Genomic DNA, 72,089 nt, shown 5'->3' on the forward strand with positions numbered 1-72,089 from the left:
CTTGTATGAGTTTGTTTTTCCATATAGAGCAACATTTTAAGGAACGGAATCTAAGTATCAAGCTGAAATCAGTAGGTTCCCAATAGGATTCGCATGTAATAAGCTTGTTATTCAAGATTGAACAACGTTTTAAGGAACTGAAACACTGTTGCTTTGTGAATTGTGTTAGTTACCAGTAGCAGACTCCTGTAATATGTGTACTTTTAAAGATTTATCAAAATTTCCAGAGCCGTATCTGAGTAAATCGGTATATTCCTTTAGTTCCCAATAGGCCGCAGTAGTAATAAGTGGACTGTTCGTGATATAGGAAAATTTTCACGAATGGAATCAGAATTTCTAGGCGAATTCAGTGAGTTCCCAATGGGACATGCTTGTATGAGTTTGCTTTTCAATATAGAGAAACACTGTAAGGAACGGAATCAAAGTATCATGGTGAATTCCGTAGGTTCCCAATAGGATTCGCATGTAATAAGCATGCTATTCAAGATAGAGCAACGTTTAAACGAACTGAAATACTGTGTCTTTGTGAATTCAGTTAGTTCCCAGTAGCCTGCTCTTGTAATATGTGTACTTTTAAAGATTTATCAAAATTTAGTGAGCCGAATCTGAGTAACATGGTGAATTCAGTTAGTTCCCAATAGGCCGCAGTAGTAATAAGTGGACTGTTCGGGATATAGAAAAATTTTCACGAATGGAATCAAAATTTCTAGGCGAATTCAGTGAGTTCCCAATGGGACATGCTTATATGAGTTTGCTTTTCAATATAGAGCAACATTTTAAGGAACGGAATCTAAGTACCATGGTGAATTCAGTAGGTTCCCAATGGGATTCGCATGTAATAAGCTTGTTATTCAAGATAGTGCAACGTTTTAATGAACTGAAACACTGTTTCTTTGTGAATTCAGTTAGTTCCCAGTAGCCTGCTCTTGTAATATGTGTACTTTTAAAGATTTATCAAAATTTGGTGAGCCGAATGTGAGTAACATGGTGAATTCGGTTAGTTCCCAATAGGCCGCAGTAGTAATAAGTGGACTCTTCGGGATATAGAAATATTTTCACGAATGGAATAAAATTTCTAGTCGAACTCAGTGAGTTACCAATGGGACATGCTTGTATGAATTTGCTTTACAATATAGAGCAACATATAAAGGAACGGAATCTAAGTATCATGGTGAATTCAGTAGATCCCCAATAGGATTCGCATGTAATAGGCTTGTTATTCAAGAAAGAGCAACGTTTTAACGAACTGAAACACTGTTTCTTTGTGAATTCAGTTAATTCCCAGTACCTGCTCATGTAATATGTGTACTTTTAAAGATTTATCAAAATTTGGTGAACCGGACCTGAGGAAAATGGTGAATTCGGTTAGTTCCCAGTAGGCCGCAGTAGTAATAAGTGGACTGTTCGGGAATTAAAAAAATTTGCATGAATGGAATCAAAATTTCTAGGTGAATTCAGTGAGTTCCCAATGGGACATGCTTGTATGAGTGTGCTTTTCAATATATAGCAACATTTTAGGAACGGAATCTAAGTATCATGGTGAATACAGTAGGTTCCCAATAGGATTCTCATGAAATAAGCTTGCTAATCAAGATAGAGCAACATTTTAACGAACTGAAACACTGTTTCTTTGTGAATTCAGTTAGTTACCAGTAGCAGACTCTTGTAATATGTGTACTTTTAAAGGTTTATCAAAATTTCCTGAGCCGTATCTGAGTAAATCGGTAAATTCGTTTAGTTCCCTTAGGGCGCAGTAGAAATAAGTGTACTTTTCGGGATATAGGAAAATTTTCACGAATGGAATCAAAATTTCTAGGCGAATTCAGTGAGTTACCAATGGGACATGCTTGTATGAGTTTCCTTTTCAATAGAGAACAACATTTTAAGGAGCGGAATCTAAGTATCATGGTGAATTCACTAGTTTCCCAATAGGATTCGCAAGTAATAAGGTTGTTATTCAAGATAGAGCAACGTTTTAACGAAATGAAAAACTGTTTCTTTGCGAATTCAGTTAGTTCCCAGTAGCAGGCTCTTGTAATATGTGTACTTTTAAAGATTTATCAAATTTGGTGAGCCGAATCTGAGTAACATGGTGAATTCGGTTAGTTCCCAATAGGCCGCAGTAGTAATAAGTGAACTGTTCGGGATATAGAAAAATTTTCACGAATGGAATAAAATTTCTAGGCGAATTCAGTGAGTTACCAATGGGACATGCTTGTATGAGTTTGCTTTTCAATATAGAGCAACATTAAAGGAACCGAATCTAAGTATCATGGTGAATTCAGTAGGTCCCCAATAGGATTCCCATGTAATAGGCTTGTTATTCAAGATAGAGCAACGTTTTAACGAACTGAAACACTGTTTCTTTGTGAATTCAGTAAGTTCCCAGTAGCTGGCTCTTGTAATATGTGTACTTTTCAAGATTTATCAAAATTTGTTGAGCCGAATCTCAGTAACTTGGTGAATTCGGTTAGTTCCCAATAGGCCGCAGTGTAATAAGTGGACTGTTCGGGACATAGAAAAATTTTCACGAATAGAATCAAAATTTCTAGGCGAATTCAGTGAGTTCCCAATGGGACATGCTTGTATGAGTGTGCTTTTCAATATATAGCAACATTTAAGGAATGGAATCTAAATATTATGGTGTATTCAGTAGGTTCCCAATAGGATTCGCATGTAATAAGCTTGTTATTCAAGATAGAGCAACGTTATAACGAACTGAAACACTGTTTCTTTGTGAATTCAGTTAGTTCCCAGTAGCTGGCTCTTGTAATATGTGTACTTTTAAAGATTTATCAACATTTCCAGAGCCGAATCTGAGTAAATTGGTGAATTCGATTAGATCCCAATAGGCCGCATTAGTAATAAGTGGACTCTTCGGGATTTAGAAAATTTGTCACGAATGGAATCTAAATTTCTAGGCGAATTCAGTGAGTTCCCAATGGGATAAGCTTGTATGAGTGTGCTTTTCAATATATAACATTTGTATATATAAAATATATATAGATATATAATATATATCTGTATCCGTATTAAATAGCCAATGACTGACAGACGCATAAGAAGTGGGATAGAGGGAAGACCGTGATTTTAGCTAATGGTGGTGCAACAACTGGACATCCATGTACAGAAAGAGAAACCGAGATACAAATCTTGATATAGCCATCACAGAAGTTAACTCAGACCAACTATAAGGCTCTAAAATCTAAAAGAAAAGCCATGACCTTCGATAGCTGATGACGTTTCAGCTGTATAACACTAAGACAAGATTTGTACAAGAATTAATAAGGTGGAGTTTACTGAAATGAGAGCAGTGCTCTGCAGAGGATGTCACTAAAGGAATGAGTAGACAAACCACGGAATTTGTATATATATATAAAATATATGTACAAATATATAAAATTTGTATATATAAAATATAAAAATTTTAAGGAACGGAATCTAAGTATCACGTGAATTCAGTAGTTTCCCAATAGGATTCGCACGTATTAAGCTTGTTATTCAAGATAGAGCAATGTATTAACGAACTGAAACACTGTTTCTTTGTGAATTCAGTTAGTTTCCAGTAGCTGGCTCTTGTAATATGTGTACTTTTAAAGATTTATGAAAATTTGATGAGTCGAATCTCAGTAACTTGGTGAATTCGGTTAGTTCCCAATAGGCCGCAGTAGTAATAAGTGGACAGTTTGGGATATAGAAAAATTTTCAATAATGGAATCAAAATTTCTAGGCGAATCAGTGAGTTCCCATGGGACATGCTTGTATGAGTGTGCTTTTCAATACATAGCAACATTTTAAGGAACTTAATCTTAGTATCATGGTGAATTCAGTAGGTCCCCAGTAGGATTCGCATGTAATAAGCTTGTTATTCAAGATAGAGCATCGTTTTAACGTACTGAAACACTGTTTCTTTGTGAATTCAGTTAGTTCCCAATAGCAGGCTCTTGTAATATGTGTACTTTTAAAGATTTATGAAAATTTGATGAGCCGAATCTCAGTAACTTGGTGAATTCGGTTAGTTCCCAATAGGCCGCAGTAGTAATAAGTGGACAGTTTGGGATATAGAAAAATTTTCAAGAATGGAATCAAAATTTCTAGGCGAATCAGTGAGTTCCCATGGGACATGCTTGTATGAGTGTGCTTTTCAATACATAGCAACATTTTAAGGAACAGAATCTTAGTATCATGGTGAATTCAGTAGGTCCCCAATAGGATTCGCATGTAATAAGCTTGTTATTCAAGATAGAGCAACGTTTTAACGAAGTGTAACACTGTTTCTTTGTGAATTCAGTTAGTTCCCAATAGCAGGCTCTTGTAATATGTGTACTTTTAAAGATTTTTCAAAGTTTGTTGAGCCAAATAAGGAAATTGGTGAATTCGGTTAGTTCCCAATAGGCCGCAGTAGTAATAAGTGGACTGTTCGGGATATAGAAAAATTTTCACGAATGGAATCAAAATTTCTCGGCGAATTCAGTGAGTTCCCAATGGGACTTGCTTGTATGAGTGTGCTTTTCAATATATAGCAACATTTTAAGGAACGTAATCTAAGTATCATGGTGAATTCAGTAGGGTCCCAATAGGATTTGCATGTAATAAGCTTGTTATTCAACATAGAGCAAGGTTTTTACGAACTGAAACACTGTTTCTTTGTGAATTCCGTTAGTTCCCAGTAGCAGGTTCTTGTAATATGTGTACTTTTAAAGATTTATCAAAATTTCCTGAGCCGAATCTGAGTGAAGGGGTGAATTCGATTAGTTCCCAATAGGCCGCAGTTGTAATAAGTGGACTGTTGGGGATATAGAAAAAATTTCACGAATGGAATTAAAATTTCTAGGCGAATTCAGTGATATCCCAATGGGACATGCTTGTATGAGTTTGATTTTCAATATAGAGCAACATTTTAAGGAACGGAATATAAATATCATGGTGAATTCAGTGGGATCCCAATAGGATTTGCATGTAATAAGCTTGTTATTCAAGATAGAGCAACGTTTTAATGAACTGAAACACTGTTTCTTTGTGAATTCAGTTAGCTCCCTGTAACCTGCTGTGTTAATATGTGTACTTTTAAAGATTTATCAAAATTTGGTGAACCGAATCTCAGGAACTTTGTGAATTCGGTTAGTTCCCAATAGGCCGCAGTAGTAATAAATGGACTCTTCGGGATATAGAAAAATTTTCACGAATAGAATCAAAATTTCTAGCCTAATTCAGTGAGTTCCCAATGGGACACGCTTGTGTGAGTTTGCTTTTCAATATAGAGCAACATTTTACGAAACGGAATCTAAGTATCATGGTGAATTCAGTAGGTTCCCAATAGGATTCGCATATAATAAGCTTGTTATTCAAGATAGAGCAACGTTTTAACGAAGTGAAACACTGTTTCTTTGTGAATTCAGTTAGTTCCCAGTAGCAGGCTCTTACAATATGTGTACTTTTACAGATTTATCAAAACTTGGTGAGCCGAATCTGAATAACATGGTGAATTAGGTTAGTTCCCAATGGGCCGCAGTAGTAATAAGTGGACTGTTCGGGATACAGAAAAAATTTCACGAATGGAATCAAAATTTCTAGGCGAATTCAGTGATATCCCAATGGGACATGCTTGTATGAGTTTGATTTTCAATATAGAGCAACATTTTAAGGAACGGAATATAAATATCATGGTGAATTCAGTGGGATCCCAATAGGATTTGCATGTAATAAGCTTGTTATTCAAGATAGAGCAACGTTTTAATGAACTGAAACACTGTTTCTTTGTGAATTCAGTTAGCTCCCTGTAACCTGCTGTGTTAATATGTGTACTTTTAAAGATTTATCAAAATTTGGTGAACCGAATCTCAGGAACTTTGTGAATTCCGTTAGTTCCCAATAGGCCGCAGTAGTAATAAGTGGACTGTTCGGGATATTGAAAAAATTTCACGAATGGAATCAAAATATCTAGGCGAATTCAGTGAGTTCCCAATGGGACATGCTTGTATGAGTTTGCTTTTCAATATAGAGCAAAATTTTAAGGAATGGAATCTAAGTATCATGGTGAATTCAGTAGGTTCCCAATAGGATTTGCATGTAATAAGCTTGTTATTCAACATAGAGCAAGGTTTTAACGAACTGAAACACTGTTTCTTTGTGAATTCCCTTAGTTCCGAGTAGCAAGCTCTTGTAATATGTGTACTTGTAAAGATTTATCAAAATTTCCGGAGTTGAATCTGAGTAACTTGTTGAATTCGGTTAGTTCCCAATAGGCCGCAGTAGTAATAAGTGGACTCCTCGGGATATAGATAATTTGTCACGAATGGAATCAAAATTTCTAGGTGAATTCAGTGGGTTCCCAATGGGACAAGCTTGTATGAGTGTGCTTTTCAATATATAACATTTGTATATATAAAATATATATAGATATATAATATGTATATCGGTATCCATATTAATTAGCCAATGGCTGACAGAGGCATAAGCAGTGGGATAGTGTGAAGACCATGATTTTAGCTAATGGTGCTGCAACAACTGGACATCCATATACAAATAGAGAAAGAAAGCTACAGATTTTGTTATAACCATCACAGAAGTTAACTCAGACCAATGATAAGGCTCTAAGAAGCTAAAAGAGAAAGCCATGACCTTCGATAGCTGATGACCTTTCAGCTGTATAACACTAAGGCAAGATTTGTACAAGAATTATTACGCTGGAGTTTATTGAAATGAGAGCTTTGCTCTGCAGAGGATGTCACTAAAGGAATGAGTAGACAAACCACGGAATTTGTATATAATATAAAATATGTATACTAATATATAACATTTGTATATATAAAATATAAACATTTTTAGGAACGGAATCTAAGTATCATGGTGAATTCAGCTGGTTGCCAATAGGATTCGCACGTATTAAGCTTGTTATTCAAGATAGAGCAACGTTTTAACGAACTGAAACACTGTTTCTTTGTGAATTCAGTTAGTTCCCAGTAGCAGGCTCTTGTAATATGTGTACTTTTAAATATTTATCAAAATTTGGTGAGCCGAATCTGAGTAACATGGTGATTTCGGTTAGTTCCCAATAGGCCGCAGTAGTAATAAGTGGACTGTTCGGGATATAGAAAAATTTTCAGGAATGGAATCAAAATTTCTAGGCGAATTCAGTGAGTTCCCAATGGGACATGCTTGAATGAGTGTGCTTTTCAATATATAGCAACATTTTAAGGAACAGAATGAGAGTATCATCGTGAATTCAGTAGGTTGCAAGTAGGATTCGCATGTAATAAGCTGGTTATTCAACATAGAGCAAGGTTTTAACGAACTGAAATATTGTTTCTTTGTGAATTCAGTTAGTTCCCAGTAGCAGGCTCTTGCAATATGTGTACTTTTAAATACTTATCAAAATTTGGTGATCCGAGTCTCAGTAACTTGGTGAATTCTGTTAGTTCCCAATAGGCCACAGTAGTAATAAGTGGACTGTTCGGGATATAGAAAAATTTTCATAAATGGAATCAAAATTTCTAGGCAAATTAAGTGAGTTCCCAATGAGACATACTTGTATGAGTGTGCTTTTCAATATATAGCAACATTTTAAGGAACGGAATCTGAGTATCATGTTGAATTCAGTAGGTTCCCAGTAGGATTCGCATGTAATAAGCTGGTCATTCAATATAGAGCAAGGTTTTAACAAACTGAAACACTGTTTCTTTTTGAATTCTTTTAGTTCCCAGTAGCAGGCTATTGTAATATGTGTACTCTTAAAGATTTATCAAAATTTCCTGAGCCTAATCTGAGTACTTGGTGAATTCTGTTAGTTACCAATAGGCCGCAGTAGTAATAAGTGGACTGTTCGGGATATAGAAAAATTTTCACGAATGGAATTAAAATTTCTAGGCGAATTCAGTGAGTTCCCATGGGACATGCTTGTATCAGTGTGCTTTTCAATATATAGCAACATTTAAGGAACGGAATCTAAGTATCATGGTGAATACAGTAGGTTCCCAATAGGATTCGCATGTATTAAGCTTGTTATTCAAGATAGAGCAAAGTTTTAATGAACTGAAACACTGTTTCTTTGTGAATTCAGTTAGTTGCCAGTAGCAGGCTCTTGTAATATGTGTCCTTTTCAAGATTTTCAAAATTTAGTGAGCCGAATCTCAGGAACATGGTGAACTTGGTTAGTTCCCAATAGGCAGCAGTAGTAATAAGTGGACTGTTCGGGATATAGAAAAATTTTCACGAATGGAATTAAAATTTCTAGGCGAATTCAGTGAGTTCCCAATGGGACATGCTTGTATGAGTGTGCTTTTCAATATATAGCAACATTTTAAGGAACGGAATCTAAGTATCATGGTGAATTCAGTAGGTTCCCAATAGGATTCGCATGTAATAAGCTTACTATTCAAGATAGAGCAACGTTTTAATGAACTGAAACACTGTTTCTTTGTGAATTGAGTTAGTTAGCAGTAGCACACTCTTGTAACATGTGTACTTTTAAAGGTTTATCAAAATTTCCTGAGACGTATCTGAGTAAAGGGGTAAATTCGTTTAGTTCCAAGAGGCCGCAGTAGTAATAAGTGGACTGTTCGGGATATAGGAAAATTTTCACGAATGGAATCAAAATTTCTAGGCGAATATCAGTGAGTTCCCAATGGGACATGCTTGTATGAGTGTACTTTTCAATATATAACATTTGTATATATAAAATACATATAGATATATAATATATATCGGTATCCGTATTAATTAGCCAATAACTGACAGAGGCATAAGCAGTGGGATAGAGTGAAGACCATGATTTTAGCTAATGGTGCTGCAACAACTGGACTTCCATGTACGAATAGAGAAATCGAGATACAGATTTTGTTATAACCATCAGAGAAATTAACTCAGACCAACTATAAGGCTCTAAGAAGCAAAAAGAGAAAGCCATGACCTTCAATAGCTGATGACCTTTCAGCTGTATAACACTAAGGCAAGATTTGTACAAGAATTATTAAGCTGGACTTTATTGAAAAGAGAGCTGTGCTCTGCAGAGTATGTCACTAAAGGAATGAGTAGACAAACCACGGAATTTGCATATAATATAAAATATATATAGAAATATATAACATATGTATATATAAAATATAAACATTTTAAGGAACGGAATCTAAGTATCATGGTGAATTCATCAGGTTTCCAATAGGATTCACACGTATTAAGCTTATTATTCAAGATAGAGCAACGTGTTAACGAACTGAAACACTGTTTCTTTGTGAATTCAGTTAGTTCCCAGTAGCCAGCTCTTGTAATATGTGTACTTTTAAAGATTTATCAAAATTTGGTGAACCGAAGCTGAGGAACTTGGTGAATTCGGTTAGTTCCCAATAGGCCGCAATAGTAATAAGTGGACTGTTCGGGATATAGAAAAATTTCCACGAATGGAATCAAAATTTCTAGGCGAATTCAGTGAGTTCCCAATGGGACATGCTTGTATGAGATCGCTTTTCAATATAGAGCAACATTTTAAGGAACAGAATCTAAGTAGCATGGTGAATTCAGTAGTTTCCCAGTAGGATTCGCATGTAATAAGCTTGTTATTCAAGATAGAGCAACGTTTTAACGAAGTGAAACAGTGTTTCTTTGTGAATTCAGGTAGTTCCCAGTAGCCTGCTCTTGTAATATGTGTACTTTTAAAGATTTATCAAAATTTGGTGAACCGAAGCTGAGGACCATGGTGAATTCGTTTAGTTGTCAATAGGCCGCAGTAGTAATAAGTGGACTGTTCGGGATATAGAAAATTTTTCACGAATGGAATCAAAATTTCTAGGCGAATTCAGTGAGTGCCCAATGGGACACGCTTGTATGAGTTTGTTTTTCAATATAGAGCAACATTTTAAGGAACGGAATCTAAGTATCATGGTGAATTCAGTAGGTGCCCAATAGGATTCGCATGTAATAAGCTTGTTATTCAGATAGAGGAACGTTTTAACGAACTGAAACACTGTTTCTTTGTGAAATCAGTTAGTTCCCAGTAGCAGACTCTTGAAATATATGTACTTTTAAAGATTTATAAAAACTTCCTGAGCCGTATCTGAGTAAATCGGTATATTCGTTTAGTTCCCGATAGGCCGCAGTAGTAATACGTGGACTGTTCGGGATATAGAATAATTTTCACGAATGGAATGAAAATTTCTAGACGAATTCAGTGAGTTCCCAATGGGACATACTTGTATGAGTGTGCTTTTCAATATAGAGCAACATTTAACGGAACGGAATCTAAGTATCATGGTGAATTCAGTAGGTGCCCAATAGGGTAAGCATGTAATAAGCTTGTTATTCAAGATAGAGCAACGTTTTAGGGAACTGAAGCACTGTTTCTTTGTGAATTCATTTAGTTCCCAGTAGCCTGCTCTTGTAATGTGTGTACTTTTAAAGATTTATCAAAATTTTGTGAGCCGAAGCTGAGTAACATGGTGAATTCGGTTAGTTCCCAATAGGCCGCAGTAGTAATAAGTGGGCTGTTCGGGATATAGAAAAATTTTCACGAATGGTATCAAACTTTCTAGGCGAACTCAGTGAGTTCCCAATGGGACATGCTTGTATGAGTTTGCTTTACAATATTGTGCAACATTTTATGGAACGGAATCTAAGTATCATGGTGAATTCAGTAGGTTCCCAATAGGGTTCGCATGTAATAAGCTTGTTATTCAAGATAGAGCAACGGTATAACGAACTGAAACACTGTTTCTTTGTGAATTCAGTTAGTTCCCAGTAGCCTGCTCTTGTAATATGTGTACTTTTAAAGATTTATCAAAATTTGGTGAACAGAAGCTGAGTAACCTGGCGAATTCGGTTAGTTCAAATAGGCCGAAGTAGTAATAAGTGGACTGTTCGTGATATAGAAAATTTTCACGAATGGAATCAAAATTTCTAGGCGAACTCAGTGATTTCCCAATGGGACACGCTTGTATGAGTTTGCTTTTCAATATATAGCAACATTAAAGGAACGGAATCTAAGTAACATGGTGATTTCAGTAGATTCCCAATATGATTCGCTTGTAATAAGCTTGTTATTCAAGATAGAGCAAAGTTTTATCGAACTGAAACACTGTTTCTTTGTGAATTCAGTTAGTTCCCAGCAGAATGCTCTTGTAATATGTGTACTCTTAAAGATTTATCAAAATTTCCTGAGACGTATATGAGTAAATCGGTAATTTGTTTTAGTTCCTAATAGGCCGCAGTAGTATAAGTGGACTGTTCGGGATATAGAAAATTTTTCACGAATGGAATCAAAATTTCTAGGCGAATTCAGTGAGTGCCCAATGGGACACGCTTGTATGAGTTTGCTTTTCAATATAGAGCAACATTTTAAGGGAATCTAATTATCATGGTGAATTCAGTAGGTGCCCAATAGGATTCGCATGTAATAAGCTTGTAATTCAGATAGAGCAACGTTTTAACGAACTGAAACACTGTTTCTTTGTGAAATCAGTTAGTTCCCAGTAGCAGATTCTTGTAATATATGTACTTTTAAAGATTTATCAAAACTTCCTGAGCCGTATCTCAGCAAATCGGTAAATTCGTTTAGTTCCCGATAGGCCGCAGTAGTAATAAGTGGACTGTTCGGGATATAGAATTATTTTCACGAATGGAATCAAAATTTCTAGACGAATTCAGTGAGTTCACAATGGGACATGCTTGTATGAGTTTGCTTTTCAATATAGAGCAACATTTAAAGGAACGGAATCTAAGTATCATGGTGAATGAAGTAGGTGCCCAATAGGGTTCGCATGTAATAAGCTTGTTATTCAAGATAGAGCAACGTTTTAAGGAACTGAAGCACTGTTTCTTTGTGAATTCATTTAGTTCCCAGTAGCCTGCTCTTGTAATGTGTGTACTTTTAAAGATTTATCAAAATTTTGTGAGCCGAAGCTGAGTAACATGGTGAATTCGGTTTGTTCCCAATAGGCTGCAGTAGTAATGAGTGGACTGTTCGGGATATAGAAAAATTTTCACGAATGGTATCAAAATTTCTAGGCGAATTCAGTGAGTTCCCATGGGACATGCTTGTATGAGTTTGCTTTACAATATAGAGCAACATTTTAAGGAACGGAATCTAATATCATGGTGAATTCAGTAGATTCCCAGTAGGATTCGCTTGTAATAAGCTTGTTATTCAAGATAGAGCAAAGTTTTAACGAACTGAAACACTGTTTCTTTGTGAATTCAGTTAGTTCCCAGTAGCAGGCTCTTGTAATATGTGTACTCTTAAAGATTTATCAAAATTTCCTGAGACGTATCTGATTAAATCGGTAAATTCATTTAGTTCCCTATAGGCCGCAGTAGTAATAAGTGGACTCTTCGGGATATAGAAAATTTTCACGAATGGAATCAAAATTTCAAGGGAATTCAGTTAGTGACCAATGGGACATGCTTGTATGAGTTTCCTTTTCAATATAGAGCAACATTTTAAGGAACGGAATCTAAGTATCATGGTGAATTCAGTTGGTTCCCAATAGGAGTCACATGTAATAAGCATGTTATTGAAGATAGAGCAACATTTTAACGAACTGAAACACTGTTTCCTTGTGAATTCAGTTAGATCCCAGTAACAGGCTCTTATAATATGTGTACTTTTACAGATTTATCAAAACTTGGTGAGCCGAATCAGAGTAACATGGTGAATTCGGTTAGTTCCCAATAGGCCGCAGTAGTAATAAGTGGACTGTTCGGGATACAGAAAAATTTTCACGAATGGAATTAAAATTTCTAGGCGAATTCAGTGATTTCCCAATGGGACATGCTTGTATGAGTTTGCTTTACAATATAGAGCAACATTTTAAGGAACGGAATCTAGGTATCATTGTGAATTCAGTAGGTTCCCAATAGGGTTCGCATGTAATAAGCTTGTTATTCAAGATAGAGCAACGTTTTAACGAACTGAAACACTGTTTCTTTGTGAATTCATTTAGTTCCCAGTAGCCAGCTCTAGTAATATGTGTACTTTTAAAGATTTATCAAAATTTGGTGAACCGAAGCTGAGTAACATGGTGAATTCGGTTAGTTAACAATAGGCCGCAGTAGTAATAAGTGGACTATTCGGGATATAGAAAATTTTTCAGGAATGGAATCAAAATTACTAGGCGAACTCAGTGATTTCCCAAAGGCACACGCTTGTATTAGTTTGCTTTTCAATATAGAGCAACATTTTAAGGAACGGAATCTAAGTATCATGGTGATTTCAGTAGGTTCCCAATAGGATTCGCATGTAATAAACTTGTTACTCAAGATAGAGCAACGTTTTAATGAACTGAAACACTGTTTCTTTGTGAAATCAGTTAGTTCCCAGTAGCGGACTCTTGTAATATATGTACTTATAAGATTTATCAAAACATCCCGTGCCGTATATGAGTAAATCGGTAAATTCGTTTAGTTCCCGATAGGCCGCAGTAGTAATAAGTGGACTGTTCGGGATATAGAATAATTTTCACGAATGGAATCAAAATTTCTAGGCGTATTCAGTATATTCCCAATGGAACATGCTTGTATGAGTTTGCTTTTCAATATAGAGCAACATTTAAAGGAACGGAATCTAAGTATCATGGTGAATTTAGTATGTTCCCAATAGGGTTCACATATAATAAGCTTGTTATTCAAGATAGAGCAACGTTTTAACGAACTGAAACACTGTTTCTTTGTGAATTCAGTTAGTTCCCAGTAGCAGGCTCTTGTAATATGTGTACTCTTAAATATTTATCAAAATTTCCTGAGACGTATCTGAGTAAATCGTTAAATTCGTTTAGTTCCCAATAGGCCGCAGTAGTAATAAGTGGACTTTTCGGTATATAGAAAAATTTTAACGAGTGGAATCAAAATTTCAAGGCGAGTTCAGTGAGTTCCCAATGTGACATGCTTGTATGAGTTTGCATTTCAATATAGAGCAACATTTAAAGGAACGGAATCTAAGTATCATGGTGATCTGTAGGTTCCCAATAGGATTCGCAGGTAATAAGCTTGTTACTCAAGATAGAGCAACGTATTAACAAAGTGAAACACTGTTTCTTTGTGAAATCAGTTAGTTCCCAGTAGCAGACTCTTGTAATATATGTACTTTTAAAGATTTATCAAAACTTCCTAAGCCGTATCTGAGTAAATCTGTAAATTCGTTTCGTTCCCGATAGGCCGCTGTAGTAATAAGTGGACTCTTCGGGATATAGAATAATTTTCACGAATGGAATCAAAATTTCTAGGCGAATTCAGTGATTTCCCAATCGGACATGCTTGTATGAGTTTGCTTTACAATATAGAGCAACATTTAAAGGAACGGAATCTAAGTATCATGGTGATTTCAGTAGGTTCCCAATAGGATTCGCATGTAATAAGCTTGTTACTCAAGATAGAGCAACGTTTTAACGAACTGAAACACTGTTTCTTTGTGAATTCTGTTAGTTCCCAGTAGCCTGCTCTTGTAATATGTGTACTTTTAAAGATTTATCAAAATTTGGTGAACCGAAGCTGAGTAACATGGTGAATTCGGTTAGTTCCCAATAGGCCGCAGTAGTAATAAGTGGACTGTTCGGGATATAGAAAATTTTCACGAATGGAATCAAAATTTCTAGGCGAACTCAGTGATTTCCCAATGGGACACGCTTGTATGAGTTTGCTTTTCAATATAGAGCAACATTTAAAGGAACGGAATCTAAGTATTATGGTGAATTCAGTAGGTTCCCAATAGGATTCGCAAGTAATAAGCTTGTTATTCAAGATAGAGCAACGTTTTAAGGAACTGAAGCACTGTTTCTTTGTGAATTCAGTTAGTTCCCAGTAGCCTGCTCTTGTAATATGTGTACTTTTAAAGATTTATCAAAATTTGGTGAACCGAAGCTGAGTAACATGGTGAATTCGGTTAGTTCCCAATAGGCCGCAGTAGTAATAAGTGGACTGTTCGGGATATAGAAAATTTTCACGAATGGAATCAAAATTTCTAGGCGAACTCAGTGATTTCCCAATGGGACACGCTTGTATGAGTTTGCTTTTCAATATAGAGCAACATTTAAAGGAACGGAATCTAAGTATTATGGTGAATTCAGTAGGTTCCCAATAGGATTCGCAAGTAATAAGCTTGTTATTCAAGATAGAGCAACGTTTTAAGGAACTGGAGCACTGTTTCTTTGTGAATTTATTTTGTTCCCAGTAGCCTGCTCTTGTAATGTGTGTACTTTTAAAGATTTATCAAAATTTTGTGAGCCGAAGCTGAGTAACATGGTGAATTCGGTTTGTTCCCAATAGGCCGCAGTAATAATGAGTGGACTGTTCGGGATATAGAAAAATTTTCACGAATGGTATCAAAATTTCTAGGCGAATTCAGTGAGTTCCCAATTGGACATGCTTGTATGAGTTTGCTTTACAATATAGAGCAACATTTTAAGGAACGGAATCTAATATCATGGTGAATTCAGTAGATTCCCAGTAGGATTCGCTTGTAATAAGCTTGTTATTCAAGATAGAGCAAAGTTTTAACGAACTGAAACACTGTTTCTTTGTGAATTCAGTTAGTTCCCAGTAGCAGGCTCTTGTAATATGTGTACTCTTAAAGATTTATCAAAATTTCCTGAGACGTATCTGATTAAATCGGTAAATTCATTTAGTTCCCTATAGGCCGCAGTAGTAATAAGTGTACTCTTCGGGATATAGAAAATTTTCACGAATGGAATCAAAATTTCTAGGCGAATTCAGTTAGTGACCAATGGGACATGCTTGTATGAGTTTCCTTTTCAATATAGAGCAACATTTTAAGGAACGGAATCTAAGTATCATGGTGAATTCAGTTGGTTCCCAGTAGGAGTCACATGTAATAAGCATGTTACTGAAGATAGAGCAACATTTTAACGAACTGAAACACTGTTTCCTTGTGAATTCAGTTAGTTCCCAGTAGCAGGCTCTTATAATATGTGTACTTTTACAGATTTATCAAAACTTGGTGAGCCGAATCTGAGTAACATGGTGAATTCGGTTAGTTCCCAATAGGCCGCAGTAGTAATAAGTGGACTGTTCGGGATACAGAAAAATTTTCACGAATGGAATTAAAATTTCTAGGCGAATTCAGTGATTTCCCAATGGGACATGCTTGTATGAGTTTGCTTTACAATATAGAGCAACATTTTAAGGAACGGAATCTAGGTATCATTGTGAATTCAGTAGGTTCCCAAATGGGTTCGCATGTAATAAGCTTGTTATTCAAGATAGAGCAACGTTTTAACGAACTGAAACACTGTTTCTTTGTGAATTCATTTAGTTCCCAGTAGCCAGCTCTAGTAATATGTGTACTTTTAAAGATTTATCAAAATTTGGTGAACCGAAGCTAAGTAACATGGTGAATTCGGTTAGTTAACAATAGGCCGCAGTAGTAATAAGTGGACTATTCGGGATATAGAAAATTTTTCAGGAATGGAATCAAAATTTGTAGGCGAACTCAGTGATTTCCCAATGGCACACGCTTGTATTAGTTTGCTTTTCAATATAGAACAACATTGTAAGGAACGGAATCTAAGTATCATGGTGATTTCAGTAGGTTCCCAATAGGATTCGCATGTAATAAACTTGTTACTCAAGATAGAGCAACGTTTTAACGAACTGAAACACTGTTTCTTTGTGAAATCAGTTAGTTCCCAGTAGCGGACTCTTGTAATATATGTACTGATAAGATTTATCAAAACATCCTGTGCCGTATCTGAGTAAATCAATAAATTCGTTTAGTTCCCGATAGGCCGCAGTAGTAATAAGTGGACTGTTCGGGATATAGAATAATTTTCACGAATGGAATCAAAATTTCTTGGCGAATTCAGTGAATTCCCAATGGATCATGCTTGTATGAGTTTGCTTTTCAATATAGAGCAACATTTAAAGGAACGGAATCTAAGTATCATGGTGAATTTAGTATGTTCCCAATAGGGTTCACATGTAATAAGCTTGTTATTCAAGATAGAGCAACGTTTAACGAACTGAAACACTGTTTCTTTGTGAATTCAGTTAGTTCCCAGTAGCAGGCTCTTGTAATATGTGTACTCTTAAAGATTTATCAAAATTTCCTGCGACGTATCTGAGTAAATCGTTAAATTCGTTTAGTTCCCAATAGGCCGCAGTAGTAATAAGTGGACTTTTCGGTATATAGAAAAATTTTAACGAGTGGAATCAAAATTTCAAGGCGAATTCAGTGAGTTCCCAATGGGACATGCTTGTATGAGTTTGCATTTCAATATAGAGCAATATTTAAAGGAACGGAATCTAAGTATCATGGTGATCTGTAGGTTCCCAATAGGATTCGCAGGTAATAAGCTTGTTACTCAAGATAGAGCAACGTATTAACAAAGTGAAACACTGTTTCTTTGTGAAATCAGTTAGTTCCCAGTAGCAGACTCTTGTAATATATGTACTTTTAAAGATTTATCAAAACTTCCTAAGCCGTATCTGAGTAAATCGGTAAATTCGTTTCGTTCCCGATAGGCCGCTGTAGTAATAAGTGGACTCTTCGGGATATAGAATAATTTTCACGAATGGAATCAAAATTTCTAGGCGAATTCAGTGATTTCCCAATCGGACATGCTTGTATGAGTTTGCTTTACTATATAGAGCAACATTTAAAGGAACGGAATCTAAGTATCATGGTGATTTCAGTAGGTTCCCAATAGGATTCGCATGTAATAAGCTTGTTACTCAAGATAGAGCAACGTTTTAACGAACTGAAACACTGTTTCTTTGTGAATTCTGTTAGTTCCCAGTAGCCTGCTCTTGTAATATGTGTACTTTTAAAGATTTATCAAAATTTGGTGAACCGAAGCTGAGTAACATGGTGAATTCGGTTAGTTCCCAATAGGCCGCAGTAGTAATAAGTGGACTGTTCGGGATATAGAAAATTTTCACGAATGGAATCAAAATTTCTAGGCGAACTCAGTGATTTCCCAATGGGACACGCTTGTATGAGTTTGCTTTTCAATATAGAGCAACATTTAAAGGAACGGAATCTAAGTATTATGGTGAATTCAGTAGGTTCCCAATAGGATTCGCAAGTAATAAGCTTGTTATTCAAGATAGAGCAACGTTTTAAGGAACTGAAGCACTGTTTCTTTGTGAATTCAGTTAGTTCCCAGTAGCCTGCTCTTGTAATATGTGTACTTTTAAAGATTTATCAAAATTTGGTGAACCGAAGCTGAGTAACATGGTGAATTCGGTTAGTTCCCAATAGGCCGCAGTAGTAATAAGTGGACTGTTCGGGATATAGAAAATTTTCACGAATGGAATCAAAATTTCTAGGCGAACTCAGTGATTTCCCAATGGGACACGCTTGTATGAGTTTGCTTTTCAATATAGAGCAACATTTAAAGGAACGGAATCTAAGTATTATGGTGAATTCAGTAGGTTCCCAATAGGATTCGCAAGTAATAAGCTTGTTATTCAAGATAGAGCAACGTTTTAAGGAACTGGAGCACTGTTTCTTTGTGAATTTATTTTGTTCCCAGTAGCCTGCTCTTGTAATGTGTGTACTTTTAAAGATTTATCAAAATTTTGTGAGCCGAAGCTGAGTAACATGGTGAATTCGGTTTGTTCCCAATAGGCCGCAGTAGTAATGAGTGGACTGTTCGGGATATAGAAAAATTTTCACGAATGGTATCAAAATTTCTAGGCGAATTCAGTGAGTTCCCAATTGGACATGCTTGTATGAGTTTGCTTTACAATATAGAGCAACATTTTAAGGAACGGAATCTAATATCATGGTGAATTCAGTAGATTCCCAGTAGGATTCGCTTGTAATAAGCTTGTTATTCAAGATAGAGCAAAGTTTTAACGAACTGAAACACTGTTTCTTTGTGAATTCAGTTAGTTCCCAGTAGCAGGCTCTTGTAATATGTGTACTCTTAAAGATTTATCAAAATTTCCTGAGACGTATCTGATTAAATCGGTAAATTCATTTAGTTCCCTATAGGCCGCAGTAGTAATAAGTGTACTCTTCGGGATATAGAAAATTTTCACGAATGGAATCAAAATTTCTAGGCGAATTCAGTTAGTGACCAATGGGACATGCTTGTATGAGTTTCCTTTTCAATATAGAGCAACATTTTAAGGAACGGAATCTAAGTATCATGGTGAATTCAGTTGGTTCCCAGTAGGAGTCACATGTAATAAGCATGTTACTGAAGATAGAGCAACATTTTAACGAACTGAAACACTGTTTCCTTGTGAATTCAGTTAGTTCCCAGTAGCAGGCTCTTATAATATGTGTACTTTTACAGATTTATCAAAACTTGGTGAGCCGAATCTGAGTAACATGGTGAATTCGGTTAGTTCCCAATAGGCCGCAGTAGTAATAAGTGGACTGTTCGGGATACAGAAAAATTTTCACGAATGGAATTAAAATTTCTAGGCGAATTCAGTGATTTCCCAATGGGACATGCTTGTATGAGTTTGCTTTACAATATAGAGCAACATTTTAAGGAACGGAATCTAGGTATCATTGTGAATTCAGTAGGTTCCCAAATGGGTTCGCATGTAATAAGCTTGTTATTCAAGATAGAGCAACGTTTTAACGAACTGAAACACTGTTTCTTTGTGAATTCATTTAGTTCCCAGTAGCCAGCTCTAGTAATATGTGTACTTTTAAAGATTTATCAAAATTTGGTGAACCGAAGCTAAGTAACATGGTGAATTCGGTTAGTTAACAATAGGCCGCAGTAGTAATAAGTGGACTATTCGGGATATAGAAAATTTTTCAGGAATGGAATCAAAATTTGTAGGCGAACTCAGTGATTTCCCAATGGCACACGCTTGTATTAGTTTGCTTTTCAATATAGAGCAACATTGTAAGGAACGGAATCTAAGTATCATGGTGATTTCAGTAGGTTCCCAATAGGATTCGCATGTAATAAACTTGTTACTCAAGATAGAGCAACGTTTTAACGAACTGAAACACTGTTTCTTTGTGAAATCAGTTAGTTCCCAGTAGCGGACTCTTGTAATATATGTACTGATAAGATTTATCAAAACATCCTGTGCCGTATCTGAGTAAATCAATAAATTCGTTTAGTTCCCGATAGGCCGCAGTAGTAATAAGTGGACTGTTCGGGATATAGAATAATTTTCACGAATGGAATCAAAATTTCTTGGCGAATTCAGTGAATTCCCAATGGATCATGCTTGTATGAGTTTGCTTTTCAATATAGAGCAACATTTAAAGGAACGGAATCTAAGTATCATGGTGAATTTAGTATGTTCCCAATAGGGTTCACATGTAATAAGCTTGTTATTCAAGATAGAGCAACGTTTAACGAACTGAAACACTGTTTCTTTGTGAATTCAGTTAGTTCCCAGTAGCAGGCTCTTGTAATATGTGTACTCTTAAAGATTTATCAAAATTTCCTGCGACGTATCTGAGTAAATCGTTAAATTCGTTTAGTTCCCAATAGGCCGCAGTAGTAATAAGTGGACTTTTCGGTATATAGAAAAATTTTAACGAGTGGAATCAAAATTTCAAGGCGAATTCAGTGAGTTCCCAATGGGACATGCTTGTATGAGTTTGCATTTCAATATAGAGCAATATTTAAAGGAACGGAATCTAAGTATCATGGTGATCTGTAGGTTCCCAATAGGATTCGCAGGTAATAAGCTTGTTACTCAAGATAGAGCAACGTATTAACAAAGTGAAACACTGTTTCTTTGTGAAATCAGTTAGTTCCCAGTAGCAGACTCTTGTAATATATGTACTTTTAAAGATTTATCAAAACTTCCTAAGCCGTATCTGAGTAAATCGGTAAATTCGTTTCGTTCCCGATAGGCCGCTGTAGTAATAAGTGGACTCTTCGGGATATAGAATAATTTTCACGAATGGAATCAAAATTTCTAGGCGAATTCAGTGATTTCCCAATCGGACATGCTTGTATGAGTTTGCTTTACTATATAGAGCAACATTTAAAGGAACGGAATCTAAGTATCATGGTGATTTCAGTAGGTTCCCAATATGATTCGCATGTAATAAGCTTTGTTACTCAAGATAGAGCAACGTTTTAACGAACTGAAACACTGTCTCTTTGTGAATTCAGTTAGTTCCCAGTAGCCTGCTCTTGTAATATGTGTACTTTTAAAGATTTATCAAAATTTGGTGAACCGAAGCTGAGTAACATGGTGAATTCGGTTAGTTCCCAATAGGCCGCAGTAGTAATAAGTGGACTGTTCGGGATATAGAAAATTTTCACGAATGGAATCAAAATTTCTAGGCGAACTCAGTGATTTCCCAATGGGACACGCTTGTATGAGTTTGCTTTTCAATATAGAGCAACATTTAAAGGAACGGAATCTAAGTATTATGGTGAATTCAGTAGGTTCCCAATAGGATTCGCAAGTAATAAGCTTGTTATTCAAGATAGAGCAACGTTTTAAGGAACTGAAGCACCGTTTCTTTGTGAATTCAGTTAGTTCCCAGTAGCCTGCTCTTGTAATATGTGTACTTTTAAAGATTTATCAAAATTTGGTGAACCGAAGCTGAGTAACATGGTGAATTCGGTTAGTTCCCAATAGGCCGCAGTAGTAATAAGTGGACTGTTCGGGATATAGAAAATTTTCACGAATGGAATCAAAATTTCTAGGCGAACTCAGTGATTTCCCAATGGGACACGCTTGTATGAGTTTGCTTTTCAATATAGAGCATCATTTAAAGGAACGGAATCTAAGTATTATGGTGAATTCAGAAGGTTCCCAATAGGATTCGCAAGTAATAAGCTTGTTATTCAAGATAGAGCAACGTTTTAAGGAACTGAAGCACTGTTTCTTTGTGAATTCATTTTGTTCCCAGTAGCCTGCTCTTGTAATGTGTGTACTTTTAAAGATTTATCAAAATTTTGTGAGCCGAAGCTGAGTAACATGGTGAATTCGGTTAGATCCCAATAGGCCGCAGTTGTAATGAGTGGACTGATCGGGATATAGAAAAGTTTCACGAATGGTATCAAAATTTCTAGGCGAATTCAGTGATTTCCCAATGGGACATGCTTGTATGAGTTTGCTTTACAATATAGTGCAACATTTTAAGGAACGGAATCTAAGTATCATGGTGAATTCAGTAGGTTCCCAATAGGGTTCGCATGTAATAAGCTTGTTATTCAAGATAGAGCAACGGTTTAACGAACTGAAACACTGTTTCTTTGTGAATTCAGTTAGTTCCCAGTAGCCTGCTCTTGTAATATGTGTACTTTTAAAGATTTCTCAAAATTGGTTGAACCGAAGCTGAGTAACATGGTGAATTCGGTTAGTTCCCAATAGGCCGCAGTAGTAATAAGTGGACTGTTCGGGATATAGAAAATTTTCACGAATGGAATCAAAATTTCTAGGCCAACTCAGTGATTTCCCAATGGCACACGCTTGTGTGAGTTTGCTTTTCAATATAGAGCAACATTAAAAGGAACGTAATCTAAGTATCATGGGGAATTCAGTAGATTCCCAATAGGATTCGCTTGTAATAAGCTTGTTATTGAAGATAGAGCAAAGATTTATCGAACTGAAACACTGTTTCTTTGTGAATTCAGTTAGTTCCCAGCAGAATGCTCTTGTAATATGTGTACTCTTAAAGATTTATCAAAATTTCCTGAGATGTATCTGAGTAAATCAGTAATTTGGTTTAGTTCCTAATAGGCCGCAGTAGTAATAAGTGGACTGTTCGGGATATAGAAAATTTTTCACGAATGGAATCAAAATTTCTAGGCGAATTCAGTGAGTTCCCAATGGGACATGCTTGTATGAGTTTGCTTTTCAATATAGAGCAACATTTAAAGAACGGAATCTAAGTATCATGGTGAATGAAGTAGGTGCCCAATAGGGTTCGCATGTAATAAGCTTGTTATTCAAGACAGAGCAACGTTTTAAGGAACTGAAACACTGTTTCTTTGTGAATTCATTTAGTTCCCAGTAGACTGCTCTTGTAATGTGTGTACTTTTAAAGATTTATCAAAATTTTGTGAGCCGAAGCTGAGTAACATGGTGAATTCGGTTAGTTCCCAATAGGCCGCAGTAGTAATGAGTGGACTGTTCGGGATATAGAAAAATTTTCACGAATGGTATCAAAATTTCTAGGCGAATTCAGTGAGTTCCCAATGGGACATGCTTGTATGAGTTTGCTTTACAATATAGAGCAACATTTTAAGGAACGGAATCTAATATCATGGTGAATTCAGTAGGTTCCCAGTAGGGATCGCATGTAATAAGTTTGTTATTCAAGATAGAGCAACGTTTTAACGAACTGAAACACTGTTTCTTTGTGAATTCAGTTAGTTCCCAGTAGCCTGCTCTTCTAATATGTGTACTTTTAAAGATTTATCAAAATTTGGTGAACCGAAGCTGAGTAACATGGTGAAATCGTTTAGTTCCCAATAGGCCGCAGTAGTAATAAGTGGACTGGTCGGGATATAGAAAATTTTTCACGAATGGAATCAAAATTTCTAGGCGAATTCAGTCAGTTCCCAATGGGACATGCTTGTATGATTTTGCTTTTCAATATAGAGCAACTTTTTAAGTAACGGAATCTAAGTATCATGGTGAATTCATTAGTTTCCCAATAGGATTCGGATGTAATAAGCATGTTATTCAACATAGAGCACCATTTTAACGAACTGAAACACTGTTTCCTTGTGAATTCAGTTAGTTCCCAGTAGCAGGCTCTTATAATATGTGTACTTTTACAGATTTATCAAAACTTGGTGAGCCGAATCTGAGTAACATGGTGAATTCGGTTAGTTCCCAATAGGCCGCAGTAGTAATAAGTGGACTCTTCGGGATACAGAAAAATTTTCACGAATGGAATTAAAATTTCTAGGAGAATTCAGTGATTTCCCAATGGGACATGCTTGTATGAGTTTGCTTTTCAATGTAGAGCAACTTTTTAAGGAACGGAATCTAAGTATCATGGTGAATTCAGTAGGTTCCCAATAGGATTTGCATGTAATAAGCTTGTTATTCAACATAGAGCAAGGTTTTAACGTACTGAAACACTATATCTTTGTGAATTCCCTTAGTTCCCAGTAGCACGCTCCTGTAATATATGTACTTGTAAAGATTTATCAAAATTTCCTGAGCCGAATCTGAGTAACTTGTTGAATTCGGTTAGTTCCCAATAGGCCGCAGTAGTAATAAGTGGACTCCTCGGGATATAGATAATTTGTCACGAATGGAATCAAAATGTCTAGGTGAATTCAGTGGGTTCCCAATGGGACAAGCTTGTATGAGTGTGCTTTTCAATATATAACATTTGTATATATAAAATACATATAGATATATAATATATATATCGGTATCCGTATTAATTAGCCAATGACTGACAGAGGCATAAGCAGTGGGATAGAGTGAAGACCATGATTTTAGCTAATGGTGCTGCAACAACTGGACATCCATGTACGAATAGAGAAACCGAGATACAGATTTGGTTATAACCATCACAGAAGTTAACTCAGACCAACTATAAGGCTCTAAGAAGCAAAAAGAGAAAGCCATGACCTTCCATAGCTGATGACTTTTCAGCTGTATAACACTAAGGCAAGATTTGTAAAAGAATTATTAAGCTGGAGTTTATTGAAATAAGAGCTGTGCTCTGCAGAGTATATCACTAAAGGAATGAGTAGACAAACCACAGAATTTGTATATAATATAAAATATATATAGAAATATATAACATTTGTATATATAAAATATAAACATTTTAAGGAACGGAATCTAAGTATCATGGAAAATTCAACAGGTTTCCAATAGGATTCGCACGTATTAAGCTTGTTATTCAAGATAGAGCAACGTTTTAACGAACTGAAACACTGTTTCTTTGTGAATTGAGTTGTTTACCAGTAGCAGACTCTTGTAATATGTGTACTTTTAAAGATTTATCAAAATTTCCTGAGCCGTATCTGAGTATATCGGTAAATTCGTTTAGTTCCCTTAGGCCGCAGTAGAAATAAGTGGACTGTTCGGGATATAGGAAAATTTTCACGAATGGAATCAAATTTTCTAGGCGAATTCAGTGAGTTCCCAATGGGACATGCTGTATGAGTTTGCTTTTCAATATAGAGCAACATTTTAAGGAACGGAATCTAAGTAACATGGTGAATTCAGTAGTTTCCCATAGGATTCGCATGTAATAAGCTTGTTATTCAAGATAGAGCAAAGTTTTCACGAACTGAAACACTGTTTCTTTGTGAATGCAGAGGGTTCCCAGTAGCCTGCTCTTGTAATATATGTACTTTTAAAAATTTATCAAAATTTGGTGAGCCGAATCTGAGTAACATGGTGAATTCGCTTACTTCCCAATAGGCCGAAGTAGTAATAAGTGGACTGTTCGGGATATAGAAAAATTTTCACGAATGGAATCAAAATTTCTAGGCGAATTCAGTGATATCCCAATGGGACATGCTTGTATGAGTTTGCTTTTCAATATAGAGCAACATTTTAAGGAACGGAATCTAAGTATCATGGTGAATTCAGTTGGTTCCCAATAGGATTCGCATGTAATAAGCTTGTTATTCAAGATAGAGCAACGTATTTACGAACTGAAACACTGTTTCTTTGTTAATTCAGTTAGTTCCCAGTAGACTGCTCTTGTACTATGTGTACTTTTAAAGATTTATCAAAATTTGGTAGCCGAATCTGAGTAACGTGGTGAATTCTGTTAGTTCCCAATAGGCCAGAGTAGTAATAAGTGGACTATTCGTGATATAGAAAAATTTTCACGAATGGAATCAAAATTTCTAGGCGAATTCAGTGAGTTCCCATGGGACATGCTTGTATGAGTGTGCTTTTCATTATATAGCAACATTTAAGGAATGGAATCTAAGTATCATGGTGAATTCAGTAGGTTCCCAATAGGATTCGCATGTAATAAGCTTGTTATTCAAGATAGAGCAATGTTTTAACGAACTGAAACACTGTTTCTTTGTGAATTAAGTTAGCTCCCAGTAGCAGGCTCTTGTAATATGTGTACTTTTAAAGATTTATCAAAATTTGATGAGCCGAATCTCAGTAACTTGGTGAATTCGGTTAGTCCCCAATAGGCCGCAGTAGTAATAAGTGGACTGTTTGGGATATAGAAAAATTTTCAAGAATGGAATCATAATTTCTAGGCGAATCAGTGAGTTCCCATGGGACATGCTTCTATGAGTGTGCTTTTCAATATATAGCAACATTTTAAGGAACGTAATCTAAGTATCATGGTGAATTCAGTAGGTCCCCAATAGGATTCGCATGTAATAAGGTTCTTATTCAAGATATAGCAACGTTTTAAAGAACTGAAACACTGTTTCTTTGTGAATTCAGTTAGTTCCCAATAGCAGGCTCATGTAATATGTGTACTTTTAAAGATTTATCAAAATTTGGTGAGCCGAATCTCAGGAACTTGTTGAATTCGGTTAGTTCCCAAAAGGCCGCAGTTGTAATAAGTGGACTGTTCGGGATATAGAAAAATTTCACGAATGGAATCAAAATTTTTAGGCGAATTCAGTGAGGTCCCAATGGGACATGCTTGTATGAGTTTGCTTTTCAATATAGAGCAACATTTTAAGGAACGGAATCTAAGTATCATTGTGAATTCAGTAGGTTCCCAATAGGATTCGCATGTAATAAGCTTGTTATTCAAGATAGAGCAACGTTTTAACGAAGTGAAACAGTGTTTCTTTGTGAATTCAGTTAGTTCCCAGTAGCCTGCTCTTGTAATATGTGTACTTTTAAAGATTTATCAAAATTTGGTGAACCGAAGCTGAGGACCATGGTGAATTCGTTTAGTTCCCAATAGGCCGCAGTAGTAATAAGTGGACTGTTCGGGATATAGGAAAATTTTCAAGAATGGAATCAAAATTTCTAGGCGAATTCAGTGAGGTCCCAATGGGACATGCTTGTATGAGTTTGCTTTTCAATATAGAGCAACTTTTTAAGGAACGGAATCTAAGTATCATGGTGTATTCAGTAGGTTCCCAATAGGATTCACATGTAATAAGCTTGTTATTCAAGATAGAGCAACGTTTTAACGAACTGAAGCACTGTTTCTTTGTGAATTCAGTTAGTTCCCAGTAGCCTGCTCTTGTAATATGTGTACTTTTAAAGATTTATCAAAATTTGGTAGCCGAATCTGAGTAACGTGGTGAATTCTGTTAGTTCCCAATAGGCCAGAGTAGTAATAAGTGGACTGTTCGGGATATAGAAAAATTTTCACGAATGGAATCAAAATTTCTAGGCAAATTCAGTGAGTTCCCAATTTGACGTGCTTGTATGAGTTTGCTTTTCAATACAGAGCAACATTTTAAGGAACGGAATCTAAGTATCATGGTGAATTCAGTAGTTCCCAATAGGATTCACATGTAATAAGCTTGTTATTCAAGATAGAACAACGTTTTAACGAACTGAAACACTGTTTCTTTGTGAATACAGTTAGTTTCCAGAGGCAGGCTCTTTTAATATGTGTACTTTTAAAGATTTATTAAAATTTCCTGAGCCGAATGAGTAACTTGGTGAATTCTGTTAGTTCCCAATAGGCCGCAGTAGTAATAAGTGGTCTCCTCGGGATATAGATAATTTGTCACGAATGGAATCAAAATTTCTAGGCGAATTCAGTGTGTTCCCAATGGGACAAGCTTGTATGAGTGTGCTTTTCAATATATAACATTTGTATATATAAAATACATATAGATATATAATATATATATATCGGTATCCGTATTAATTAGCCAATAACTGACAGAGGCATAAGCAGTGGGACAGAGTGAAGACCATGATTTTAGCTAATGGTGCTGCAACAACTGGACTTCCATGTACGAATAGAGAAACCGAGATACAGATTTTGTTATAACCATCACAGAAGTTAACTCAGACCAACTATAAGGGTCTAAGAAGCAAAAAGAGAAAGCCATGACCTTCGATAGCTGATGACCTTTCAGCTGTATAACACTAAGGCAAGATTTGTACACGAATTATTAAGCTGGAGTTTATTGAAAAGAGAGCTGTGCTCTGCAGAGTATGTCACTAAAGGAATGAGTAGACAAACCACGGAATTTGTATATAATATAAAATATATATAGAAATACATAACATATGTATATATAAAATATAAACATTTTAAGGAACGGAATCTAAGTATCATGGTGAATTCATCAGGTTTCCAATAGGATTCACACGTATTAAGCTTATTATTCAAGATAGAGCAACGTTTTAACGAACTGAAACACTGTTTCTTTGTGAATTCAGTTAGTTCCCAGTAGCCAGCTCTTGTAATATGTGTACTTTTAAAGATTTATCAAAATTTGGTGAACCGAAGCTGAGGAACTTGGTGAATTCGGTTAGTTCCCAATAGGCCGCAATAGTAATAAGTGGACTGTTCGGGATATAGAAAAATTTTCACGAATGGAATCAAAATTTCTAGGCGAATTCAGTGAGTTCCCAATGGGACATGCTTGTATGAGATCGCTTTTCAATATAGAGCAACATTTTAAGGAACAAAATCTTAGTAGCCTGGTGAATTCAGTAGGTACCCAATAGGATTCGCATGTAATAAGCTTGTTATTCAAGATAGAGCAACGTTTTAACGAACTGAAACACTGTTTCTTTGTGAATTGAGTTATTTACCAGTAGCAGACTCTTGTAATATGTGTACTTTTAAAGATTTATTAAAATTTGGTGAACCGAAGCTGAGTAACATGGTGAATTCGGTTAGTTCCCAGTAGGCCGCAATAGTAATAAGTGGACTGTTCGGGATATAGAAAAATTTTCACGAATGGAATCAAAATTTCTAGGCGAATTCAGTGAGTTCCCAATGGGACATGCTTGTATGAGATCGCTTTTCAATATAGAGCAACATTTTAAGGAACAGAATCTAAATAGCATGGTGAATTCAGTAGTTTCCCAATAGGATTCGCATGTAATAAGCTTGTAATTCAGATAGAGCAATGTTTTAACGAACTGAAACACTGTTTCTTTGTGAAATCAGTTAGTTCACAGTAGCAGATTCTTGTAATATATGTTCTTTTAAAGATTTATCAAAACTTCCTGAGCCGTATCTCAGCAAATCGGTAAATTCGTTTAGTTCCCGATAGGCCGCAGTAGTAATAAGTGGACTGTTCGGGATATAGAATAATTTTCACGAATGGAATCAAAATTTCTAGACGAATTCATTGAGTTCCCAATGGGACATGCTTGTATGAGTTTGCTTTTCAATATAGAGCAACATTTAAAGGAACGGAATCTAAGTATCATGGTGAATGAAGTAGGTGCCCAATAGGGTTCGCATGTAATAAGCTTGTTATTCAAGATAGAGCAACGTTTTAAGGAACTGAAGCACTGTTTCTTTGTGAATTCATTTAGTTCCCAGTAGCCTGCTCTTGTAATGTGTGTACTTTTAAAGATTTATCAAAATTTTGTGAGCCGAAGCTGAGTAACATTGTGAATTCGGTTTGTTCCCAATAGGCCGCAGTAGTAATAAGTAGACTGTTCGGGATATAGAAAAATTTTCACGAATGGTATCAAAATTTCTAGGCGAATTCAGTGAGTTCCCAATTGGACATGCTTGTATGAGTTTGCTTTACAATATAGAGCAACATTTTAAGGAACGGAATCTTATATCATGGTGAATTCAGTAGATTCCCAGTAGGATTCGCTTGTAATAAGCTTGTTATTCAAGATAGAGCAAAGTTTTAACGAACTGAAACACTGTTTCTTTGTGAATTCAGTTAGTTCCCAGTAGCAGGCTCTTGTAATATGTGTACTCTTAAAGATTTATCAAAATTTCCTGAGACGTATCTGAGTAAATCGGTAAATTCATTTAGTTCCCTATAGGCCGCAGTAGTAATAAGTGGACTCTTCGGGATATAGAAAATTTTCACGAATGGAATCAAAATTTCTAGGCGAATTCAGTGAGTGACCAATGGGACATGCTTGTATGAGTTTCCTTTTCAATATAGAGCAACATTTTAAGGAACGGAATCTAAGTATCATGGTGAATTCAGTTGGTTCCCAATAGGAGTCACATGTAATAAGCATGTTATTGAAGATAGAGCAACATTTTAACGAACTGAAAAACTGTTTCCTTGTGAATTCAGTTAGTTCCCAGTAGCATGCTCTTATAATATGTGTACTTTTACAGATTTATCAAAACTTGGTGAGCCGAATCTGAGTAACATGGTGAATTCGGTTAGTTCCCAATAGGCCGCAGTAGCAATAAGTGGACTGTTCGGGATACAGAAAAATATTCACGAATGGAATTAAAATTTCTAGGCGAATTCAGTGATTTCCCAATGGGACATGCTTGTATGAGTTTGCTTTTCAATGTAGAGCAACATTTTAAGGAACGGAATCTAAGTATCATGGTGATTTCAGTAGGTTCCCAATAGGATTTGCATGTAATAAGCTTTTTATTCAACATAGAGCAAGGTTTTAACGTACTGAAACACTGTTTCTTTGTGAATTCCCTTAGTTCCCAGTAGCATGCTCTTGTAATATATGTACTTGTAAAAATTTATCAAAATTTCCTGAGCCGAATCTGAGTAACTTGTATTCGGTTTGTTCCCAATAGGCCGCAGTAATATTAAGTGGACTCCTCGGGATATAGATAATTTGTCACGAATGGAATCAAAATTTCTAGGTGAATGCTGTGGATTCCCAATGTGACAAGCTTGTATGAGTGTGCTTTTCAATATATAACATTTGTATATATAAAATACATATAGATATATAATATATATATCGGTATCCATATTAATTAGCCAATGACTGACAGAGGCATAAGCAGTGGGATAGAGTGAAGACCATGATTTTAGCTAATGGTGCTGCAACAACTGGACATCCATGTACGAATAGAGACACCGAGATACAGATTTGGTTATAACCATCACAGAAGTTAACTCAGACCAACTATAAGGGTCTAAGAAGCAAAAAGAGAAAGCCATGACCTTCGATAGCTGATGACCTTTCAGCTGTATAACACTAAGGCAAGATTTGTACAAGAATTATTAAGCTGGAGTTTATTGAAAAGAGAGCTGTGCTCTGCAGAGTATGTCACTAAAGGAATGAGTAGACAAACCACAGAATTTGTATATAATATAAAATATATATAGAAATATATAACATATGTATATATAAAATATAAACATTTTAAGGAACGGAATCTAAGTATCATGGTGAATTCAGGAGGTTTCCAATAGGATTCGCACATATTAAGCTTGTTATTCAAAATAGAGCAACGTCTTAACGAACTGAAACACTGTTTCTTTGTGAATTGAGTTATATACCAGAGGCAGACTCTTGTAATATGTGTACTTTTAAAGATTTATCAAAATTTCCTGAGCCGTATCTGAGTAAATGGGTAAATTCGTTTAGTTCCCTTAGGCCGCAGTAGAAATAAGTGGACTGTTCGGGATATAGGAAAATTTTCACGAATGGAATCAAAATTTCTAGGCGAATTCAGTGAGTTCCCAATGGGACATGCTGTATGAGTTTGCTTTTCAATATAGAGCAACATTTTAAGGAACGGAATCTAAGTATCATGGTGAATTCAGTAGTTTCCCAATAGGATTCGCAGGCAATAAGCTTGTTATTCAAGATAGAGCAAAGTTTTCACGAACTGAAACACTGTTTCTTTGTGAATTCAGTTAGTTCCCAGTAGCCTGCTCTTGTAATATATGTACTTTTAAAAATTTATCAAAATTTGGTGAGCCGAATCTGAGTAACATGGTGAATTCGCTTACTTCCCAATAGGCCGGAGTAGTAATAAGTGGACTGTTCGGGATATAGAAAAATTTTCACGAATGGAATCAAAATTTCCAGGTGAATTCAGTGGGTTCCCAATGGGACAAGCTTGTATGAGTGTGCTTTTCAATGTATAACATTTGTATATATAAAATACATATAGATATATAATATATATATATCGGTATCCGTATTAATTTGCCAATGACTGACAGAGGCATAAGCAGTGGGATAGAGTGAAGACCATGATTTTAGCTAATGGTGCTGCAACAACTGGACATCCAAATACGAATAGAGAAACCGAGATACAGATTTGGTTATAACCATCGCAGAAGTTAACTCAGACCAACTATAAGGGTCTAAGAAGCAAAAAGAGAAAGCCATGACCTTCGATAGCTGATGACTTTTCAGCTGTATAACACTAAGGCAAGATTTGTAAAAGAATTATTAAGCTGGAGTTTATTGAAATGAGAGCTGTGCTCTGCAGAGTATGTCACTAAAGGAATGAGTAGACAAACCACAGAATTTGTATATAATATAAAATATATATAGAAATATATAACATTTGTATATATAAAATATAAACATTTTAAGGAACGGAATCTAAGTATCATGGTGAATTCAGCAGGTTTCCAATAGTATTCGCACGTATTAAGCTTATTATTCAAGATAGAGCAACGTTTTAACGAACTGAAACACTGTTTCTTTGTGAATTGAGTTATTTACCAGAGGCAGACTCTTGTAATATGTGTACTTTTAAAGATTTATCAAAATTTCCTGAGCCGTATCTGAGTAAATGGGTAAATTCGTTTAGTTCCCTTAGGCCGCAGTAGAAATAAGTGGACTCTTCGGGATATAGGAAAATTTTCACGAATGGAATCAAAATTTCTAGGCGAATTCAGTGAGTTCCCAATGGGACATGCTGTATGAGTTTGCTTTTCAATATAGAGCAACATTTTAAGGAACGGAATCTAAGTATCATGGTGAATTCAGTAGTTTCCCAATAGGATTCGCATGTAATAAGCTTGTTATTCAAGATAGAGCAAAGTTTTCACGAAATGAAACACTGTTTCTTTGTGAATTCAGTTAGTTCCCAGTAGCCTGCTCTTGTAATATATGTACTTTTAAAAATTTATCAAAATTTGGTGAGCCGATTCTGAGTAACATGGTGAATTCGCTTACTTCCAAATAGGCCGGAGTAGTAATAAGTGGACTGTTCGGGATATAGAAAAAGTTTCACGAATGGAATAAAAATTTCTAAGCGAATTCAGTGATATCCCAATGGGACATGCTTGTATGAGTTTGCTTTTCAATATAGAGCAACATTTTAAGGAACGGATCTAAGTATCATGGTGAATTCAGTTGGTTCCCAATAGGATTCGCATGTAATAAGCTTGTTATTCAGGATAGAGCAACGTTTTAACGAACTGAAACACTGTTTCTTTGTGAAATCAGTTAGTTCCCAGTAGACTGCTCTGGTAATATGTGTACTTTTAAAGATTTATCAAAATTTGATGAGCCGAATCTCAGTAACTTGGTGAATTCGGTTAGTTCCCAATAGGCCGCAGTAGTAATAAGTGGAGTGTTTGGGATATAGAAAAATTTTCAAGAATGGAATCATAATTTCTAGGCGAATCAGTGAGTTCCCATGGGACATGCTTGTATGAGTGTGCTTTTCAATATATAGCAACATTTTAAGGAACGTAATCTAAGTATCATGGTGAATTCAGTAGGTCCCCAATAGGATTCGCATGTAATAAGCTTGTTATTCAAGATAGAGCAAAGTTTTAAAGAACTGAAACACTGTTTCTTTGTGAATTCAGTTAGTTCCCAATAGCAGGCTCTTGTAATATGTGTACTTTTAAAGATTTATCAAAATTTTGTGAGCCGAATCTCAGGAACTTGGTGAATTCGGTTAGTTCCCAATAGGCCGCAGTAGTAATAATTGGACTGTTCGGAGTATAGAAAAATTTTCATGAGTGGAATCAAAATTTTTTGGCGAATTCAGTCTGTTCCCAATGGGACATGTTGTATGAGTTTGCTTTTCAATATAGAGTAACATTTTAAGGAACGGAATCTAAGTATCATGGTGAATTCAGTTGGTTCCCAATAGGATTCGCATGTATTAAGCTTGTTATTCAAGATAGAGCAACGTTTTAACGAACTGAAACACTGTTTCTTTGTCAATTCAGTTAGTTCCCAGTAGCCTGCTCTTGTAATATGTGTACATTTAAAGATTTATCAAAATTTGGTGAACCGAAGCTGAGGACCATGGTGAATTCGTATAGCTCCCAATAGGCCGCAGTAGTAATAAGTGGACTGTTCGTGATATAGGAAAATTTTCACGAATGGAATCAAAATTTCTAGGCGAATTCAGTGAGGTCCCAATGGGACATGCTTGTATGAGTTTGCTTTTCAATATAGAGCAACTTTTTAAGGAACGGAATCTAAGTATCATGGTGAATTCAGTAGGTTCCCAATAGGATTCGCATGTAATAAGCTTGTTATTCAAGATAGAGCAACGTTTTAACGAACTGAAGCACTGTTTCTTTGTGAATTTAGTTAGTTCACAGTACCCTGCTCTTGTAATATGTGTACTTTTAAAGATTTATCAAAATTTGGTGAGCCGAATCTGAGTAACGTGGTGAATTCTGTTAGTTCCCAATAGGCCAGAGTAGTAATAAGTGGACTGTTCGGGATATAGAAAAATTTTCACGAATGGAATCAAAATTTCTAGGCAAATTCAGTGAGTTCCCAATTTGACATGCTTGTATGAGTTTGCTTTTCAATACAGAGCAACATTTTAAGGAACGGAATCTAAGTATCATGGTGAATTCAGTAGTTCCCAATAGGATTCGCATGTAATAAGCTTGTTATTCAAGATAGAGCAACGTTTAAACGAACTGCAACACTGTTTCTTTGTGAATACAGTTAGTTCCCAGTGGCAGGCTCTTTTAATATGTGTACTTTTAAAGATTTATTAAAATTTCCTGAGCCGAATCTGAGTAACTTGGTGAATTCTGTTAGTTCCCAATAGGCCGCAGTAGTAATAAGTGGACTCCTCGGGTTGTAGATAATTTGTCACGAATGGAATCATAATTTCTAGGCGAATTCAGTGTGTTCCCAATGGGACAAGTTTGTATGAGTGTGCTTTTCAATATATAACATTTGTATATATACAATACATATAGATATATAATATATATATCGGTATCCGTATTAATTAGCCAATGACTGACAGAGGCATAAGCAGTGGGATAGAGTGAAGACCATGATTTTAACTAATGGTGCTGCAACAACTGGACTTCCATGTACAAATAGAGAAACCGAGATACAGATTTTGTTATAACCATCAGAGAAGTTAACTCAGACCAACTATAAGGCTCTAAGAAGCAAAAAGAGAAAGCCATGACCTTCGATAGCTGATGACCTTTCAGGTGTATAACACTAAGGCTAGATATGTACAAGAATTATTAAGCTGGAGTTTATTGAAATGAGAGCTGTGCTCTGCAGAGTATGTCACTAAAGGAATGAGTAGACAAACCACGGAATTTGTATATAATATAAAATATATATAGAATTATATAACATATGTATATATAAAATATAAACCTGTTAAGGAACGGAATCTAAGTATCATGGTGAATTCATCAGGTTTCCAATAGGATTCACACGTATTAAGCTTATTATTCAAGATAGAGCAACGTTTTAACGAACTGAAACACTGTTTCTTTGTGAATGCAGTTAGTTCCCAGTAGCCAGCTCTTGTAATATGTGTACTTGTAAAGATTTATCAAAATTTGGTGAACCGAAGCTGAGTAACATGGTGAATTCGGTTAGTTCCCAATCGGCCGCAATAGTAAAAGTGGACTGTTCGAGATATAGAAAAATTTTCACGAATGGAATCAAAATTTCTAGGCGAATTCAGTGAGTTCCCAATGGGACATGCTTGTATGAGATCGCTTTTCAATATAGAGCAACATTTTAAAGAACAGAATCTAAGTAGCCTGGTGAATTCAGTAGGTTCCCAATAGGATTCGCATGTAATAAGCTTGTTATTCAAGATAGAGCAACGTTTTAACGACTGAAACACTGTTTCTTTGTGAATTGAGTTATTTACCAGTAGCAGACTCTTGTAATATGTGTACTTTTAAAGATTTATCAAAATTTGGTGAACCGAAGCTGAGTAACATGGTGAATTCGGTTAGTTCCCAGTAGGCCGCAATAGTAATAAGTGGACTGTTCAGGATATAGAAAAATTTTCACGAATGGAATCAAAATATCTAGGCGAATTCAGTGAGTTCCCAATGGGACATGCTTGTATAAGATCGCTTTTCAATATAGAGCAACATTTTAAGGAACAGAATCTAAGTAGCATGGTGAATTCAATAGTTTCCCAATAGGATTCGCATGTAATAAGCTTGTTATTCAAGATAGAGCAACGTTTTAACGAAGTGAAACAGTGTTTCTTTGTGAATTCAGTTAGTTCCCAGTAGCCTGCTCTTGTAACATGTGTACTTTTAAAGATTTATCAAAATTTGGTGAACCGAAGCTGAGGACCATGGTGAATTCGTATAGTTCCCAATAGGCCGCAGTAGTAATAAGTGGACTGTTCGGGATATAGGAAAATTTTCACGAATGGAATCAAAATTTCTTGGCGAATTCAGTGAGTTCCCAATGGGACATGCTTGTATGTGTTTGCTTTTCAATATATAGCAACATTTTAAGGAACGTAATCTAAATATCATGGTGAATTCAGTAGGTTCCGAATAGGATTTGCATGTAATAAGCTTGTTATTCAATATAGAGCAACGTTTTAAGGAACTGAAGCACTGTTTCTTTGTGAATTCAGTTAGTTCCCAGTAGCCTGCTCTTGTAATATGTGTACTTTTAAAGATTTATCAAAATTTGGTGAGCCGAATCTGAGTAACGTGGTGAATTCTGTTAGTTCCCAATAGGCCAGAGTAGTAATAAGTGGACTGTTCTGGATATAGAATAATTTTCATGAATGGAATCAAAATTTCTAGGCATATTCAGTGAGTTCCCAATTTGACATGTTTGTATGAGTATGCTTTTCAATATAGGGCAACATTTTAAGGAACGGAATCTAAGTATCATGGTGAATTCAGTAGTTCCCAATAGGATTCGCATGTAATAAGCTTGTTATTCAAGATAGAGCAACGTTTTAACGAACTGAAACACTGTTTCTTTGTGAATACAGTTAGTTCCCAGTGGCACGCTCTTTTTATATGTGTACTTTTAAAGATTTATTAAAATTTCCTGAGCCGAATCTGAGTAACTTGGTGAATTCTGTTAGTTCCCAATAGGCCGCAGTAGTAATAAGTGGATTCCTCGGGATATAGATAATTTGTCACGAATGGAATCATAATTTCTAGGCGAATTAAGTGAGTTCCCAATGGGACAAGCTTGTATGAGTGTGCTTTTCAATATATAACATTTGTATATATAAAATACCTATAGATATATAATATATATATCGGTATCCGTATTAATTAGCCAATGACTGACGGAGGCATAAGCAGTGGGATAGAGTGAAGACCATGATTTTAGCTAATGGTGCTGCAATAACTGGACTGCCATGTACGAATAGAGAAACCGAGATACAGATTTTGTTATAACCATCAGAGAAGTTAACTCAGACCAACTATAAGGCTCTAAGAAGCAAAAAGAGAAAGCCATGACCTTCGATAGCTGATGACCTTTCAGGTGTATAACACTAAGTCTAGATTTGTACAAGAATTATTAGGCTGGAGTTTATTGAAATGAGAGCTGTGCTCTGCAGAGTAAGTCACTAAAGGAATGAGTAGACAAACCACGGAATTTGTATATAATATAAAATATATATAGAATTATATAACATATGTATATATAAAATATAAACTTTTTAAGGAACGGAATCTAAGTATCATGGTGAATTCAGCAGGTTTCCAATAGGATTCACACGTATTAAGTTTGTTATTCAAGATAGAGCAACGTTTTAACGAACTGAAACACTGTTTCTTTGTGAATTCAGTTAGTTTCCAGTAGCCAGCTCTTGTAATATGTGTCCTTTTCATGATTTATCAAAATTTGGTGAACCCAAGCTCAGTAACATGGTGAATTCGGTTAGTTCCCAATAGGCCGCAATAGTAATAAGTGGACTGTTCGAGATATAGAAAAATTTTCACGAATGGAATCAAAATTTCTAGGCGAATTCAGTGAGTTCCCAATGGGACATGCTTGTATGAGAGCGCTTTTCAATATAGAGCAACATTTTAAGGAACAGAATCTAAGTATAATGGTGAATTCAGTAGGTTCCCAATAGGATTCGCATGTAATAAGCTTGTTATTCAAGATAGAGCAACGTTTTAATGAACTGAAACACTGTTTCTTTGTGAATTGAGTTATTTACCAGTAGCAGACTCTTGTAATATGTATACTTTTAAAGATTTATCAAAATTTCCTGAGCCGTATCTGAGTAAATCGGTAAATTCGTTTAGTTCCCTTAGGGCGCAGTAGAAATAAGTGTACTTTTCGGGATATAGGAAAATTTTCACGAATGGAATCAAAATTTATTGGCGAATTCAGTGAGTTCCCAATGGGACATGCTTGTATGTGTTTGCTTTTCAATATATAGCAACATTTTAAGGAACGTAATCTAAATATCATGGTGAATTCAGTAGGTTCCCAATAGGATTTGCATGTAATAAGCTTGTTATTCAATATAGAGCAACGTTTTAAGGAACTGAAGCACTGTTTCTTTGTGAATTCAGTTAGTTCCCAGTAGCCTGCTCTTGTAATATGTGTACTTTTAAAGATTTATCAAAATTTGGTGAGCCGAATCTGAGTAACGTGGTGAATTCTGTTAGTTCCCAATAGGCCAGAGTAGTAATAAGTGGACTGTTCTGGATATAGAAAAATTTTCATGAATGGAATCAAAATTTCTAGGCATATTCAGTGAGTTCCCAATTTGACATGTTTGTATGAGTATGCTTTTCAATATAGGGCAACATTTTAAGGAACGGAATCTAAGTATCATGGTGAATTCAGTAGTTCCCAATAGGATTCGCATGTAATAAGCTTGTTATTCAAGATAGAGCAACGTTTTAACGAACTGAAACACTGTTTCTTTGTGAATACAGTTAGTTCCCAGTGGCACGCTCTTTTAATATGTGTACTTTTAAAGATTTATTAAAATTTCCTGAGCCGAATCTGAGTAACTTGGTGAATTCTGTTAGTTCCCAATAGGCCGCAGTAGTAATAAGTGGATTCCTCGGGATATAGATAATTTGTCACGAATGGAATCATAATTTCTAGGCGAATTAAGTGAGTTCCCAATGGGACAAGCTTGTATGAGTGTGCTTTTCAATATATAACATTTGTATATATAAAATACCTATAGATATATAATATATATATCGGTATCCGTATTAATTAGCCAATGACTGACGGAGGCATAAGCAGTGGGATAGAGTGAAGACCATGATTTTAGCTAATGGTGCTGCAATAACTGGACTGCCATGTACGAATAGAGAAACCGAGATACAGACTTTGTTATAACCATCAGAGAAGTTAACTCAGACCAACTATAAGGCTCTAAGAAGCAAAAAGAGAAAGCCATGACCTTCGATAGCTGATGACCTTTCAGGTGTATAACACTAAGTCTAGATTTGTACAAGAATTATTAGGCTGGAGTTTATTGAAATGAGAGCTGTGCTCTGCAGAGTAAGTCACTAAAGGAATGAGTAGACAAACCACGGAATTTGTATATAATATAAAATATATATAGAATTATATAACATATGTATATATAAAATATAAACTTTTTAAGGAACGGAATCTAAGTATCATGGTGAATTCAGCAGGTTTCCAATAGGATTCACACGTATTAAGTTTGTTATTCAAGATAGAGCAACGTTTTAACGAACTGAAACACTGTTTCTTTGTGAATTCAGTTAGTTCCCAGTAGCCAGCTCTTGTAATATGTGTCCTTTTCATGATTTATCAAAATTTGGTGAACCGAAGCTCAGTAACATGGTGAATTCGGTTAGTTCCCAATAGGCCGCAATAGTAATAAGTGGACTGTTCGAGATATAGAAAAATTTTCACGAATGGAATCAAAATTTCTAGGCGAATTCAGTGAGTTCCCAATGGGACATGCTTGTATGAGAGCGCTTTTCAATATAGAGCAACATTTTAAGGAACAGAATCTAAGTATAATGGTGAATTCAGTAGGGTCCCAATAGGATTCGCATGTAATAAGCTTGTTATTCAAGATAGAGCAACGTTTTAATGAACTGAAACACTGTTTCTTTGTGAATTGAGTTATTTACCAGTAGCAGACTCTTGTAATATGTATACTTTTAAAGATTTATCAAAATTTCCTGAGCCGTATCTGAGTAAATCGGTAAATTCGTTTAGTTCCCTTAGGGCGCAGTAGAAATAAGTGTACTTTTCGGGATATAGGAAAATTTTCACGAATGGAATCAAAATTTCTAGGCGAATTCAGTGAGTTACCAATGGGACATGCTTGTATGAGTTTCCTTTTCAATAGAGAACAACATTTTAAGGAGCGGAATCTAAGTATCATGGTGAATTCACTAGTTTCCCAATAGGATTCGCAAGTAATAAGGTTGTTATTCAAGATAGAGCAACGTTTTAACGAAATGAAAAACTGTTTCTTTGTGAATTCAGTTAGTTCCCAGTAGCAGGCTCTTGTAATATGTGTACTTTTAAAGATTTATCAAATTTGGTGAGCCGAATCTGAGTAACATGGTGAATTCGGATAGTTCCCAATAGGCCGCAGTAGTAATAAGTGAACTGTTCGGGATATAGAAAAATTTTCACGAATGGAATAAAATTTCTAGGCGAATTCAGTGAGTTACCAATGGGACATGCTTGTATGAGTTTGCTTTTCAATATAGAGCAACATTAAAGGAACGGAATCTAAGTATCATGGTGAATTCAGTAGGTCCCCAATAGGATTCCCATGTAATAGGCTTGTTATTCAAGATAGAGCAACGTTTTAACGAACTGAAACACTGTTTCTTTGTGAATTCAGTAAGTTCCCAGTAGCTGGCTCTTGTAATATGTGTACTTTTCAAGATTTATCAAAATTTGTTGAGCCGAATCTCAGTAACTTGGTGAATTCGGTTAGTTCCCAATAGGCCGCAGTGTAATAAGTGGACTGTTCGGGACATAGAAAAATTTTCACGAATAGAATCAAAATTTCTAGGCGAATTCAGTGAGTTCCCAATGGGACATGCTTGTATGAGTTTGCTTTTCAATATATAGCAACATTTAAGGAATGGAATCTAAATATTATGGTGTATTCAGTAGGTTCCCAATAGGATTCGCATGTAATAGGCTTGTTATTCAAGATAGAGCAACGTTATAACGAACTGAAACACTGTTTCTTTGTGAATTCAGTTAGTTCCCAGTAGCTGGCTCTTGTAATATGTGTACTTTTAAAGATTTATCAACATTTCCAGAGCCGAATCTGAGTAAATTGGTGAATTCGATTAGATCCCAATAGGCCGCATTAGTAATAAGTGGACTCTTCGGGATTTAGAAAATTTGTCACGAATGGAATCTAAATTTCTAGGCGAATTCAGTGAGTTCCCAATGGGATAAGCTTGTATGAGTGTGCTTTTCAATATATAACATTTGTATATATAAAATATATATAGATATATAATATATATCTGTATCCGTATTAAATAGCCAATGACTGACAGACGCATAAGAAGTGGGATAGAGGGAAGACCGTGATTTTAGCTAATGGTGGTGCAACAACTGGACATCCATGTACAGAAAGAGAAACCGAGATACAAATCTTGTTATACCCATCACAGAAGTTAACTCAGACCAACTATAAGGCTCTAAAATCTAAAAGAAAAGCCATGACCTTCGATAGCTGATGACGTTTCAGCTGTATAACACTAAGACAAGATTTGTACAAGAATTAATAAGGTGGAGTTTACTGAAATGAGAGCAGTGCTCTGCAGAGGATGTCACTAAAGGAATGAGTAGACAAACCACGGAATTTGTATATATATATAAAATATATGTACAAATATATAAAATTTGTATATATAAAATATAAAAATTTTAAGGAACGGAATCTAAGTATCACGTGAATTCAGTAGTTTCCCAATAGGATTCGCACGTATTAAGCTTGTTATTCAAGATAGAGCAATGTATTAACGAACTGAAACACTGTTTCTTTGTGAATTCAGTTAGTTTCCAGTAGCTGGCTCTTGTAATATGTGTACTTTTAAAGATTTATGAAAATTTGATGAGTCGAATCTCAGTAACTTGGTGAATTCGGTTAGTTCCCAATAGGCCGCAGTAGTAATAAGTGGACAGTTTGGGATATAGAAAAATTTTCAATAATGGAATCAAAATTTCTAGGCGAATCAGTGAGTTCCCATGGGACATGCTTGTATGAGTGTGCTTTTCAATACATAGCAACATTTTAAGGAACTTAATCTTAGTATCATGGTGAATTCAGTAGGTCCCCAGTAGGATTCGCATGTAATAAGCTTGTTATTCAAGATAGAGCATCGTTTTAACGTACTGAAACACTGTTTCTTTGTGAATTCAGTTAGTTCCCAATAGCAGGCTCTTGTAATATGTGTACTTTTAAAGATTTATGAAAATTTGATGAGCCGAATCTCAGTAACTTGGTGAATTCGGTTAGTTCCCAATAGGCCGCAGTAGTAATAAGTGGACAGTTTGGGATATAGAAAAATTTTCAAGAATGGAATCAAAATTTCTAGGCGAATCAGTGAGTTCCCATGGGACATGCTTGTATGAGTGTGCTTTTCAATACATAGCAACATTTTAAGGAACAGAATCTTAGTATCATGGTGAATTCAGTAGGTCCCCAATAGGATTCGCATGTAATAAGCTTGTTATTCAAGATAGAGCAACGTTTTAACGAAGTGTAACACTGTTTCTTTGTGAATTCAGTTAGTTCCCAATAGCAGGCTCTTGTAATATGTGTACTTTTAAAGATTTTTCAAAGTTTGTTGAGCCAAATAAGGAAATTGGTGAATTCGGTTAGTTACCAATAGGCCGCAGTAGTAATAAGTGGACTGTTCGGGATATAGAAAAATTTTCACGAATGGAATCAAAATTTCTAGGCGAATTCAGTGAGTTCCCAATGGGACTTGCTTGTATGAGTGTGCTTTTCAATATATAGCAACATTTTAAGGAACGTAATCTAAGTATAATGGTGAATTCAGTAGGGTCCCAATAGGATTTGCATGTAATAAGCTTGTTATTCAACATAGAGCAAGGTTTTTACGAACTGAAACACTGTTTCTTTTTGAATTCCGTTAGTTCCCAGTAGCAGGTTCTTGTAATATGTGTACTTTTATAGATTTATCAAAATTTCATGAGCCGAATCTGAGTGAAGGGGTGAATTCGATTAGTTCCCAATAGGCCGCAGTTGTAATAAGTGGACTGTTGGGGATATAGAAAAAATTTCACGAATGGAATTAAAATTTCTAGGCGAATTCAGTGATATCCCAATGGGACATGCTTGTATGAGTTTGATTTTCAATATAGAGCAACATTTTAAGGAACGGAATATAAATATCATGGTGAATTCAGTGGGATCCCAATAGGATTTGCATGTAATTAGCTTGTTATTCAAGATAGAGCAACGTTTTAATGAACTGAAACACTGTTTCTTTGTGAATTCAGTTAGCTCCCTGTAACCTGCTGTGTTAATATGTGTACTTTTAAAGATTTATCAAAATTTGGTGAACCGAATCTCAGGAACTTTGTGAATTCGGTTAGTTCCCAATAGGCCGCAGTAGTAATAAATGGACTCTTCGGGATATAGAAAAATTTTCACGAATAGAATCAAAATTTCTAGCCTAATTCAGTGAGTTCCCAATGGGACATGCTTGTATGAGTTTGCTTTTCAATGTAGAGCAACATTTTACGAAACGGAATCTAAGTATCATGGTGAATTCAGTAGGTTCCCAATAGGATTCGCATATAATAAGCTTGTTATTCAAGATAGAGCAACGTTTTAACGAAGTGAAACACTGTTTCTTTGTGAATTCAGTTAGTTCCCAGTAGCAGGCTCTTACAATATGTGTACTTTTACAGATTTATCAAAACTTGGTGAGCCGAATCTGAATAACATGGTGAATTAGGTTAGTTCCCAATGGGCCGCAGTAGTAATAAGTGGACTGTTCGGGATACAGAAAAAATTTCACGAATGGAATCAAAATTTCTAGGCGAATTCAGTGATATCCCAATGGGACATGCTTGTATGAGTTTGATTTTCAATATAGAGCAACATTTTAAGGAACGGAATATAAATATCATGGTGAATTCAGTGGGATCCCAATAGGATTTGCATGTAATAAGCTTGTTATTCAAGATAGAGCAACGTTTTAATGAACTGAAACACTGTTTCTTTGTGAATTCAGTTAGCTCCCTGTAACCTGCTGTGTTAATATGTGTACTTTTAAAGATTTATCAAAATTTGGTGAACCGAATCTCAGGAACTTTGTGAATTCCGTTAGTTCCCAATAGGCCGCAGTAGTAATAAGTGGACTGTTCGGGATATTGAAAAAATTTCACGAATGGAATCAAAATATCTAGGCGAATTCAGTGAGTTCCCAATGGGACATGCTTGTATGAGTTTGCTTTTCAATATAGAGCAAAATTTTAAGGAATGGAATCTAAGTATCATGGTGAATTCAGTAGGTTCCCAATAGGATTTGCATGTAATAAGCTTGTTATTCAACATAGAGCAAGGTTTTAACGAACTGAAACACTGTTTCTTTGTGAATTCCCTTAGTTCCGAGTAGCAAGCTCTTGTAATATGTGTACTTGTAAAGATTTATCAAAATTTCCGGAGTTGAATCTGAGTAACTTGTTGAATTCGGTTAGTTCCCAATAGGCCGCAGTAGTAATAAGTGGACTCCTCGGGATATAGATAATTTGTCACGAATGGAATCAAAATTTCTAGGTGAATTCAGTGGGTTCCCAATGGGACAAGCTTGTATGAGTGTGCTTTTCAATATATAACATTTGTATATATAAAATATATATAGATATATAATATGTATATCGGTATCCATATTAATTAGCCAATGGCTGACAGAGGCATAAGCAGTGGGATAGAGTGAAGACCATGATTTTAGCTAATGGTGCTGCAACAACTGGACATCCATATACAAATAGAGAAAGAAAGCTACAGATTTTGTTATAACCATCACAGAAGTTAACTCAGACCAATGATAAGGCTCTAAGAAGCTAAAAGAGAAAGCCATGACCTTCGATAGCTGATGACCTTTCAGCTGTATAACACTAAGGCAAGATTTGTACAAGAATTATTACGCTGGAGTTTATTGAAATGAGAGCTTTGCTCTGCAGTGGATGTCACTAAAGGAATGAGTAGACAAACCACGGAATTTGTATATAATATAAAATATGTATACTAATATATAACATTTGTATATATAAAATATAAACATTTTTAGGAACGGAATCTAAGTATCATGGTGAATTCAGCTGGTTGCCAATAGGATTCGCACGTATTAAGCTTGTTATTCAAGATAGAGCAACGTTTTAACGAACTGAAACACTGTTTCTTTGTGAATTCAGTTAGTTCCCAGTAGCAGGCTCTTGTAATATGTGTACTTTTAAATATTTATCAAAATTTGGTGAGCCGAATCTGAGTAACATGGTGATTTCGGTTAGTTCCCAATAGGCCGCAGTAGTAATAAGTGGACTGTTCGGGATATAGAAAAATTTTCAGGAATGGAATCAAAATTTCTAGGCGAATTCAGTGAGTTCCCAATGGGACATGCTTGAATGAGTGTGCTTTTCAATATATAGCAACATTTTAAGGAACAGAATGAGAGTATCATCGTGAACTCAGTAGGTTGCAAGTAGGATTCGCATGTAATAAGCTGGTTATTCAACATAGAGCAAGGTTTTAACGAACTGAAATATTGTTTCTTTGTGAATTCAGTTAGTTCCCAGTAGCAGGCTCTTGCAATATGTGTACTTTTAAATACTTATCAAAATTTGGTGATCCGAGTCTCAGTAACTTGGTGAATTCTGTTAGTTCCCAATAGGCCACAGTAGTAATAAGTGGACTGTTCGGGATATAGAAAAATTTTCATAAATGGAATCAAAATTTCTAGGCAAATTAAGTGAGTTCCCAATGAGACATACTTGTATGAGTGTGCTTTTCAATATATAGCAACATTTTAAGGAACGGAATCTGAGTATCATGTTGAATTCAGTAGGTTCCCAGTAGGATTCGCATGTAATAAGCTGGTCATTCAATATAGAGCAAGGTTTTAACAATCTGAAACACTGTTTCTTTTTGAATTCTTTTAGTTCCCAGTAGCAGGCTATTGTAATATGTGTACTCTTAAAGATTTATCAAAATTTCCTGAGCCTAATCTGAGTACTTGGTGAATTCTGTTAGTTACCAATAGGCCGCAGTAGTAATAAGTGGACTGTTCGGGATATAGAAAAATTTTCACGAATGGAATTAAAATTTCTAGGCGAATTCAGTGAGTTCCCATGGGACATGCTTGTATCAGTGTGCTTTTCAATATATAGCAACATTTAAGGAACGGAATCTAAGTATCATGGTGAATACAGTAGGTTCCCAATAGGATTCGCATGTATTAAGCTTGTTATTCAAGATAGAGCAAAGTTTTAACGAACTGAAACACTGTTTCTTTGTGAATTCAGTTAGTTGCCAGTAGCAGGCTCTTGTAATATGTGTCCTTTTCAAGATTTTCAAAATTTAGTGAGCCGAATCTCAGGAACATGGTGAACTTGGTTAGTTCCCAATAGGCAGCAGTAGTAATAAGTGGACTGTTCGGGATATAGAAAAATTTTCACGAATGGAATTAAAATTTCTAGGCGAATTCAGTGAGTTCCCAATGGGACATGCTTGTATGAGTGTGCTTTTCAATATATAGCAACATTTTAAGGAACGGAATCTAAGTATCATGGTGAATTCAGTAGGTTCCCAATAGGATTCGCATGTAATAAGCTTGCTATTCAAGATAGAGCAACGTTTTAATGAACTGAAACACTGTTTCTTTGTGAATTGAGTTAGTTAGCAGTAGCACACTCTTGTAACATGTGTACTTTTAAAGGTTTATCAAAATTTCCTGAGACGTATCTGAGTAAAGGGGTAAATTCGTTTAGTTCCAAGAGGCCGCAGTAGTAATAAGTGGACTGTTCGGGATATAGGAAAATTTTCACGAATGGAATCAAAATTTCTAGGCGAATATCAGTGAGTTCCCAATGGGACATGCTTGTATGAGTGTACTTTTCAATATATAACATTTGTATATATAAAATACATATAGATATATAATATATATCGGTATCCGTATTAATTAGCCAATAACTGACAGAGGCATAAGCAGTGGGATAGAGTGAAGACCATGATTTTAGCTAATGGTGCTGCAACAACTGGACTTCCATGTACGAATAGAGAAACCGAGATACAGATTTTGTTATAACCATCAGAGAAATTAACTCAGACCAACTATAAGGCTCTAAGAAGCAAAAAGAGAAAGCCATGACCTTCAATAGCTGATGACCTTTCAGCTGTATAACACTAAGGCAAGATTTGTACAAGAATTATTAAGCTGGACTTTATTGAAAAGAGAGCTGTGCTCTGCAGAGTATGTCACTAAAGGAATGAGTAGACAAACCACGGAATTTGCATATAATATAAAATATATATAGAAATATATAACATATGTATATATAAAATATAAACATTTTAAGGAACGGAATCTAAGTATCATGGTGAATTCATCAGGTTTCCAATAGGATTCACACGTATTAAGCTTATTATTCAAGATAGAGCAACGTGTTAACGAACTGAAACACTGTTTCTTTGTGAATTCAGTTAGTTCCCAGTAGCCAGCTCTTGTAATATGTGTACTTTTAAAGATTTATCAAAATTTGGTGAACCGAAGCTGAGTAACTTGGTGAATTCGGTTAGTTCCCAATAGGCCGCAATAGTAATAAGTGGACTGTTCGGGATATAGAAAAATTTCCACGAATGGAATCAAAATTTCTAGGCGAATTCAGTGAGTTCCCAATGGGACATGCTTGTATGAGATCGCTTTTCAATATAGAGCAACATTTTAAGGAACAGAATCTAAGTAGCATGGTGAATTCAGTAGTTTCCCAGTAGGATTCGCATGTAATAAACTTGTTATTCAAGATAGAGCAACGTTTTAACGAAGTGAAACACTGTTTCTTTGTGAATTCAGGTAGTTCCCAGTAGCCTGCTCTTGTAATATGTGTACTTTTAAAGATTTATCAAAATTTGGTGAACCGAAGCTGAGGACCATGGTGAATTCGTTTAGTTGTCAATAGGCCGCAGTAGTAATAAGTGGACTGTTCGGGATATAGAAAATTTTTCACGAATGGAATCAAAATTTCTAGGCGAATTCAGTGAGTGCCCAATGGGACACGCTTGTATGAGTTTGTTTTTCAATATAGAGCAACATTTTAAGGAACGGAATCTAAGTATCATGGTGAATTCAGTAGGTGCCCAATAGGATTCGCATGTAATAAGCTTGTTATTCCGATAGAGGAACGTTTTAACGAACTGAAACACTGTTTCTTTGTGAAATCAGTTAGTTCCCAGTAGCAGACTCTTGAAATATATGTACTTTTAAAGATTTATCAAAACTTCCTGAGCCGTATCTGAGTAAATCGGTAAATTCGTTTAGTTCCCGATAGGCCGCAGTAGTAATACGTGGACTGTTCGGGATATAGAATAATTTTCACGAATGGAATGAAAATTTCTAGACGAATTCAGTGAGTTCCCAATGGGACATACTTGTATGAGTGTGCTTTTCAATATAGAGCAACATTTAACGGAACGGAATCTAAGTATCATGGTGAATTCAGTAGGTGCCCAATAGGGTAAGCATGTAATAAGCTTGTTATTCAAGATAGAGCAACGTTTTAGGGAACTGAAGCACTGTTTCTTTGTGAATTCATTTAGTTCCCAGTAGCCTGCTCTTGTAATGTGTGTACTTTTAAAGATTTATCAAAATTTTGTGAGCCGAAGCTGAGTAACATGGTGAATTCGGTTAGTTCCCAATAGGCCGCAGTAGTAATAAGTGGGCTGTTCGGGATATAGAAAAATTTTCACGAATGGTATCAAACTTTCTAGGCGAATTCAGTGAGTTCCCAATGGGACATGCTTGTATGAGTTTGCTTTACAATATTGTGCAACATTTTATGGAACGGAATCTAAGTATCATGGTGAATTCAGTAGGTTCCCAATAGGGTTCGCATGTAATAAGCTTGTTATTCAAGATAGAGCAACGGTATAACGAACTGAAACACTGTTTCTTTGTGAATTCAGTTAGTTCCCAGTAGCCTGCTCTTGTAATATGTGTACTTTTAAAGATTTATCAAAATTTGGTGAACAGAAGCTGAGTAACCTGGCGAATTCGGTTAGTTCCCAATAGGCCGAAGTAGTAATAAGTGGACTGTTCGTGATATAGAAAATTTTCACGAATGGAATCAAAATTTCTAGGCGAACTCAGTGATTTCCCAATGGGACACGCTTGTATGAGTTTGCTTTTCAATATATAGCAACATTAAAGGAACGGAATCTAAGTAACATGGTGATTTCAGTAGATTCCCAATATGATTCGCTTGTAATAAGCTTGTTATTCAAGATAGAGCAAAGTTTTATCGAACTGAAACACTGTTTCTTTGTGAATTCAGTTAGTTCCCAGCAGAATGCTCTTGTAATATGTGTACTCTTAAAGATTTATCAAAATTTCCTGAGACGTATATGAGTAAATCGGTAATTTGTTTTAGTTCCTAATAGGCCGCAGTAGTATAAGTGGACTGTTCGGGATATAGAAAATTTTTCACGAATGGAATCAAAATTTCTAGGCGAATTCAGTGAGTGCCCAATGGGACACGCTTGTATGAGTTTGCTTTTCAATATAGAGCAACATTTTAAGGGAATCTAATTATCATGGTGAATTCAGTAGGTGCCCAATAGGATTCGCATGTAATAAGCTTGTAATTCAGATAGAGCAACGTTTTAACGAACTGAAACACTGTTTCTTTGTGAAATCAGTTAGTTCCCAGTAGCAGATTCTTGTAATATATGTACTTTTAAAGATTTATCAAAACTTCCTGAGCCGTATCTCAGCAAATCGGTAAATTCGTTTAGTTCCCGATAGGCCGCAGTAGTAATAAGTGGACTGTTCGGGATATAGAATTATTTTCACGAATGGAATCAAAATTTCTAGACGAATTCAGTGAGTTCACAATGGGACATGCTTGTATGAGTTTGCTTTTCAATATAGAGCAACATTTAAAGGAACGGAATCTAAGTATCATGGTGAATGAAGTAGGTGCCCAATAGGGTTCGCATGTAATAAGCTTGTTATTCAAGATAGAGCAACGTTTTAAGGAACTGAAGCACTGTTTCTTTGTGAATTCATTTAGTTCCCAGTAGCCTGCTCTTGTAATGTGTGTACTTTTAAAGATTTATCAAAATTTTGTGAGCCGAAGCTGAGTAACATGGTGAATTCGGTTTGTTCCCAATAGGCTGCAGTAGTAATGAGTGGACTGTTCGGGATATAGAAAAATTTTCACGAATGGTATCAAAATTTCTAGGCGAATTCAGTGAGTTCCCATGGGACATGCTTGTATGAGTTTGCTTTACAATATAGAGCAACATTTTAAGGAACGGAATCTAATATCATGGTGAATTCAGTAGATTCCCAGTAGGATTCGCTTGTAATAAGCTTGTTATTCAAGATAGAGCAAAGTTTTAACGAACTGAAACACTGTTTCTTTGTGAATTCAGTTAGTTCCCAGTAGCAGGCTCTTGTAATATGTGTACTCTTAAAGATTTATCAAAATTTCCTGAGACGTATCTGATTAAATCGGTAAATTCATTTAGTTCCCTATAGGCCGCAGTAGTAATAAGTGGACTCTTCGGGATATAGAAAATTTTCACGAATGGAATCAAAATTTCAAGGGAATTCAGTTAGTGACCAATGGGACATGCTTGTATGAGTTTCCTTTTCAATATAGAGCAACATTTTAAGGAACGGAATCTAAGTATCATGGTGAATTCAGTTGGTTCCCAATAGGAGTCACATGTAATAAGCATGTTATTGAAGATAGAGCAATATTTTAACGAACTGAAACACTGTTTCCTTGTGAATTCAGTTAGTTCCCAGTAGCAGGCTCTTATAATATGTGTACTTTTACAGATTTATCAAAACTTGGTGAGCCGAATCAGAGTAACATGGTGAATTCGGTTAGTTCCCAATAGGCCGCAGTAGTAATAAGTGGACTGTTCGGGATACAGAAAAATTTTCACGAATGGAATTAAAATTTCTAGGCGAATTCAGTGATTTCCCAATGGGACATGCTTGTATGAGTTTGCTTTACAATATAGAGCAACATTTTAAGGAACGGAATCTAGGTATCATTGTGAATTCAGTAGGTTCCCAATAGGGTTCGCATGTAATAAGCTTGTTATTCAAGATAGAGCAACGTTTTAACGAACTGAAACACTGTTTCTTTGTGAATTCATTTAGTTCCCAGTAGCCAGCTCTAGTAATATGTGTACTTTTAAAGATTTATCAAAATTTGGTGAACCGAAGCTGAGTAACATGGTGAATTCGGTTAGTTAACAATAGGCCGCAGTAGTAATAAGTGGACTATTCGGGATATAGAAAATTTTTCAGGAATGGAATCAAAATTACTAGGCGAACTCAGTGATTTCCCAAAGGCACACGCTTGTATTAGTTTGCTTTTCAATATAGAGCAACATTTTAAGGAACGGAATCTAATTATCATGGTGATTTCAGTAGGTTCCCAATAGGATTCGCATGTAATAAGCATGTTACTCAAGATAGAGCAAAGTTTTAATGAACTGAAACACTGTTTCTTTGTGAAATCAGTTAGTTCCCAGTAGCGGACTCTTGTAATATATGTACTTATAAGATTTATCAAAACATCCCGTGCCGTATATGAGTAAATCGGTAAATTCGTTTAGTTCCCGATAGGCCGCAGTAGTAATAAGTGGACTGTTCGGGATATAGAATAATTTTCACGAATGGAATCAAAATTTCTAGGCGTATTCAGTATATTCCCAATGGAACATGCTTGTATGAGTTTGCTTTTCAATATAGAGCAACATTTAAAGGAACGGAATCTAAGTATCATGGTGAATTTAGTATGTTCCCAATAGGGTTCACATATAATAAGCTTGTTATTCAAGATAGAGCAACGTTTTAACGAACTGAAACACTGTTTCTTTGTGAATTCAGTTAGTTCCCAGTAGCAGGCTCTTGTAATATGTGTACTCTTAAATATTTATCAAAATTTCCTGAGACGTATCTGAGTAAATCGTTAAATTCGTTTAGTTCCCAATAGGCCGCAGTAGTAATAAGTGGACTTTTCGGTATATAGAAAAATTTTAACGAGTGGAATCAAAATTTCAAGGCAAGTTCAGTGAGTTCCCAATGTGACATGCTTGTATGAGTTTGCATTTCAATATAGAGCAACATTTAAAGGAACGGAATCTAAGTATCATGGTGATCTGTAGGTTCCCAATAGGATTCGCAGGTAATAAGCTTGTTACTCAAGATAGAGCAACGTATTAACAAAGTGAAACACTGTTTCTTTGTGAAATCAGTTAGTTCCCAGTAGCAGACTCTTGTAATATATGTACTTTTAAAGATTTATCAAAACTTCCTAAGCCGTATCTGAGTAAATCGGTAAATTCGTTTCGTTCCCGATAGGCCGCTGTAGTAATAAGTGGACTCTTCGGGATATAGAATAATTTTCACGAATGGAATCAAAATTTCTAGGCGAATTCAGTGATTTCCCAATCGGACATGCTTGTATGAGTTTGCTTTACAATATAGAGCAACATTTAAAGGAACGGAATCTAAGTATCATGGTGATTTCAGTAGGTTCCCAATAGGATTCGCATGTAATAAGCTTGTTACTCAAGATAGAGCAACGTTTTAACGAACTGAAACACTGTTTCTTTGTGAATTCTGTTAGTTCCCAGTAGCCTGCTCTTGTAATATGTGTACTTTTAAAGATTTATCAAAATTTGGTGAACCGAAGCTGAGTAACATGGTGAATTCGGTTAGTTCCCAATAGGCCGCAGTAGTAATAAGTGGACTGTTCGGGATATAGAAAATTTTCACGAATGGAATCAAAATTTCTAGGCAAACTCAGTGATTTCCCAATGGGACACGCTTGTATGAGTTTGCTTTTCAATATAGAGCAACATTTAAAGGAACGGAATCTAAGTATTATGGTGAATTCAGTAGGTTCCCAATAGGATTCGCAAGTAATAAGCTTGTTATTCAAGATAGAGCAACGTTTTAAGGAACTGAAGCACTGTTTCTTTGTGAATTCAGTTAGTTCCCAGTAGCCTGCTCTTGTAATATGTGTACTTTTAAAGATTTATCAAAATTTGGTGAACCGAAGCTGAGTAACATGGTGAATTCGGTTAGTTCCCAATAGGCCGCAGTAGTAATAAGTGGACTGTTCGGGATATAGAAAATTTTCACGAATGGAATCAAAATTTCTAGGCGAACTCAGTGATTTCCCAATGGGACACGCTTGTATGAGTTTGCTTTTCAATATAGAGCAACATTTAAAGGAACGGAATCTAAGTATTATGGTGAATTCAGTAGGTTCCCAATAGGATTCGCAAGTAATAAGCTTGTTATTCAAGATAGAGCAACGTTTTAAGGAACTGAAGCACTGTTTCTTTGTGAATTCATTTTGTTCCCAGTAGCCTGCTCTTGTAATGTGTGTACTTTTAAAGATTTATCAAAATTTTGTGAGCCGAAGCTGAGTAACATGGTGAATTCGGTTTGTTCCCAATAGGCCGCAGTAGTAATGAGTGGACTGTTCGGGATATAGAAAAATTTTCACGAATGGTATCAAAATTTCTAGGCGAATTCAGTGAGTTCCCAATTGGACATGCTTGTATGAGTTTGCTTTACAATATAGAGCAACATTTTAAGGAACGGAATCTAATATCATGGTGAATTCAGTAGATTCCCAGTAGGATTCGCTTGTAATAAGCTTGTTATTCAAGATAGAGCAAAGTTTTAACGAACTGAAACACTGTTTCTTTGTGAATTCAGTTAGTTCCCAGTAGCAGGCTCTTGTAATATGTGTACTCTTAAAGATTTATCAAAATTTCCTGAGACGTATCTGATTAAATCGGTAAATTCATTTAGTTCCCTATAGGCCGCTGTAGTAATAAGTGTACTCTTCGGGATATAGAAAATTTTCACGAATGGAATCAAAATTTCTAGGCGAATTCAGTTAGTGACCAATGGGACATGCTTGTATGAGTTTCCTTTTCAATATAGAGCAACATTTTAAGGAACGGAATCTAAGTATCATGGTGAATTCAGTTGGTTCCCAATAGGAGTCACATGTAATAAGCATGTTACTGAAGATAGAGCAACATTTTAACGAACTGAAACACTGTTTCCTTGTGAATTCAGTTAGTTCCCAGTAGCAGGCTCTTATAATATGTGTACTTTTACAGATTTATCAAAACTTGGTGAGCCGAATCTGAGTAACATGGTGAATTCGGTTAGTTCCCAATAGGCCGCAGTAGTAATAAGTGGACTGTTCGGGATACAGAAAAATTTTCACGAATGGAATTAAAATTTCTAGGCGAATTCAGTGATTTCCCAATGGGACATGCTTGTATGAGTTTGCTTTACAATATAGAGCAACATTTTAAGGAACGGAATCTAGGTATCATTGTGAATTCAGTAGGTTCCCAAATGGGTTCGCATGTAATAAGCTTGTTATTCAAGATAGAGCAACGTTTTAACGAACTGAAACACTGTTTCTTTGTGAATTCATTTAGTTCCCAGTAGCCAGCTCTAGTAATATGTGTACTTTTAAAGATTTATCAAAATTTGGTGAACCGAAGCTAAGTAACATGGTGAATTCGGTTAGTTAACAATAGGCCGCAGTAGTAATAAGTGGACTATTCGGGATATAGAAAATTTTTCAGGAATGGAATCAAAATTTGTAGGCGAACTCAGTGATTTCCCAATGGCACACGCTTGTATTAGTTTGCTTTTCAATATAGAGCAACATTTTAAGGAACGGAATCTAAGTATCATGGTGATTTCAGTAGGTTCCCAATAGGATTCGCATGTAATAAACTTGTTACTCAAGATAGAGCAACGTTTTAACGAACTGAAACACTGTTTCTTTGTGAAATCAGTTAGTTCCCAGTAGCGGACTCTTGTAATATATGTACTTATAAGATTTATCAAAACATCCTGTGCCGTATCTGAGTAAATCGGTAAATTCGTTTAATTCCCGATAGTCCGCAGTAGTAATAAGTGGACTGTTCGGGATATAGAATAATTTTCACGAATGGAATCAAAATTTCTTGGCGAATTCAGTGAATTCCCAATGGATCATGCTTGTATGAGTTTGCTTTTCAATATAGAGCAACATTTAAAGGAACGGAATCTAAGTATCATGGTGAATTTAGTATGTTCCCAATAGGGTTCACATGTAATAAGCTTGTTATTCAAGATAGAGCAACGTTTAACGAACTGAAACACTGTTTCTTTGTGAATTCAGTTAGTTCCCAGTAGCAGGCTCTTGTAATATGTGTACTCTTAAAGATTTATCAAAATTTCCTGAGACGTATCTGAGTAAATCGTTAAATTCGTTTAGTTCCCAATAGGCCGCAGTAGTAATAAGTGGACTTTTCGGTATATAGAAAAATTTTAACGAGTGGAATCAAAATTTCAAGGCGAATTCAGTGAGTTCCCAATGGGACATGCTTGTATGAGTTTGCATTTCAATATAGAGCAATATTTAAAGGAACGGAATCTAAGTATCATGGTGATCTGTAGGTTCCCAATAGGATTCGCAGGTAATAAGCTTGTTACTCAAGATAGAGCAACGTATTAACAAAGTGAAACACTGTTTCTTTGTGAAATCAGTTAGTTCCCAGTAGCAGACTCTTGTAATATATGTACTTTTAAAGATTTATCAAAACTTCCTAAGCCGTATCTGAGTAAATCGGTAAATTCGTTTCGTTCCCGATAGGCCGCTGTAGTAATAAGTGGACTCTTCGGGATATAGAATAATTTTCACGAATGGAATCAAAATTTCTAGGCGAATTCAGTGATTTCCCAATCGGACATGCTTGTATGAGTTTGCTTTACTATATAGAGCAACATTTAAAGGAACGGAATCTAAGTATCATGGTGATTTCAGTAGGTTCCCAATATGATTCGCATGTAATAAGCTTGTTACTCAAGATAGAGCAACGTTTTCACGAACTGAAACACTGTCTCTTTGTGAATTCAGTTAGTTCCCAGTAGCCTGCTCTTGTAATATGTGTACTTTTAAAGATTTATCAAAATTTGGTGAACCGAAGCTGAGTAACATGGTGAATTCGGTTAGTTCCCAATAGGCCGCAGTAGTAATAAGTGGACTGTTCGGGATATAGAATATTTTCACGAATGTAATCAAAATTTCTAGGCGAACTCAGTGATTTCCCAATGGGACACGCTTGTATGAGTTTGCTTTTCAATATAGAGCATCATTTAAAGGAACGGAATCTAAGTATTATGGTGAATTCAGAAGGTTCCCAATAGGATTCGCAAGTAATAAGCTTGTTATTCAAGATAGAGCAACGTTTTAAGGAACTGAAGCACTGTTTCTTTGTGAATTCATTTTGTTCCCAGTAGCCTGCTCTTGTAATGTGTGTACTTTTAAAGATTTATCAAAATTTTGTGAGCCGAAGCTGAGTAACATGGTGAATTCGGTTAGATCCCAATAGGCCGCAGTTGTAATGAGTGGACTGATCGGGATATAGAAAAGTTTCACCAATGGTATCAAAATTTCTAGGCGAATTCAGTGATTTCCCAATGGGACATGCTTGTATGAGTTTGCTTTACAATATAGTGCAACATTTTAAGGAACGGAATCTAAGTATCATGGTGAATTCAGTAGGTTCCCAATAGGGTTCGCATGTAATAAGCTTGTTATTCAAGATAGAGCAACGGTTTAACGAACTGAAACACTGTTTCTTTGTGAATTCAGTTAGTTCCCAGTAGCCTGCTCTTGTAATATGTGTACTTTTAAAGATTTCTCAAAATTGGTTGAACCGAAGCTGAGTAACATGGTGAATTCGGTTAGTTCCCAATAGGCCGCAGTAGTAATAAGTGGACTGTTCGGGATATAGAAAATTTTCACGAATGGAATCAAAATTTCTAGGCCAACTCAGTGATTTCCCAATGGGACCCGCTTGTGTGAGTTTGCTTTTCAATATAGAGCAACATTAAAAGGAACGTAATCTAAGTATCATGGGGAATTCAGTAGATTCCCAATAGGATTCGCTTGTAATAAGCTTGTTATTCAAGATAGAGCAAAGATTTATCGAACTGAAACACTGTTTCTTTGTGAATTCAGTTAGTTCCCAGCAGAATGCTCTTGTAATATGTGTACTCTTAAAGATTTATCAAAATTTCCTGAGATGTATCTGAGTAAATCAGTAATTTGGTTTAGTTCCTAATAGGCCGCAGTAGTAATAAGTGGACTGTTCGGGATATAGAAAATTTTTCACGAATGGAATCAAAATTTCTAGGCGAATTCAGTGAGTTCCCAATGGGACATGCTTGTATGTGTTTGCTTTTCAATATAGAGCAACATTTAAAGAACGGAATCTAAGTATCATGGTGAATGAAGTAGGTGCCCAATAGGGTTCGCATGTAATAAGCTTGTTATTCAAGACAGAGCAACGTTTTAAGGAACTGAAACACTGTTTCTTTGTGAATTCATTTAGTTCCCAGTAGACTGCTCTTGTAATGTGTGTACTTTTAAAGATTTATCAAAATTTTGTGAGCCGAAGCTGAGTAACATGGTGAATTCGGTTAGTTCCCAATAGGCCGCAGTAGTAATGAGTGGACTGTTCGGGATATAGAAAAATTTTCACGAATGGTATCAAAATTTCTAGGCGAATTCAGTGAGTTCCCAATGGGACATGCTTGTATGAGTTTGCTTTACAATATAGAGCAACATTTTAAGGAACGGAATCTAATATCATGGTGAATTCAGTAGGTTCCCAATAGGGATCGCATGTAATAAGTTTGTTATTCAAGATAGAGCAACGTTTTAACGAAGTGAAACACTGTTTCTTTGTGAATTCAGTTAGTTCCCAGTAGCCTGCTCTTCTAATATGTGTACTTTTAAAGATTTATCAAAATTTGGTGAACCGAAGCTGAGTAACATGGTGAAATCGTTTAGTTCCCAATAGGCCGCAGTAGTAATAAGTGGACTGGTCGGGATATAGAAAATTTTTCACGAATGGAATCAAAATTTCTAGGCGAATTCAGTCAGTTCCCAATGGGACATGCTTGTATGATTTTGCTTTTCAATATAGAGCAACTTTTTAAGTAACGGAATCTAAGTATCATGGTGAATTCATTAGTTTCCCAATAGGATTCGGATGTAATAAGCATGTTATTCAACATAGAGCACCATTTTAACGAACTGAAACACTGTTTCCTTGTGAATTCAGTTAGTTCCCAGTAGCAGGCTCTTATAATATGTGTACTTTTACAGATTTATCAAAACTTGGTGAGCCGAATCTGAGTAACATGGTGAATTCGGTTAGTTCCCAATAGGCCGCAGTAGTAATAAGTGGACTCTTCGGGATACAGAAAAATTTTCACGAATGGAATTAAAATTTCTAGGAGAATTCAGTGAGTTCCCAATGGGACATGCTTGTATGAGTTTGCTTTTCAATGTAGAGCAACTTTTTAAGGAACGGAATCTAAGTATCATGGTGAATTCAGTAGGTTCCCAATAGGATTTGCATGTAATAAGCTTGTTATTCAACATAGAGCAAGGTTTTAACGTACTGAAACACTGTATCTTTGTGAATTCCCTTAGTTCCCAGTAGCACGCTCCTGTAATATATGTACTTGTAAAGATTTATCAAAATTTCCTGAGCCGAATCTGAGTAACTTGTTGAATTCGGTTAGTTCCCAATAGGCCGCAGTAGTAATAAGTGGACTCCTCGGGATATAGATAATTTGTCACGAATGGAATCAAAATTTCTAGGTGAATTCAGTGGGTTCCCAATGGGACAAGCTTGTATGAGTGTGCTTTTCAATATATAACATTTGTATATATAAAATACATATAGATATATAATATATATATCGGTATCCGTATTAATTAGCCAATGACTGACAGAGGCATAAGCAGTGGGATAGAGTGAAGACCATGATTTTAGCTAATGGTGCTGCAACAACTGGACATCCATGTACGAATAGAGAAACCGAGATACAGATTTGGTTATAACCATCCAGAAGTTAACTCAGACCAACTATAAGGCTCTAAGAAGCAAAAAGAGAAAGCCATGACCTTCCATAGCTGATGACTTTTCAGCTGTATAACACTAAGGCAAGATTTGTAAAAGAATTATTAAGCTGGAGTTTATTGAAATAAGAGCTGTGCTCTGCAGAGTATATCACTAAAGGAATGAGTAGACAAACCACAGAATTTGTATATAATATAAAATATATATAGAAATATATAACATTTGTATATATAAAATATAAACATTTTAAGGAACGGAATCTAAATATCATGGAAAATTCAACAGGTTTCCAATAGGATTCGCACTTATTAAGCTTGTTATTCAAGATAGAGCAACGTTTTAACGAACTGAAACACTGTTTCTTTGTGAATTGAGTTGTTTACCAGTAGCAGACTCTTGTAATATGTGTACTTTTAAAGATTTATCAAAATTTCCTGAGCCGTATCTGAGTATATCGGTAAATTCGTTTAGTTCCCTTAGGCCGCAGTAGAAATAAGTGGACTGTTCGGGATATAGGAAAATTTTCACGAATGGAATCAAATTTTCTAGGCGAATTCAGTGAGTTCCCAATGGGACATGCTGTATGAGTTTGCTTTTCAATATAGAGCAACATTTTAAGGAACGGAATCTAAGTAACATGGTGAATTCAGTAGTTTCCCAATAGGATTCGCATGTAATAAGCTTGTTATTCAAGATAGAGCAAAGTTTTCACGAACTGAAACACTGTTTCTTTGTGAATGCAGAGGGTTCCCAGTAGCCTGCTCTTGTAATATATGTACTTTTAAAAATTTATCAAAATTTGGTGAGCCGAATCTGAGTAACATGGTGAATTCGCTTACTTCCCAATAGGCCGAAGTAGTAATAAGTGGACTGTTCGGGATATAGAAAAATTTTCACGAATGGAATCAAAATTTCTAGGCGAATTCAGTGATATCCCAATGGGACATGCTTGTATGAGTTTGCTTTTCAATATAGAGCAACATTTTAAGGAACGGAATCTAAGTATCATGGTGAATTCAGTTGGTTCCCAATAGGATTCGCATGTAATAAGCTTGTTATTCAAGATAGAGCAACGTATTTACGAACTGAAACACTGTTTCTTTGTTAATTCAGTTAGTTCCCAGTAGACTGCTCTTGTACTATGTGTACTTTTAAAGATTTATCAAAATTTGGTAGCCGAATCTGAGTAACGTGGTGAATTCTGTTAGTTCCCAATAGGCCAGAGTAGTAATAAGTGGACTATTCGTGATATAGAAAAATTTTCACGAATGGAATCAAAATTTCTAGGCGAATTCAGTGAGTTCCCATGGGACATGCTTGTATGAGTGTGCTTTTCATTATATAGCAACATTTAAGGAATGGAATCTAAGTATCATGGTGAATTCAGTAGGTTCCCAATAGGATTCGCATGTAATAAGCTTGTTATTCAAGATAGAGCAATGTTTTAACGAACTGAAACACTGTTTCTTTGTGAATTAAGTTAGCTCCCAGTAGCAGGCTCTTGTAATATGTGTACTTTTAAAGATTTATCAAAATTTGATGAGCCGAATCTCAGTAACTTGGTGAATTCGGTTAGTCCCCAATAGGCCGCAGTAGTAATAAGTGGACTGTTTGGGATATAGAAAAATTTTCAAGAATGGAATCATAATTTCTAGGCGAATCAGTGAGTTCCCATGGGACATGCTTCTATGAGTGTGCTTTTCAATATATAGCAACATTTTAAGGAACGTAATCTAAGTATCATGGTGAATTCAGTAGGTCCCCAATAGGATTCGCATGTAATAAGCTTCTTATTCAAGATAGAGCAACGTTTTAACGAAGTGAAACAGTGTTTCTTTGTGAATTCAGTTAGTTCCCAGTAGCCTGCTCTTGTAATATGTGTACTTTTAAAGATTTATCAAAATTTGGTGAACCGAAGCTGAGGACCATGGTGAATTCGTTTAGTTCCCAATAGGCCGGAGTAGTAATAAGTGGACTGTTCGGGATATAGGAAAATTTTCAAGAATGGAATCAAAATTTCTAGGCGAATTCAGTGAGGTCCCAATGGGACATGCTTGTATGAGTTTGCTTTTCAATATAGAGCAACTTTTTAAGGAACGGAATCTAAGTATCATGGTGTATTCAGTAGGTTCCCAATAGGATTCACATGTAATAAGCTTGTTATTCAAGATAGAGCAACGTTTTAACGAACTGAAGCACTGTTTCTTTGTGAATTCAGTTAGTTCCCAGTAGCCTGCTCTTGTAATATGTGTACTTTTAAAGATTTATCAAAATTTGGTAGCCGAATCTGAGTAACGTGGTGAATTCTGTTAGTTCCCAATAGGCCAGAGTAGTAATAAGTGGACAGTTCGGGATATAGAAAAATTTTCACGAATGGAATCAAAATTTCTAGGCAAATTCAGTGAGTTCCCAATTTGACGTGCTTGTATGAGTTTGCTTTTCAATACAGAGCAACATTTTAAGGAACGGAATCTAAGTATCATGGTGAATTCAGTAGTTCCCAATAGGATTCACATGTAATAAGCTTGTTATTCAAGATAGAACAACGTTTTAACGAACTGAAACACTGTTTCTTTGTGAATACAGTTAGTTTCCAGTGGCAGGCTCTTTTAATATGTGTACTTTTAAAGATTTATTAAAATTTCCTGAGCCGAATGAGTAACTTGGTGAATTCTGTTAGTTCCCAATAGGCCGCAGTAGTAATAAGTGGTCTCCTCGGGATATAGATAATTTGTCACGAATGGAATCAAAATTTCTAGGCGAATTCAGTGTGTTCCCAATGGGACAAGCTTGTATGAGTGTGCTTTTCAATATATAACATTTGTATATATAAAATACATATAGATATATAATATATATATCGGTATCCGTATTAATTAGCCAATAACTGACAGAGGCATAAGCAGTGGGATAGAGTGAAGACCATGATTTTAGCTAATGGTGCTGCAACAACTGGACTTCCATGTACGAATAGAGAAACCGAGATACAGATTTTGTTATAACCATCACAGAAGTTAACTCAGACCAACTATAAGGGTCTAAGAAGCAAAAAGAGAAAGCCATGACCTTCGATAGCTGATGACCTTTCAGCTGTATAACACTAAGGCAAGATTTGTACACGAATTATTAAGCTGGAGTTTATTGAAAAGAGAGCTGTGCTCTGCAGAGTATGTCACTAAAGGAATGAGTAGACAAACCACGGAATTTGTATATAATATAAAATATATATAGAAATATATAACATATGTATATATAAAATATAAACATTTTAAGGAACGGAATCTAAGTATCATGGTGAATTCATCAGGTTTCCAATAGGATTCACACGTATTAAGCTTATTATTCAAGATAGAGCAACGTTTTAACGAACTGAAACACTGTTTCTTTGTGAATTCAGTTAGTTCCCAGTAGCCAGCTCTTGTAATATGTGTACTTTTAAAGATTTATCAAAATTTGGTGAACCGAAGCTGAGGAACTTGGTGAATTCGGTTAGTTCCCAATAGGCCGCAATAGTAATAAGTGGACTGTTCGGGATATAGAAAAATTTTCACGAATGGAATCAAAATTTCTAGGCGAATTCAGTGAGTTCCCAATGGGACATGCTTGTATGAGATCGCTTTTCAATATAGAGCAACATTTTAAGGAACAAAATCTTAGTAGCCTGGTGAATTCAGTAGGTACCCAATAGGATTCGCATGTAATAAGCTTGTTATTCAAGATAGAGCAACGTTTTAACGAACTGAAACACTGTTTCTTTGTGAATTGAGTTATTTACCAGTAGCAGACTCTTGTAATATGTGTACTTTTAAAGATTTATTAAAATTTGGTGAACCGAAGCTGAGTAACAGGTGAATTCGGATAGTTCCCAGTAGGCCGCAATAGTAATAAGTGGACTGTTCGGGATATAGAAAAATTTTCACGAATGGAATCAAAATTTCTAGGCGAATTCAGTGAGTTCCCAATGGGACATGCTTGTATGAGATCGCTTTTCAATATAGAGCAACATTTTAAGGAACAGAATCTAAGTAGCATGGTGAATTCAGTAGTTTCCCAATAGGATTCGCATGTAATAAGCTTGTAATTCAGATAGAGCAATGTTTTAACGAACTGAAACACTGTTTCTTTGTGAAATCAGTTAGTTCACAGTAGCAGATTCTTGTAATATATGTACTTTTAACGATTTATCAAAACTTCCTGAGCCGTATCTCAGCAAATCGGTAAATTCGTTTAGTTCCCGATAGGCCGCAGTAGTAATAAGTGGACTGTTCGGGATATAGAATAATTTTCACGAATGGAATCAAAATTTCTAGACGAATTCATTGAGTTCCCAATGGGACATGCTTGTATGAGTTTGCTTTTCAATATAGAGCAACATTTAAAGGAACGGAATCTAAGTATCATGGTGAATGAAGTAGGTGCCCAATAGGGTTCGCATGTAATAAGCTTGTTATTCAAGATAGAGCAACGTTTTAACGAACTGAAGCACTGTTTCTTTGTGAATTCAGTTAGTTCCCAGTAGCCTGCTCTTGTAATATGTGTACTTTTAAAGATTTATCAAAATTTGGTAGCCGAATCTGAGTAACGTGGTGAATTCTGTTAGTTCCCAATAGGCCAGAGTAGTAATAAGTGGACAGTTCGGGATATAGAAAAATTTTCACGAATGGAATCAAAATTTCTAGGCAAATTCAGTGAGTTCCCAATTTGACGTGCTTGTATGAGTTTGCTTTTCAATACAGAGCAACATTTTAAGGAACGGAATCTAAGTATCATGGTGAATTCAGTAGTTCCCAATAGGATTCACATGTAATAAGCTTGTTATTCAAGATAGAACAACGTTTTAACGAACTGAAACACTGTTTCTTTGTGAATACAGTTAGTTTCCAGTGGCAGGCTCTTTTAATATGTGTACTTTTAAAGATTTATTAAAATTTCCTGAGCCGAATGAGTAACTTGGTGAATTCTGTTAGTTCCCAATAGGCCGCAGTAGTAATAAGTGGTCTCCTCGGGATATAGATAATTTGTCACGAATGGAATCAAAATTTCTAGGCGAATTCAGTGTGTTCCCAATGGGACAAGCTTGTATGAGTGTGCTTTTCAATATATAACATTTGTATATATAAAATACATATAGATATATAATATATATATCGGTATCCGTATTAATTAGCCAATAACTGACAGAGGCATAAGCAGTGGGATAGAGTGAAGACCATGATTTTAGCTAATGGTGCTGCAACAACTGGACTTCCATGTACGAATAGAGAAACCGAGATACAGATTTTGTTATAACCATCACAGAAGTTAACTCAGACCAACTATAAGGGTCTAAGAAGCAAAAAGAGAAAGCCATGACCTTCGATAGCTGATGACCTTTCAGCTGTATAACACTAAGGCAAGATTTGTACACGAATTATTAAGCTGGAGTTTATTGAAAAGAGAGCTGTGCTCTGCAGAGTATGTCACTAAAGGAATGAGTAGACAAACCACGGAATTTGTATATAATATAAAATATATATAGAAATATATAACATATGTATATATAAAATATAAACATTTTAAGGAACGGAATCTAAGTATCATGGTGAATTCATCAGGTTTCCAATAGGATTCACACGTATTAAGCTTATTATTCAAGATAGAGCAACGTTTTAACGAACTGAAACACTGTTTCTTTGTGAATTCAGTTAGTTCCCAGTAGCCAGCTCTTGTAATATGTGTACTTTTAAAGATTTATCAAAATTTGGTGAACCGAAGCTGAGGAACTTGGTGAATTCGGTTAGTTCCCAATAGGCCGCAATAGTAATAAGTGGACTGTTCGGGATATAGAAAAATTTTCACGAATGGAATCAAAATTTCTAGGCGAATTCAGTGAGTTCCCAATGGGACATGCTTGTATGAGATCGCTTTTCAATATAGAGCAACATTTTAAGGAACAAAATCTTAGTAGCCTGGTGAATTCAGTAGGTACCCAATAGGATTCGCATGTAATAAGCTTGTTATTCAAGATAGAGCAACGTTTTAACGAACTGAAACACTGTTTCTTTGTGAATTGAGTTATTTACCAGTAGCAGACTCTTGTAATATGTGTACTTTTAAAGATTTATTAAAATTTGGTGAACCGAAGCTGAGTAACAGGTGAATTCGGATAGTTCCCAGTAGGCCGCAATAGTAATAAGTGGACTGTTCGGGATATAGAAAAATTTTCACGAATGGAATCAAAATTTCTAGGCGAATTCAGTGAGTTCCCAATGGGACATGCTTGTATGAGATCGCTTTTCAATATAGAGCAACATTTTAAGGAACAGAATCTAAGTAGCATGGTGAATTCAGTAGTTTCCCAATAGGATTCGCATGTAATAAGCTTGTAATTCAGATAGAGCAATGTTTTAACGAACTGAAACACTGTTTCTTTGTGAAATCAGTTAGTTCACAGTAGCAGATTCTTGTAATATATGTACTTTTAAAGATTTATCAAAACTTCCTGAGCCGTATCTCAGCAAATCGGTAAATTCGTTTAGTTCCCGATAGGCCGCAGTAGTAATAAGTGGACTGTTCGGGATATAGAATAATTTTCACGAATGGAATCAAAATTTCTAGACGAATTCATTGAGTTCCCAATGGGACATGCTTGTATGAGTTTGCTTTTCAATATAGAGCAACATTTAAAGGAACGGAATCTAAGTATCATGGTGAATGAAGTAGGTGCCCAATAGGGTTCGCATGTAATAAGCTTGTTATTCAAGATAGAGCAACGTTTTAACGAAGTGAAACAGTGTTTCTTTGTGAATTCAGTTAGTTCCCAGTAGCCTGCTCTTGTAATATGTGTACTTTTAAAGATTTATCAAAATTTGGTGAACCGAAGCTGAGGACCATGGTGAATTCGTTTAGTTCCCAATAGGCCGCAGTAGTAATAAGTGGACTGTTCGGGATATAGGAAAATTTTCAAGAATGGAATCAAAATTTCTAGGCGAATTCAGTGAGGTCCCAATGGGACATGCTTGTATGAGTTTGCTTTTCAATATAGAGCAACTTTTTAAGGAACGGAATCTAAGTATCATGGTGTATTCAGTAGGTTCCCAATAGGATTCACATGTAATAAGCTTGTTATTCAAGATAGAGCAACGTTTTAACGAACTGAAGCACTGTTTCTTTGTGAATTCAGTTAGTTCCCAGTAGCCTGCTCTTGTAATATGTGTACTTTTAAAGATTTATCAAAATTTGGTAGCCGAATCTGAGTAACGTGGTGAATTCTGTTAGTTCCCAATAGGCCAGAGTAGTAATAAGTGGACTGTTCGGGATATAGAAAAATTTTCACGAATGGAATCAAAATTTCTAGGCAAATTCAGTGAGTTCCCAATTTGACGTGCTTGTATGAGTTTGCTTTTCAATACAGAGCAACATTTTAAGGAACGGAATCTAAGTATCATGGTGAATTCAGTAGTTCCCAATAGGATTCACATGTAATAAGCTTGTTATTCAAGATAGAACAACGTTTTAACGAACTGAAACACTGTTTCTTTGTGAATACAGTTAGTTTCCAGTGGCAGGCTCTTTTAATATGTGTACTTTTAAAGATTTATTAAAATTTCCTGAGCCGAATGAGTAACTTGGTGAATTCTGTTAGTTCCCAATAGGCCGCAGTAGTAATAAGTGGTCTCCTCGGGATATAGATAATTTGTCACGAATGGAATCAAAATTTCTAGGCGAATTCAGTGTGTTCCCAATGGGACAAGCTTGTATGAGTGTGCTTTTCAATATATAACATTTGTATATATAAAATACATATAGATATATAATATATATATCGGTATCCGTATTAATTAGCCAATAACTGACAGAGGCATAAGCAGTGGGATAGAGTGAAGACCATGATTTTAGCTAATGGTGCTGCAACAACTGGACTTCCATGTACGAATAGAGAAACCGAGATACAGATTTTGTTATAACCATCACAGAAGTTAACTCAGACCAACTATAAGGGTCTAAGAAGCAAAAAGAGAAAGCCATGACCTTCGATAGCTGATGACCTTTCAGCTGTATAACACTAAGGCAAGATTTGTACACGAATTATTAAGCTGGAGTTTATTGAAAAGAGAGCTGTGCTCTGCAGAGTATGTCACTAAAGGAATGAGTAGACAAACCACGGAATTTGTATATAATATAAAATATATATAGAAATATATAACATATGTATATATAAAATATAAACATTTTAAGGAACGGAATCTAAGTATCATGGTGAATTCATCAGGTTTCCAATAGGATTCACACGTATTAAGCTTATTATTCAAGATAGAGCAACGTTTTAACGAACTGAAACACTGTTTCTTTGTGAATTCAGTTAGTTCCCAGTAGCCAGCTCTTGTAATATGTGTACTTTTAAAGATTTATCAAAATTTGGTGAACCGAAGCTGAGGAACTTGGTGAATTCGGTTAGTTCCCAATAGGCCGCAATAGTAATAAGTGGACTGTTCGGGATATAGAAAAATTTTCACGAATGGAATCAAAATTTCTAGGCGAATTCAGTGAGTTCCCAATGGGACATGCTTGTATGAGATCGCTTTTCAATATAGAGCAACATTTTAAGGAACAAAATCTTAGTAGCCTGGTGAATTCAGTAGGTACCCAATAGGATTCGCATGTAATAAGCTTGTTATTCAAGATAGAGCAACGTTTTAACGAACGGAAACACTGTTTCTTTGTGAATTGAGTTATTTACCAGTAGCAGACTCTTGTAATATGTGTACTTTTAAAGATTTATTAAAATTTGGTGAACCGAAGCTGAGTAACATGGTGAATTCGGTTAGTTCCCAGTAGGCCGCAATAGTAATAAGTGGACTGTTCGGGATATAGAAAAATTTTCACGAATGGAATCAAAATTTCTAGGCGAATTCAGTGAGTTCCCAATGGGACATGCTTGTATGAGATCGCTTTTCAATATAGAGCAACATTTTAAGGAACAGAATCTAAGTAGCATGGTGAATTCAGTAGTTTCCCAATAGGATTCGCATGTAATAAGCTTGTAATTCAGATAGAGCAATGTTTTAACGAACTGAAACACTGTTTCTTTGTGAAATCAGTTAGTTCACAGTAGCAGATTCTTGTAATATATGTACTTTTAAAGATTTATCAAAACTTCCTGAGCCGTATCTCAGCAAATCGGTAAATTCGTTTAGTTCCCGATAGGCCGCAGTAGTAATAAGTGGACTGTTCGGGATATAGAATAATTTTCACGAATGGAATCAAAATTTCTAGACGAATTCATTGAGTTCCCAATGGGACATGCTTGTATGAGTTTGCTTTTCAATATAGAGCAACATTTAAAGGAACGGAATCTAAGTATCATGGTGAATGAAGTAGGTGCCCAATAGGGTTCGCATGTAATAAGCTTGTTATTCAAGATAGAGCAACGTTTTAACGAAGTGAAACAGTGTTTCTTTGTGAATTCAGTTAGTTCCCAGTAGCCTGCTCTTGTAATATGTGTACTTTTAAAGATTTATCAAAATTTGGTGAACCGAAGCTGAGGACCATGGTGAATTCGTTTAGTTCCCAATAGGCCGCAGTAGTAATAAGTGGACTGTTCGGGATATAGGAAAATTTTCAAGAATGGAATCAAAATTTCTAGGCGAATTCAGTGAGGTCCCAATGGGACATGCTTGTATGAGTTTGCTTTTCAATATAGAGCAACTTTTTAAGGAACGGAATCTAAGTATCATGGTGTATTCAGTAGGTTCCCAATAGGATTCACATGTAATAAGCTTGTTATTCAAGATAGAGCAACGTTTTAACGAACTGAAGCACTGTTTCTTTGTGAATTCAGTTAGTTCCCAGTAGCCTGCTCTTGTAATATGTGTACTTTTAAAGATTTATCAAAATTTGGTAGCCGAATCTGAGTAACGTGGTGAATTCTGTTAGTTCCCAATAGGCCAGAGTAGTAATAAGTGGACTGTTCGGGATATAGAAAAATTTTCACGAATGGAATCAAAATTTCTAGGCAAATTCAGTGAGTTCCCAATTTGACGTGCTTGTATGAGTTTGCTTTTCAATACAGAGCAACATTTTAAGGAACGGAATCTAAGTATCATGGTGAATTCAGTAGTTCCCAATAGGATTCACATGTAATAAGCTTGTTATTCAAGATAGAACAACGTTTTAACGAACTGAAACACTGTTTCTTTGTGAATACAGTTAGTTTCCAGTGGCAGGCTCTTTTAATATGTGTACTTTTAAAGATTTATTAAAATTTCCTGAGCCGAATGAGTAACTTGGTGAATTCTGTTAGTTCCCAATAGGCCGCAGTAGTAATAAGTGGTCTCCTCGGGATATAGATAATTTGTCACGAATGGAATCAAAATTTCTAGGCGAATTCAGTGTGTTCCCAATGGGACAAGCTTGTATGAGTGTGCTTTTCAATATATAACATTTGTATATATAAAATACATATAGATATATAATATATATATCGGTATCCGTATTAATTAGCCAATAACTGACAGAGGCATAAGCAGTGGGATAGAGTGAAGACCATGATTTTAGCTAATGGTGCTGCAACAACTGGACTTCCATGTACGAATAGAGAAACCGAGATACAGATTTTGTTATAACCATCACAGAATTTAACTCAGACCAACTATAAGGGTCTAAGAAGCAAAAAGAGAAAGCCATGACCTTCGATAGCTGATGACCTTTCAGCTGTATAACACTAAGGCAAGATTTGTACACGAATTATTAAGCTGGAGTTTATTGAAAAGAGAGCTGTGCTCTGCAGAGTATGTCACTAAAGGAATGAGTAGACAAACCACGGAATTTGTATATAATATAAAATATATATAGAAATATATAACATATGTATATATAAAATATAAACATTTTAAGGAACGGAATCTAAGTATCATGGTGAATTCATCAGGTTTCCAATAGGATTCACACGTATTAAGCTTATTATTCAAGATAGAGCAACGTTTTAACGAACTGAAACACTGTTTCTTTGTGAATTCAGTTAGTTCCCAGTAGCCAGCTCTTGTAATATGTGTACTTTTAAAGATTTATCAAAATTTGGTGAACCGAAGCTGAGGAACTTGGTGAATTCGGTTAGTTCCCAATAGGCCGCAATAGTAATAAGTGGACTGTTCGGGATATAGAAAAATTTTCACGAATGGAATCAAAATTTCTAGGCGAATTCAGTGAGTTCCCAATGGGACATGCTTGTATGAGATCGCTTTTCAATATAGAGCAACATTTTAAGGAACAAAATCTTAGTAGCCTGGTGAATTCAGTAGGTACCCAATAGGATTCGCATGTAATAAGCTTGTTATTCAAGATAGAGCAACGTTTTAACGAACGGAAACACTGTTTCTTTGTGAATTGAGTTATTTACCAGTAGCAGACTCTTGTAATATGTGTACTTTTAAAGATTTATTAAAATTTGGTGAACCGAAGCTGAGTAACATGGTGAATTCGGTTAGTTCCCAGTAGGCCGCAATAGTAATAAGTGGACTGTTCGGGATATAGAAAAATTTTCACGAATGGAATCAAAATTTCTAGGCGAATTCAGTGAGTTCCCAATGGGACATGCTTGTATGAGATCGCTTTTCAATATAGAGCAACATTTTAAGGAACAGAATCTAAGTAGCATGGTGAATTCAGTAGTTTCCCAATAGGATTCGCATGTAATAAGCTTGTAATTCAGATAGAGCAATGTTTTAACGAACTGAAACACTGTTTCTTTGTGAAATCAGTTAGTTCACAGTAGCAGATTCTTGTAATATATGTACTTTTAAAGATTTATCAAAACTTCCTGAGCCGTATCTCAGCAAATCGGTAAATTCGTTTAGTTCCCGATAGGCCGCAGTAGTAATAAGTGGACTGTTCGGGATATAGAATAATTTTCACGAATGGAATCAAAATTTCTAGACGAATTCATTGAGTTCCCAATGGGACATGCTTGTATGAGTTTGCTTTTCAATATAGAGCAACATTTAAAGGAACGGAATCTAAGTATCATGGTGAATGAAGTAGGTGCCCAATAGGGTTCGCATGTAATAAGCTTGTTATTCAAGATAGAGCAACGTTTTAACGAAGTGAAACAGTGTTTCTTTGTGAATTCAGTTAGTTCCCAGTAGCCTGCTCTTGTAATATGTGTACTTTTAAAGATTTATCAAAATTTGGTGAACCGAAGCTGAGGACCATGGTGAATTCGTTTAGTTCCCAATAGGCCGCAGTAGTAATAAGTGGACTGTTCGGGATATAGGAAAATTTTCAAGAATGGAATCAAAATTTCTAGGCGAATTCAGTGAGGTCCCAATGGGACATGCTTGTATGAGTTTGCTTTTCAATATAGAGCAACTTTTTAAGGAACGGAATCTAAGTATCATGGTGTATTCAGTAGGTTCCCAATAGGATTCACATGTAATAAGCTTGTTATTCAAGATAGAGCAACGTTTTAACGAACTGAAGCACTGTTTCTTTGTGAATTCAGTTAGTTCCCAGTAGCCTGCTCTTGTAATATGTGTACTTTTAAAGATTTATCAAAATTTGGTAGCCGAATCTGAGTAACGTGGTGAATTCTGTTAGTTCCCAATAGGCCAGAGTAGTAATAAGTGGACTGTTCGGGATATAGAAAAATTTTCACGAATGGAATCAAAATTTCTAGGCAAATTCAGTGAGTTCCCAATTTGACGTGCTTGTATGAGTTTGCTTTTCAATACAGAGCAACATTTTAAGGAACGGAATCTAAGTATCATGGTGAATTCAGTAGTTCCCAATAGGATTCACATGTAATAAGCTTGTTATTCAAGATAGAACAACGTTTTAACGAACTGAAACACTGTTTCTTTGTGAATACAGTTAGTTTCCAGTGGCAGGCTCTTTTAATATGTGTACTTTTAAAGATTTATTAAAATTTCCTGAGCCGAATGAGTAACTTGGTGAATTCTGTTAGTTCCCAATAGGCCGCAGTAGT

The sequence above is a fragment of the Rattus norvegicus genome, chromosome 8, assembly GCF_036323735.1.
Source record: "Rattus norvegicus strain BN/NHsdMcwi chromosome 8, GRCr8, whole genome shotgun sequence".
NCBI lineage: Eukaryota > Metazoa > Chordata > Mammalia > Rodentia > Muridae > Rattus > Rattus norvegicus.